The 60,948-nt window shown below is 42.8% G+C and overlaps 1 protein-coding gene and 1 long non-coding RNA gene across 4 annotated transcripts; one reads left to right on the top strand and one right to left on the bottom strand.

Annotated features, from left to right (window-relative positions):
• The first annotated feature begins 10,229 nt into the window (after positions 1 to 10,229).
• On the top strand, positions 10,230 to 41,796 carry INO80C (INO80 complex subunit C). The gene is made up of 5 exons (XM_083823066.1): positions 10,230 to 10,591; positions 31,211 to 31,321; positions 34,167 to 34,278; positions 36,030 to 36,097; positions 40,869 to 41,796. Exons 1-5 carry the CDS (start codon positions 10,454 to 10,456, stop codon positions 40,998 to 41,000), a joined length of 561 nt encoding a protein of 186 aa, XP_083679192.1. The 5' UTR covers positions 10,230 to 10,453; the 3' UTR covers positions 41,001 to 41,796.
• A 3,514-nt stretch (positions 41,797 to 45,310) lies between these two features.
• LOC310893725 lies at positions 45,311 to 59,214 on the bottom strand. Of its 3 annotated transcripts, none has more exons than XR_014579244.1 (3): positions 58,996 to 59,214; positions 58,445 to 58,541; positions 45,311 to 46,452 (listed from the first exon to the last, which is right to left on the bottom strand). It is a non-coding gene; the product is annotated as an uncharacterized lncRNA (long non-coding RNA). The 3 variants fall into 3 exon arrangements; XR_014579245.1 differs by lacking the exon at positions 45,311 to 46,452 and adding an exon at positions 49,933 to 53,822; XR_014579246.1 differs by lacking the exon at positions 45,311 to 46,452 and adding an exon at positions 49,933 to 53,431.
• Between the last annotated feature and the right edge of the window lie 1,734 nt (positions 59,215 to 60,948).

The following is a 60,948-nucleotide window of genomic DNA, read 5'->3' as shown; positions in this document are numbered from 1 at the left end:
GCAATAAACATATACTTTGAGCTACAGCAAAGCCTCGCCAGCATTAATTCTGCCAAATCAGAAGACACGCACACATTGCAATGTCATTTATTTGCACTTCATTTTCCAGTACTTTGTCCTTCACTATTCACTTCTGTAATGCTAATGTCGTATAGCTTTGAAAATAATTAAAATTATGGCCTGACCAGATGCAGTTTGAAGAAAATAGTCTGTGACCTTCAGCACGACACAGAAACACATACACGTCAGCCTAGGTTATGCAGCACCAGAGAAACCACCCTCTGCAAACTTGCACACAAATCATAATCAAAATTTTGACAGACATGTTCGATTACACAAAGATGTGTGCAGTACGGGCTTACATTACAGAGATTTAATTTAAAAAAAAAAAAAAAGTCTCCCTCAAACCTCAGTTTAAAAAACATCATCTGTCCCCAGCCTTTAAAGCTGCCTGGGAATATTCTTTCTTTCTTTCCATTATTTTTTCATGCCTTTTTTTTTTTTTTTTGAAGGCCAGACACTTAAATTGCTGATGGTTGCCTTTGAAGGCCTAAACCTCCTCAACTTTACCAAAATCCGTGGGAGAACAAAACTGCTCCACGCAATCAAACTCGCAGGATCTGACATCTCTCAGCACCCGCTAATTGGGAGAGACAGAATGCCACTGTGGATTAATGCACATTCTTTCACTTTGAACACCTGAGCTGAATCTAATCTGCACAAAAGTGACTAAAATTCAATCTAATCTGACAGTGGTGAAATTATTAGGTATAATTATATGCATTCCCAGATCCTTAGGTGGAGGAGACAGATTCCTTAGATCCTTTCAGGAGAGGAATTTAAATGATTTGTAGGGCTTTTTTTTGTTTGTTTTCTTTAATCAAAATAGTAAAGAAAACATTTGCTTACAATCATAAAAGATGAAAGGTGATAAAGACAATATCTTGTGTTCATATCAGCACTTAGTATTTGCAACAGGAAGCAACACACCCCCATGCCAGAAGTGTGGTAGAGGAAGGAAGGAATTGGGGGAAGGGAAAAACCTTGAGAAGTACTCAGATGCACCATTTTTAATTACACAACACCGTGCATTACATTTTTAGTGATGGGCTCTTCTTCATTAAAGGAGCAGAGATCTTAGCCTGCTCACACAATGAAATCACTTGCAAGACTCCCTATTTGCAAAAGGCTGCATATATCCACCTAATGCAGGGAAGTGAATGCAGACCTTTTGCCAAACGCAGAGCAGTTGACGTGACCAGGAGAGCATAATTCTGACTTGCAGCTACTTTTTCTCTTTGCTCTCACTCAATTTTGCTGAGCTGTACTCAACTACAAATTAGGAGATGAAAAAGGCACGGCAACAGGCTGACACAACCTACTTTTTTGGTCAATAATCTCAGCAATAAAACACTAAACAGTGCTGCAAAAGAATCTAGTTTGCTTAAATACTAATCATGCCTATTGAAAAGTTTCAAATGCATTTGCAAATACGTTTACTCTCTGACATGACTTACTCAACAGTACATTGTTAACAATGTTCTTCATCAAAATCTTTCTTCAAGCAGGAAAATGCTTTCTTTCAGTATTCCAAAAAGGAAGACACAGATGATGAAATCATTGTATTCTGAACATCAAAAAGCACAGCAAATCTGTGGGTTAGAACTAGAAAGGTATTACTGTGATTAAATTAAAATAAAATGTGTTTGGTGAAAGAAATAGAGTTTCTCATGTGAAAGAGAATCATTGTTTGCTCCTGCAGTTGTATTTTTTGAAGATGCCCACAAGTATGTGGACAGTGGAGATCCAACTGATACAGTATATATAGATTTCCAGAAGGCTTAAAGAAACTAAGCAGCTGCCAAAAAATAAGGAAGGCTCTCACACAGATAGATAACTTGTCAAAATAAATAAATAAATATATATATATATATATATATTTAAATTATACAGATGGGTGCAAGAGTTAGGAAAGTAAATATTACCCACAGAGATCTGTGCTGGGACTTACGCTGCTCATTGTGTCCATAAACAAGAAAGGGCAACAAAAGTTGCTTATGCTACTTCATTATTTAGGGTAGTGGAGGTGAGGGCTTGTAAAGAGGAACTGCATACAGACCTTACGTGACTTAGTAATTAGGCAAGAGGAAATTCGATGTAGATAAGCATTAAAAGATACACAGCAGAACAAAGCTGTCCAAATTTCAAAAATACAGTGAGTTGACCAGTACTACCCTGGTAGAGAGACCTTGAGGTCATGACAGACAGATTATAGAAACATAAACTTAAGTGTTCAACAGCAGTAAAAAAGAAAAACAATTATTGGAAAAGGAATTGACAATACAACAGAGAACATTGCTTTGCAACCTATGGGGTGCCTGCATCTTAAACACTGTATGCAGTTTGTGTCCTCCATCCCGAAGATAAGGTAGAGCTGGAAACGATCCAAGCAGAGCAACAAGGAGAGACCAAGTACCATCTTCCATGTAAGAAATAGCTAAGAAAGCTACAACTCTTGAGTCTAGAAAGAGAAAATATTTAAGACTGAATGGCAAGGGTGGGTCTCTCCAAAAAACAGCAACCAAAAAGCATCGGATTAAGCTAGAAGGGAGTCAGGTTCAAAACAAGGAGAAAGAGGTGGGTCCTCACGAGATTCAGCTGCAAGAACTTCTGGTTGTGGGATGCTGTGACTTATTCAAGGGGCACCAGGCAAATTCACAGAATCTACCAAGAGCTACTTAGTACACAGAAATCATCTGCAGCTCTCCGACAGCCTGAGCCACAGGTGGATGAGGGCTGGGAGAAAACCGCGAAGCAGCATCCTGTGTAGTTGCCCTGTTCACAGCCTTCCCCGCACATCTGCTTTCAGCTCCCGCTGAGGATGGCGTATTGAGTTAAACAGCCTGACCCCTACAGCCAGCCTCACATTTTCTTCTTTGTGGGAAAGCACATGCTTTTACGGGTGAGGGCGGAATTGACAGAATCACAGAAAACAGAGCTGGAAAAATTCTTGAGAGGTCATCTAATCAACTTGCCTGTCTCTTGGCAGAATTGGTTGCGCTTGATCTTTTGTGGCAGATGTCTCACCTGTTTTTCAAAGCTTTCAAAAGCGAGCTATTCTGCTGCGAAGTTGGCCTCCTCTGAGAAAAAAGCTCTTTGGAATATAACCCACGCTGCAAAGTTAATCCCTTTATTTCTTCATCATTGCAGGCATGGAAAGAGATGGCCCCGAGGAGGGCAAGACAGCCGGTGAAAGGCCTGGAAGGCCTGTCCTGTGAGGAGGGCTGAGGGCACCCGGGTTGTCTTGTCTGGAGAAGAGGAGGCTGAGAGGCGGTCCCATGGCTCTCTGCAGCATCCTGAGGAGGGGACGCGCAGAGGGCAGTGCCGGTCCCTGCTCCTGGTCACAGATGGCAGGGCACAGGGAACGGCACAAAGCTGGGCCAGGGTACGGTCAGACCGGGCATTAGGGAAATGTCCCCACCAGGAGGTGGTGAAACACTGGCACGGGCTCCTAGCGAGGCAGCTGATGCCCCAGGCCTGGCAGTGTTGTAGGCGTTTGGACGATGCCCTCATGGATGTGCTTTAACTGCTGGTGAGCCCTGAAGTGGTCAGGCGGTTGGACTCGATGACCTTTGTGGGCCCCTTCCAACTGGATTATTCTCTTCTCCTTTTCCTACCAAAATCTGGAAAGAAAATCCAAGCCCTCTCACAGTGCAGCAAACCACTCATTGAAAGACAATGAGTAAATCAATAAAAAAGCAAATAACAAAATTCCTCTACTCACTTGACTCCCTTACAGAATGTAACAGAACAGATTCTTCTAGTGGGTCATTACCAGTAAAAATAGCGTGTAGATTATGGCTAGTCTTGAAAGAACAGCCTATATTGCTTAGTAAAACCCTCTATGATGGGTACAGAGAACAGTTTACTCCCTCCTTTTCTGCAGAAATCTCCTCCAGCCACCTTTTCACTCCTCACGCCACACACACAACTTGAATTCTCAACCACTCCGCACAGACTGTGCTTCCTACACCTCAGATCATCCCATCCCTCGCTTCAAGAAAGACACGGAAGGTTGAGAGAGAGTCCAGAAGTGTAATGCCCAAAGCAAGACACAGCATTCAAATCGAGCCTAAGCAAAGCTTTGACAAGCGAAAGGATTACAGCCTGTGCCTTGCAGGCTCCCTGTCGCGCGCCTCAAGGCGCTGCGACGCCGGCGATTCACATTCTGCTCAGAGCGCACCCAGGCTCTGCGGCGCCTTCTGCTGCAACTCTTATCCTCCCGCTTTCACCCAGCCCATGATTTATGTAGTGCTCATCGTTGTCAGTTTTTTTCTTTTTTTTTCTTTCTTTTTTTTTTTTTCCCCCAAAAAAGAGAGATGACCTTTTTAGGAATTTCACAAAAACGACACTGATGCCAAGCAGTACAAATGTGCTTCTCTTAGTGACCTCACACACGGACCCTGCAGACTTCCCAGTACCATCAAACTGGGCTCTTAAACCACTGACTGTAAAATAAAGTATGAACTTGTGCTTATCAAAACAAACAAACAAACAAACAAAACCAACAAACCAAACCGAACAACAACAAAAAAAATCCCACCTTTTCCCTAAATTCTAACCTCATCTTCCAGCTACAGCCTTCTCTAGGCTTGGTATCATCCGCAAATTTAGAGATTTTATTTATTTATTTATTTATTTTCAATCTATCCTGTCCCCTGCTTTGCACAGTAGCACTCAGCAGAGTCTCACAGAGCTTAGTGGAGACCCTGGGTACAGTCCCAGTAGTTTTGCACACCCATGAGATCAGCTTTTTCTAGCACTTGAATTCATAGTTTGCATTTGAAGAAAAAAAAAAATTGAGACTGGCAACCAACCACCAAAACAAGATGTTATCAAGCAGATGCCATCTTCCTCTTTTGTTCTTTTTTTGCTTGTTTTGTTGTTTTTTTGTTTGTTTGTTTTGTTTGTTTGTTTTGTTTTGTTTTTTGGGGGGGGGGGATTACAAAAATATTGGTAAGTGAACAAAGCAAATAACATTCACAGATTGCCCACTAACACTTACTGTTGGCAATATTAACTTATTTAAATTTATATCCTAATAGCAATAAAAGTACCACAGCCTTACTATACAAGCAAATGCAATGTTATACTATATAACTAGAAGTGCTAGGACAGTGGAAGACTTGCTCTAACAAACAGAGACGTGTGAACTAATTCCTGTGAACAATTTATTCAGAGACACCAACTCCTGCTCTGCTAATGAATTCCAGAGGACGTTTATATTGCTGTGAATTTATCCTTTATTTAAAATTATTAATAAATTAGTTATATGACCATACTCAGTCTCCAGATTGCTTGCAAACCATTTTCCATCCCATCAAGATCTTATGTTCGTAAATCAGGTTACTCAGCTAATCCACATTTTCTTCAGTCCACAAACCTGCAGCGGTTTCAAGGTGGCTACTGCATTAAAGATTATGCAGATGAGCATCATGACACTTCTATCTTTCTCAGCTGCGTATTTCAGAAATCACGAGCTTGTTCACATGCACAGCTACAGAAAACCCTCATCGTGATTCCTGAATGCAAACTAAGTAAGGAAATTCTTAAGCAATTTTCACTTTCAAAAAGAAAAGATTAAATCTAACTGGATAAATCATTTCATAAATCCTTTGAGACAGTGGGTAAATACACTAAACATTGCATAATAAATAATTACCTGGGATACACAGGGTACAGGGTTCCAGTAAGTACACAATGCAAAGCTTCCTCATTTCACAGCCTTAAGCAAACAGAACAATGTTTCAACTCAAAATCAAACACTACGTCATCTTTTTTTTCTTTTTTTTTTTTCCACTTTCTTACCATAGTGAAGGCTGCATTTAACCTAACCTCTTGGTTTAGATGTCTCTTGTCTACATAAAATTTTGGTTAAGCCTGCCAGACCTAGCACAGATACAATTTTTGGTCAGAAGTCCACACTTCAGGTAACACCACTGTTGTTACCACAAGTGTGCTGCCAACATAGCTCTGCCAAGCTGCAAGCAACAATTTCAGATGAAGTGCAACTCAAATCTATCCAGAACAGCATTTTGAGCCGTCTCTTACTGCTCGTTTCTGATATGTCAAATTCATCAAATTTTAAAATAAACTCAGAGAAGGAGAAGATACTAGGAAAATGGCACAAAAGGCATTTCTAAAGAACCTGTTTCTCTTTTTGTGTTACTAAGAATACAGAAATGGCTTTTTCAAAGCTTCTAACAGGAAGATTGCATTGAATGTTAGATATTTGATGTGCGCAGTAAAAAGGCCTTTAATATTACAAAAGTAGTCTCCTTAATCCAAGGTTCAAATGCCTATTTTAAAGGCATTCAGCATTATATTTAAACAAAGCTAGTGCAGTGCCTGCAGCTGCAAATTGCAGGGAACAAATGCAAATTACAAGAGTTCACACTGCAGGCTCTGAAAAGTCATCAAAGCCTCCAAGTACTTTTAAAGAATAACGTACAAAATGCCGCAAGACCTCACAAGCTACCCTGCAGGAATCCATCGCTTTTTACCTGATGGAGCGGTGAAGCTAAGAACTTCAATCCTTTCTTTATCCAGAACCTCTATAAAAATGCAAATAGCACCCAGCAGACATATGTGCAATTAAGAGAAAAAAAATAATAAAGTTTATGTTAAAAATTTTAATGAAACTTAACTATTTTTAAAGAGTTAGGAGCTTGGAAGTCATAGCACAAATTGCATCTGGGCAGTGCCACTGAAGATGGATAAATTAACAGCAAAGTTGTCTGACACCATTGCCAGGAAATGCTAATGGTAAGAAGTAACTATCATCACCAGATGTTTCTCAACTGCCACAACTTCTTACAGTGAATTCAACTTTAAGTAATACCTACCGTCTAGCAAAAAGTTATCCCTATTTTGTAGATACAAAAACACATGCAGGAAGAGGTTATACATGAATTTTTACTACCTTCATTTTAATTCAACAGATTACGTACATTCACTAGCACCATTAAGAACCTTATTAATTTTATAAAGTGTAGTACACTTTATAAAATAAAATAATGTGAGATAAAAGGGTGAATGATAAAATAATGTGAGATAAAAGGGTGAATGACTGAAGCCACAGATGATTTCATTCAAAGGCCTCATTTTTCTAGTAGTAGAGAAGTAAGACCAGTCAGAACGTTGCAAGCCAAGCAACCAGGTGGGATATAAATTAAGAACTGAAGAAATATTGATTTCAAAGCTTGGAATAGAATAAAGAAACAGTTGTGGAAGCTGGCCTATTCCTTTTGATAGAGCAGAAGGGTACCAATGCAAGTGGCTCTCAGGCAGGCTGTGTTTTCCCCATGGCTTCTGCCTATGGATCTTCATCAGGTGTCTCCACACCTCAGGTACACGCTACCAACGTTCATAACCACAGCTCAGGTCACTCCTTGCTGCCCTTGGGGCTGAGGGCAGCAGTTTGTGTCCACAGCAAAGCCACCACATGGCAGTGACCTCCTGACAGTCCCCTGCAACTCTCCTCTCCGACACCAAACAGCCTGTGCAGGGGGCAGACAGCAGCTGCCAGGGGCCTCTCTCACTCCCCATTTATTTTTCTTGCCCCTCAAACACCCTCTACTTCTGGGCTGCCCCAACTCACATTGAAGATCCTTCTGCAGGTTTTCTGAAAGTTTTTTTCTCTCATCACTTTCTCCTTTCCATTAAAAAGAAGATAGTAAGTTGCCCAGTCCTGATGCACCACCATCCTTCATGTGCCTCAACAGCTTCACACAGGAGGTATTCCCTCTGTTAGTGGTGAATTTTCATCAAGTCAAAGGGTGTGGGGGAAAACAAAAAAAAAAAAAAAAAAAAAAAAAGGAAAAAAAAAAACACCTCCCAACCTTGGGATACAAGCCTGAAAGTTTCTTCCCTCATTCAGAAGGCTCTGGAGTCCTCATGCATTTCTTCTCACTTGTTATTGAGAAACGCACAAGGAACCTTTCCAGTTCACTGAGACTATTACTAACAGGCAGGTGGGGACTGCTCACATCAAAGAGCATGCAGGGATATTGCTGAGCTGTATTTAATTTTCTTATTAGCAAGGCAGTAAATAAAAAAGATAGACCTTGCAGTACGAGCGCGGGAGATGGTGTTCACCTTGAGCCACGTTCAAAACGAGCCGCAGGAAGAGCCTCGTTTCACTCAGCCAAGCCAGCAACTGCAATTTGCACTTCTTCAGGCGAGCACTGGTCTTCAGGACAACACAGCTACCCACTGATGCGTGCGATAGGAGCACAGCCAGGTACACATTGCACTTAATCACCAAAACAGCATCTCTTCATCTTCTGTGGGGCCAGGTATGGCAGGAACTCAGCCTCACAATTTCAGAGCCCTCCTGGTATCCCTAATTCCCTCCCTCATCCCCTGCGGACCCTCTCAATGTTGACGTTGCCATTACTGCTATTTTCCAATGAGTTGTAGGCCTTCTGGGATTTCGCAGCGTTTGGATCCTTGTAACATTGCATTGTACTCAGTATTTCTGAAATACCCATGGGCCTTCTGATTTTGCTGTTAGTAAATCAATTGATAAAATGGGTACAGATAAGAAAATGCCTGGCTGTATACTATTTAAAAACGTTCACAGATGCAGCATGTTAATCCTCTGCATGATTCACATGCAACATCTGCTCCATGATGCTCAAGAGCATCAGAGATGTTCCTCTCCATAAAAGCACTCCTGTGATAAGGTATGCCCTCTTAAAAAGGGCATGCCTGAGAGCTGAGCATGGGAAGAGATGGGACCCAGCCATGGGAATGGAAAAAGGCTGACCAAGACGAGACCAACACTTTGAGCAGACAGCAGAGCAGGTTTGGCTTTGTCAGGGGATACAGCTCCTGGGCAATTCCCAGTGCCTCTGCTAACTTCAAACCCAGGTCACCATCTTGAGCACGTGATAGGTGTCTGTCACTTGGAGAGGGAAGAAATGCAAATGGCTTAGCACCTAAAGTGATCCCCAGCAATAATGGCAAATGCAGTGATATCTACCAGTCTGCCCTAAATGCTGCTGGCAGCCTGCATGCTCAGGAAGACAGCAGCTATGGTTGGGAAGGAGAAGATGGGACTTGGATGTATTTGCAGAGCCTTGCTTACGCTCCTGGAAAGCAAATACTGTCCTGCTTTTGTGTTGTATACACAGGTGCCTGGAGCACAGCCTGGAAGACCGGGCCTTTGTCCTCAACTCTCTTGCTAGCCACCTTCAGAGCTTTTGTTTTACACAGCGTGGCCTGGCACCCCTACTGTGACCAAGCTCAGTCCTCATTATGGCACCGTCTAAAAACGTGACCTAATTTTTATGCTTGAGTGTCAACTTCTTGGACCTCTGCCTCTCCACAAGGCATGTATTGGGTCACAATCTCACACAGCTGCAGCTAAAAGACGAATAGTCAGGCATTGCGTAGAGGTAGCTAAAAAAAACACGGTAATGCATTGACCAGTATGTTGAATGCAGGTGCATGCAAGCATGAAGAGGCTAAAAACAATTTTATCAGCTATCAAGCATCTTGAGAGCTGTCTGCAACCCCACTATTGCCACCAACCAGTTTTCTGGGGTAGGGTACTGAATAGCACAGAGTAGGGGAGCTGTCTAAGCGCTTGGGGACACAGTCCGAAGCTCTGCAAATCTATTCTGATACGTCACTCCAGTGCAAAGTCACTGCAGGTTCCAAAGGCAAGGAAAAATTGCTGGACTGAGTCACCAGCCACGTCAGAGCAGGGTGTTGCGCTGCGTGCCTACCTACCTGAAAGCAGACAAATTTGTAACAGGATGAATTACCCCAAAAGACATCCACTGTCAGCTATCTGTAGAGTCATAAGCTGAAAAATTTAATGGGAACCATAATTACCTGCAACTTGTCTGTAATGATTATACAGTTAACGTGTGGACAGCAACATGGATCACTTATCAGGAGGCTCCTTGGAGCTCATGATCCTCAGCTGAAGGGAACAATTAAAGCCAGCTGCCTGTTTTATCGCGGTGACTGATGTAAAAAGCTGACACATCCTCACGACTCAGTAACCCTCCTCTCTTTTTAAAAGCGTTATGTGCAACTTTGACTCGTTCGGGGTAGACTTGTGACAGAAACCACCTGCAAACACAGCACCGTTACCCTAATGCGCACGAGCTAACTCCCCCACCCCCCAAACACAGCACTCAGGTCCAACACAGCCTTTTATTTTTATATTTTTTTATTCAATTCCCCGAGCGGCTGCAGCGCTCCACAGCCCCTGACGGGACCCTCGGGGCGCCACGGCAGTCCCGCCCCTCCCCCACCAACCACCTCCAGCCGGGGGGGGGCGCGCAGCCACTGCGCATGCGCGGAGCGGCCGCGGGGCCCTGCCGTGGGGGAGGGGCCCGGTCCCGCCGCCTCCCGGCGCCGCCGCACGAGGAGGGCGATGGCGAGCCTGCTCCCTGCGGCAGCCTCCTCTCCCGCCGGCGCCCCGGCGCGGAGCAAGAAGCGCCCGGCGAGCCCGGGCACCGGCAGCGGCCCGGCCAAGAAAAAGAAAGTGGCGGCGGCGGCAGGCGGCTCGCAGGTAATGGGGGTGGCGCGGCAGCGCGCATGCGCGGCGACGGCCCTCCCGTCCCGCCTTCCCCCCCCCCTCCTTCCCGCCCGCCGCGCATGCGCAGGAGGGGCCAGCGGGGAGCGCGCGCGGCGGCCGTTGGGGCCGTTGGGGGTGGGGCGGGGCGAGAGGCGGGCTCTCCTCAGGCAGGGGCGGTGCCGTGGGGTGGCTTGAAGTCACCTCACGGCCGTGCCGCGTTTACCTTACTGTACTTGCCGCCAGTAGCTTTGTGTTTAAGCGAAGTTATGCCCTACTTGAGTCTTCTATATGTGTCTACGTGTGCAAAGCTCAGATTTACATAATGATGTTATTAACTGGAGGGCAGAACCCTCACGTAGGAGCAACTAACACTCAAAGGAGCATAGCTGGTTCCCTAGTGCTGTCCTGTGCTGCTCAAATAAAATCTTACATTGTATTCTTCTCTCCATAGAGATAAGCGGACATAAATGTGACATAAGGATGTAACGTCAGATGCCCCATCCCTGGAGGTGCTCAAGGCCAGGCTGGATGGGGCTTTGGACAACCTGGTCTGGCGGGAGGTGTCCCTGCCTATGGCAGGGGGTTGGAGTTGGATGTTGTTTAATGTCCCTTCCAACCCAAGCCATTCTATAATATTCTAAGGGCCTGATTTTGGGGGAGCAGTGTCAGGAGGAGAATTACTAACACGTGTTTCTTCTCACCTCCTACCCGTTGTAGCAGCACCGTGTGACACCACCGCATGGCTCCACAGGCCCCATCCCCAATCAAGAATACCTCCCCTTAGACCATAAGGCAACATCTCGCCTTCCATATCTGTGCCCAGGAAGAGGCCCAGGGTCAATGTGCTCTATTGTGTCTGCATAACATCTGTATAAACTTCAGAAGTAGCGTGTCTGGGTTTCTTTTAGAAGGATTTCAGTAGCTAAGTGGTCAAAAAAAAAAGTTGGAAAAATGGTAGCCATTTTATTTTTTTGTCCAAGAAATGATTTTTCTTGGTAATATTTCATGACCTGTAGTAGTAGCATAGCCGCAAAGTATGTGCTACTGCCTGTTAGGTTGCTTATTTTCACATGAGCCATCAGGTCAGAGGAATGCATTTTTCAGCAGATCTTTTCTCCAGACAATTGAAAGCCATCGTGCACATGCCAGGGCACGGACAGAAACCATTCCTCGCTCCAAATGATGCTCTTGTAACTCTTGTTTTCACCCTGTGGCATTTACATAGTTTATTTTCCTTTTCTGGTGGGCTTATCCCTAGGAGAGGCAGCACAAACCACAGTGATTTATGTAGCTAACAAACTGCACTGCAACCGTGAAAAAAATTAACTGCCTAGCATGATCACGTTTGACAACTTTTCAAGGTCTGTTAGAGATATGAGTCTGGAGCTTCAGCTTGGAGAGCGCTGCTCTGCCTGTGTGTGCATGCATATATAAAATCCTTTATACTTAAAAAACTTCCCCAAACACTTCAGCCTCTAAAACTGTTTCCTGAAGCTCACATCAAACTTCAGTCTATGGACAGCTTCCAGTATTATGAGACAACCCACAATTTCTTACCCAAACTGGGTTTTGATAGTGCGATTAACAGTTTTTGCAATTCTTCTCACAAGTGATTTCAGTGCAGAAAGGAGTAATTTCTCAACTTTACATTCAAGTCAGCGTACACATCCACTGACTTCAGTAGTGCAGATCAGTCCCATAAGGAAAAGAAAAAAAACCTGAGGCTCAGAAAGTGCGTAACCTCAGGAATGGGACAAGAAACAGCTTGTTGATCTTCCAGCGTTGCTGACTGGCTCTGGAGCGAGCCAGTTTAAACAGAAACAAAATGGGGGCTTTGCAGTTTTTGAGTTAGAAACAGTGATCACTGGGCACATTCTTCTGCAGTACCTCTTCTAGTCTGTACTCTCCAGAAGTATTGTGTAGTCCTCAGTTAATTCCCGAGTAAAGTACTTTTCCTGGGTCTGGAAACCCGTGGCAGAGCGTAGCGTTCAGCGATCCTGGCCTGCTGAGCTCTTCAGCACAGAGCCGGTCAACAAGCACTCAGTGCTCTGTCCTCTAACTCACCCACTCCTCAGGTGACTCAGCCAGACAGGGACTGGGCCATCAGTGAATTTTTAATACTTTTTTTTCTGAATATATTACCTACCCAGTACTCAGTCATTGTGGAATTTTAATTAATTAATTAATTTCTAACACCAAACAAGTAACATTCTTCATCCAGCCATCTTATACTTACACACCCTTAGAGCACGTCACTGTCAGCACGGGTTTGGAGGTAGCACTTGTTATTCTTCTGACTGTTCAGTTTCCTAATTAACTTCTTTGATATCCTTAACAGCTTTTTACAGCCTATTTTCAGCCTTTCAGAAGACGAATATATCATGCTGTAGCTCAGCACAGAATGGTTTCTATTCTAAATAAACTGACATTGTGAATCAGATGGAGAAATAGCGAATTATTTCCTCGGTTAATTAGCAAACTACAGGTAAGAGGACCCCTACCAAGAGGTTTCTAACTACTTGCAGGGTCAACTTAGGATCTGGGGACTCTCCTAATGTACTGTGAAATACCTAGTATGCTTTTGGCCATTACATTAACTGCTAACTTTTGCTGAGACCCTTGTGCTTGGCCTACTTCAAAGTATGTTCACATTGTGCCAGCTTTGAGTTTCCCCACGTCTGTGGTTCCATCACTGTGAAACTCAACAAAAAGGGTTGTTGTTGTTTTGGTTTTTGTAACTTCCGCAAGTCATGTGAGCTTGTTTCTCTTCTGTGTGCTTCATGTCATGAGTAGCTATCGCAGTGCTCACGCTGAAAGATGTGCTGGTAGGGTAAGACCGTAGATATCAAAGAATCACCAAAAATGTGCTTATTTTTCAATACAACTGTTTTGCCTGAGGATAGCAACTAGACTGAGTACCTGTGTGTGTTAAAAACAAGAAGAACGCACAAGTATCACGCAGCATACAGGGGTTTTTTTAGCCCAATTTTGATTATGTTTCTCCAACACATGGTCTAGCATATGAATTGCTACTTTCTCCAAGATACACTCCAGAGGCATTAACAAAAAACATTCTTCATAGTTTGTATGACTTACTGACCCAAAGGTATTGAGTCATGTTTGCTTTGGAAGAACATTGCACATAGGGCTTGTCAGTCATGTCTGCAGAAGGAGACACATGGTTTTTGGATACAATGCCTGTATTTACCAAACACAAAATTAAAAGTGAGTTTACAGGAAGGCACGGCTGCAGATTGATTACATCACTTTTATTAGCCTTACACAGTTATTCCTCCCGTGCAGTCGTGCCACTGGAAACTACCGCAGTCTTTGCTGCAGTAAGGGATTTTTAATGTTGAGAATTGTTATGTTGAATGTTAACCTCCGTGTGTCAAAACCAGCGCTGCTTAGTGGCTTATGTAGCACCGTTCAGTTAGATTCTTTGCCCAACGATTTCCAATAGCTGCTGTGCTGGTTCAGCTCCACTGCTGGCAGAGGTAATAGAAGCTCTTGGGCAGACTTGTCTCCAGGTCCCTTCTCTTTTTAATTACAAACGCTTAACCTGGGGTAGAATGAGTGTCTTCGATACTGATCTAAAACTGCCAGTAGTTCCTCCACCTTAATATTCACACGATTACTTTCACAGATGATTAGAGCAACAGGAAGCGTTCAAAGGAGTGTATTCAATATTAAGATGTAACTGATGAAACAAAACGCTTGCACATGACAGCTCACAAGCTTAAAAGGCAAAATTTGCAGTGAGGTAAGAGAAGGATTTGGGAAAAAAGTCTGTGATTTTGTCAGAGGACAAAGAGAAAATGTGCTAAATATTATGGTGAAAGCATATTTGCTTACCTTATTTGCAGAACAACTTCATACATGAGTGATGAAGTATACAGAAAATGCCTCACTTTGAGAATGACATCACGGTTTGTCTTACATTTTGAACAGATGTAAACTGCTTTGTAAACTACAGAAATACACAGAGAATGCTTTTGCTTCCTCTCTTCATCCTTGTAGCAACAGCAGGTTTTGGTACAGTTTAGGAAATGAAGATTGAACTTCCTCCTCTGCAAGATTTCAGTAGTATTTAGGAGTTACTCACATTATTAAATGCATTGATTTTATCACTGACTGAACGTTGCAGCACTGCTACTGGAAACCGTTTTACGTAACCAGTGCTCATATGGGTATTTCACACTTTTTTCTGAGTTTCCCACTTTATGCTCAAAAAGAGAAACCATACAACAATATTAGAAGATACAGAAGTCAAAATGGCTTAGAGATGTTACTCTCTCAAATAAGCTCCTCTCATGCACAGCACAAATATGAAAGGAGCGACTCCAAGATGCACCTAGAAGTCCATTTTTGTATTTTAAATGTAACTGAATGATGCCGTTTTGCACTGTGATCTGGAGGGTTCTGACAGACAACTGTCTGCTCACCGAGACCTCAGTTGTACATGTTAACATGGCTGCTGTTATGTATTCAGAAACTGTCCGCTAAAAGCAGAGAGCTTACCCGAGGACATAAATAGCGTGGAATTGACTCCAAACCATACGTACATTTAATCAGTTCTCCTGTTCTGCTGTTTTACCAAGTCTATCACTGTAAGTAGGAAACCATCAAATCAATTTAAAAATAACTTTGTTTTAAAAAGTCCATTTGATCTGGCTCTAATTTCCTGAAAAATGAGGTTAGGCAGGATGAGTTTAACTACAGAATCAGTGAGTATGACTGCAGCTACTGAACGGAACTGCTGCCTTCACCATGTTCTGGGACAAGTACCTCCGCTGGTATGGCACAGTATAATAACGACTTTCTGATCTGAAAGGAAAAATTAACTGCTTATGAATTCAGACCTTGTTTACAGGCTTAATCGGTGTAACAATAAACTTACTCTAATTATGGTAATACTACTCCACGTAAGACTTTCTGTAACAGAAAGGCATAATTATCCTCTGTAGCTGGAAATTAAAAATAAATAAATAAATAAAATAATGTGTTTCTCACCAATCTACTTGCCTGGAAAGAGACAGCAGGACCCTGATACAGCACAATAATAGGGAGGAGTAAGAACAATTATATTTGTCAGTTTATTAGAAAGCTATCATGTCATTATGCTCTAGACTAGACTCTTTCTCATTTTTGTAAACACCTCTCAGCCCTTAAGGTTATGACAATAACTGAAAATACATGAAATTAACCAATGAAACAGTCCCAATATGAAGCTAGTGCTTGCTTCAAAGAGTACCTTTAAAATCCCCCCGGTTCCCCGGGGATGTTAACTCAAACCTGATTAAATAGAACTAAATGGATAAAAAATATTTAAATTGGATGAAGTGTAGCTGTCCTGATACAGAGCAGTCACTTGCTAGCTCCTGATAAGAACTGCTGAGGTGGCCTGTTCCAAGTTCAGCCACGTGCACGCTTGTTCACATCCCTACCCAAGAGCCGTGGCTCTTACAAAATGAGCTCAGCCAGCTTGAAACAAATGGCCTTGTCTTTACAAGAGTGTTGGCAGTAGCAGGCAAAGTGTGCTAGCCCCACCGCTGACGGGTATCATGCTCACTGCAACATCACACTGCACATCACCAGACCACACAGCACTAAAAATCCCCCGGACGTCCAGTTCTCTGCGTGAAGCACTGAAAGGGCTACAGCTTAGATCTAGCCCTTTTAAACACGCGAGTCCACAAAGATACTGTCTGCGATAAAGCAGACGGTGAACAGCTGAAACATGAAGCATCTCTTCTAGGAGGTCTTTTGTCCTCTTCCAAAAAAGAGCTTATTTTCAGGCAGTCCGCTAATGAGAGCCGGGATTATCCCGAGGTACAGGTTTCTGTCAGTTGCGCATTTGAAGTCAAATCTGTTAAAGAAGCAGAATACCTCCAGTCCCCGGCAGGGAAAAGCAATAATTAAAAACAATTAGCAGATTTTGCAGGGAAATGTGGCAAAAGGTACAATGCGTGTGTTTTAGGTTTAGCTTTTTTTAAACAAGAGGGAGTTGCTTTTATACAGCAATCTGGATTAAAAGGGAGGCTGTCAAAACTGAGAGCTAAGCATTGACTTTGCTTGACGTTTATCAAATGCTGAAGGCTTTAGATGATCTGTAATCACAAAAGTATGTGCATTTCCAAACCGGTCTATGCCAGTCCCAGAGAACTACCAACCCCCCAGCCAAATGTGATTAGATTCGAGATTGAGAGTAAACACAGATGTGTTATGTTGTAAAAATGCAAAAGCATATGTGTATTGACTTTTACTGTGGGCGTCAGTATGCTGGTGTCATGCTATTTACCCTTCTCTCTCGCCTGACCCTAGCAAGGGAATTTTAATTTTTGCTTTAGGTGGGTGATAATGGAGAGCCTTACTGTGATTGTACTCAATTCCAGGATTCCTAATAAGTATACAAGAAGGTTAAAAGAGAGAATAAATATGGTTCATTGCTTCTATCACAAGGAGATAAAATTGGATGGATTATTTTCTTATGAAAGAGGAAGAACAATCTAAAACACTTTATGCATGTACTTTAGCATGACATTTCGTCTGAGAGGTAGCGCTCCTAAAAAGCAATCTAAGAATTCGCTTAGCTCATTAAAAAGTTCAGGTTAACAAAAGAAAACTTGGAATAACTTAACAAGATATTGCAGATTTGAATAGCTGTCAAACTATTTTTCACGTTTTTGTAAAGTGTAGTGCTCATGTTAGATAATATTTCAGTTCAGCAGCAGTTACGTAAATGTATTAATTTTGGTTTAGAAAGGCTGATGGAGATATTACTTTGGTAGCCTGGCACTGTTTTGAACACATTTTTCAAGCTTTCCAAGAAAACAGAATAGAGTCGTCAGCTGTCTATTTAGGGCCGTAGAAAGCCAAAAAAGTTGTGACACTGCATTGCAAAACGTGCCTGGCTCTCATGGCAGAATTCATATCCATCTCCAGCACGTCTTGTCTCCCTGAAAACCCACCTGCAATTTTGGGAGGCAGAACTAACCACCCCGCCCAGCCTATCTCCATCTCTTCTACCCACCTCCACAGCCCTCAGCGGTGTGCTTCTGCCGCCTTTATCATGCCAGCACCGGTACCTGCCAGGCCTCCCCAGCTCTGGAGCAGGTCACAGGTCAGAAGTCTACCCCACCAAACCTTCCTCCCTCCCAGAAAACCGCTCTGTGTCCTGCTGCGTTGGTGAACTGGGCTGATCCACAGGGTCTGACGGGTGCTGATGGGGAAGAAACTGGCCCAGCTGGCAAAGAAAACTACTTTTGCACTACAAGTGAGCTGCTTCCTAAGCTTAGAGATTGTTAGCTGCAGGTTTCACTAGTGTGTCTGAACAAACTAACTGGAAACTGAACAGTTCAAGATCTGACTCATCGCCGAGCCGGTGTCCCTGCCCATGGGAGGACAGGGAGGGCAATGGCTTCAGCCATCTTACAGTCCCCTACGGCGTGTTTGTCAGCCTCTGACCACCTTAGAAGTGCTTCTAGGAAACCCAGCAGGCTCTGTGAGATGCCACCAAGATAAGCTAGCAGGAAATGCTAGAGACAAGTCCTAATGTTCCTTCTCCCTGAAGACTTAGCAAATCTTTCCACTTGGTATTCAGAACCATGAACGTTTGCCTTTCTGAAGGCTGGTAGTAAATGCTTTCGTTCAAAAGCAGAACGGAAGTCACGCTTACAGCGCTGATACCTTCTTTTTTATATCAGGTGTCCTTATAACTGCTTGCTCTGCCGTCTACTTGACGCTTCTTCTGTTCCTGCCTTTGCCCAGGGGACCTCGAGCCCCTTTTCTGCACGCACACCCTAACTGCTAGACTAAAAGCCAGGCTAGCACCGCGGGAGAGGTGCGTGGAGATGTGTTCTCTACTGCAGCTGAGGATGGAGAGGGATCCTGTTTGTTCCAAAGAGAATGACTGCGCAGTCAGGTATTGAACACCGTCGTCAGAATGGCCACTCTACGTACGTTATGTACGCTTTTTCAGTTTACATATTTTATATGATATTTTAATGCAAAATACACAGTTGCGCAAACAGGGGTCCGAAATCCTTTCCTTCCAAAACTCTAGCCAAAGAGCTATGTAGTCATGCCATCTAATAACACCTATTTATGTGGTAATAAAAATGCATGACTGTTAATTCAAGAAACTAATAGGAAATGGATAGAAGGAAGCTATTTTGTGAGTAATATGTAATTAAACTATAGCAGAGACTTCCACAGAGTCTGTCATTCTGGGAGGAGTGAGTTTTTGTAGTTATGTGGTTTCTAGTCATCTTGCTCCAAGACCTAAATGCCAGCTGACTTGAAAAAAAAAATGTCCTTGCTGATTATAAGATCCTGCTATGGATAAGAAGCATTTTGGGGAAATAAAGCATATATGTATATATGTAGAATATATACACATATATATATATTTTGTAAAGCACTTTGGGCCATTGGTAGGATTTACTACATGAAGAGAGTCTCATATCAGACCTGTCCTTTTATCATTTATTAAACAAAGCAAAAATGGTTTGTTGTATATCATATGTCCTTAAATTTTATTAAGCAGACAAAATACTGGGCTTCCACAAGGTATGTATTTTGACTTCTGTCCTTACAGTGCAGCACGCTCATAGCACTGCTCCCCTTATATTTGTAAGGATGTTGTGTGCTTATCACGACAGCCTCATTTACTGCTTCCAGAGATTTATGCTTTTCTGAGTTAGTGAAAGAATGAGGAGAAGGGAGCAAAAGGCCGAGACACCTATGATAGTTTCTGGGTAAGTTAGAGAAGGTTTACAGGTACGGATATTGTCAATTAAGTGGTATAGCTGGAAAAATCAGTCAAGCTTTCAAGCATACAAGTCTTTTTTCAAATCTGAAAATGAATCAGCATTTTCCAGAGCTAAATACAGACTGAGAACATCTGCTTAGTGTTTCGTTAGGTATGTATCGTTTAGATCGTTTTCGAATTAAGGTTGGTGGCATCCCAGGAGTACAGGGGCTGTTCATCAAGGAAGGGAGAGTGTGTTACAAAAATAGTTGTCACCTGTGAGAAAGGAGGAGGGAGTTAAAACCCGTAGAAGGCTGTGTGAAAGTTATGCGATGTAAAAAGTCTTTCTATTGAGCCAGTGGTGTATTGTTATGCAGTCCATCCAGAAGCTTGTCTTAATTTTCCAGATAACCAGGTGCATTTAATAAAAGATGATCCCTCTGCCTAGAAGCATTATGCCCTGAAACCATCAGGACTACAGTGAAATACTGCTGAAATAGAACATGCAGAAATTAGGGCAGTAATTAACGTGAGTTATATGACTGCTTATGACCAAAAGAGCTTTTCGTTAATAAAAATGGTATTTTCTAGTTTTTAGGATATTGATTTCTAAGTAGGAGCATGGAGGGCTGCCCAGGAAGCTGTGGGATCTCTGTCCTTGGAGGGGTTGTAGTCCTGCTGAGACACTGCCTTGTGCTGCCTGGTCCAGGTCCGGTTCTGACCCCACCACCTCCCCAGGTCTCCTCCAGCCTCAGTCCTTCTGTGACCCAGCGTTAGTGTCTCATGTCAGACGTCTGATGTATGGGATAAAGATGGGTGCGTCCTCTCCCTGGGCGAACAGTCCTTTAGCAGGCTGCTCGGGGTACCTCAACTGGGGACGTTTCCCTGCAGTGTGTTAACGAAGCCCCAGATTCAGTGACTATGTTTTAATATTATTATTCTTTTTTATTCTTACTTACTTTAACAATGCATGTGTTTTAATAGAATTGCTTTTCCCCCTGAGAAACACCACGATGTCCTTACAGCAAAGTTGGCTCTTAAAGTAAGAAACTGGAACGGGAGAAAGCTGGAGAAAGCCTTGACATGCGCACAGCGTGTTCAAGCCCCTCAGACCTCGTCCGAAGTTGTCATTTGCCAGAAAGTCCTTATTCCCTAAGTTGACTGCCATTGGTTACTTGGTCTAGAACTAGCAGTGCTAGTTGGAGTCTCAGGTTGGCATCCTTACATTTTCTCCCTTGGTTGGAAGGTTTCCGTAGGTTTTTGCTAAACCTCTTTTGTTGCAGCCAGAATTGGCTTTTGATGCAGCCACAGAATTGCCCTTTCAAGCTCCTCCTTTCCATCTGTCCCCAAAGGTGTTTTTTGGTATACTAAGTAATTCATTGTGGAAAACTTCCTAAAAAACCCTTCTAATCCCATCCATAACAAAATACTAAATAATAAATATTGAAAGTATTTAAATATTAAAGAAATGTTGCCCTCTCACCTATGATAATGGATGTCATACCAGACTTCTCTAATTCTAGTGTAGTGGAAAGTCAGGTCTTTTAACAATTCTGCTTTGTTTCAAGTCCAGCAAAAAAGGCAGTCGGGATACCAGTTTGTATGCAAAACGTTCAACTGTGGCGCTTTCCAGGATGTGCTGCAGCTCCTCAACTTCAGTGATACAATATCAAGGTGAAGTGTGTTGCCACAAAACTTAGACAGTTGAGCAAACAGCCACCTGCTTGTACAAATATTTCTGTGGATAGCTTTCAGAACTTTGCCTCAAAATTAGTATCGCTGTACAACTCTCTCCTCCCTTTCCCCACTGAGCAGTCTCAAAATAGTGTACAATAGATACTTGTATCACCTTATTTTCATCTCAATTAAAATTTGCCACTTGTCTGTTTTGGCACAGTCGTCAGGATTTTTCCATTATCCAGTTAAATGTGGGTATCTACAGGATAATGCTCCTACAGTTTTGGTGATTACAGGAGACCTGGTATGCTATTCAAAGCAGGAGTGCTTGGTGTCGAGTTTGCTAGATGAAGGAAAGTGCATGTAGCAGATTCAGGGCATGTACAGCAAGATTTTTTTTTTTGTCCCATAATATGGGACAGACACTAAGGGTGACATTTCTTGTCTGAAGATTTAAAAAAAAAAACTGAGAGGTAGTTTCTTTTCCTGTCCTCTTTTAAGGACTTTTGGAACACCTGATACAGTTGCTGCTCTCTGATATCATGTACTTTTGGAAGTTTGTAGAAAAAAAACATTGTTATTCTAAATTGCTTTAGCAGTGGATTGTTCCATATGTCACTGTACCTAACATTTGCCTTTGTTTTGGTATGACAGACCTAAATACCTAGATACAAATGAAAAAATCTTCCAAGTAACTTTAGAGTGTGGTGCTAAGCCTTTGTGGTAAGATGGGTGATATTTACTCACGCATTATGACAGCAGGAGGTGTAGTTAGCAGAAGCATAATAGAAACAGAGTGAGAATTTTTATCTGCTTCAAGTGACAATTAAGACAGGCAGAATGAACGCCTAAGGGTTGCAAAAACAGGAAAAATCTAAAACTAAAGTTTTGTTATCTATACCAGTTCACCAGTTAGTCCACAATACCTGGATGTAAAATTAGACTATTCTAATTCACGTCTATATGTTTTTCCTACCAAAAATAGATAGGAGCTCTGGAAGACCTGTCCTTCCTCGAAACTAATTAATGCCTTGAAGAGAATACTCAAACTTTGTTTCCTGACAAAATGGGTAACGTTATACAGAATAAACTAAAATCAGAAAAGTGAGTATTTTTGCAGAATGGAATTGTTTTCCTGTCAGCCATAGGAGCTGGTATCTTTCTGCTTTCCTTGCCTCTGGTTCAGGCATGTTGTAGATGAATGGAGTTGGATTCTTCTCCTACCTTGGCTGAAGCCTGTTATTTGACAGAGGGGTTTTGATATGCTCCCTGAGCAGCATTACAGCGATAACAGCACATGAGCATATCGTAATCCTCCATTCTTTCTTCCTGAAGTTCTTTGACCTTAACTGGTCTATATCGAATGATGTATTTTAAAACTTTAAGATGCAGTTTAGCCAAAGTCCTTGACTGAACTGATTTTTTTTTCTGATAGAGAAAGTACCGTCAGTTTTTATAAAAAAATCAATTGTGATTTACTCTAGTCTTTCTTGCTACTATACTTCCATACATTTTCAGATGTAATGTCCATCAATTTGTAAGATTTCTTTCTCTTGGGGAATCAAAATATTCTGTTCGCTGGGCTCAGTTTTACTCTTGGTGAAACTATGAACTAACATGCTTTTTCATTCCATATATACGGAAATTTCTAGCTCCAGAGCTGCTTCAGCATGACATTCAGCTCTCGAATTTGTCCAAGTTAAAATTTTCTTAATAAAGAAAACTGTCAAACGTTATAAACAAGGACTAGTCCCAGTCCACCAAATGAAATCTGAAAGTGAGAGATCCTTTGCAATTATATAAGCCGAAGGGAGCTCTGTGGCAAATGCAAATTAAACCACACTTTTCTGGGATAGCGTGCAGCTATTCACAGTTGCGTCCCAATTACATTTTATTTGAGGCTTTTCCCCATAGAAAATAGTATTATTTTTTCCCCTTAAAATATCTGTAAGTTATAAAACTTTGTCCATCATAGTGCTTGAAAGTTTTTAAATGGAAAAATATGTTTGGCATCTGAAATCTCTTGAGAAGAAATCAAAGCTTTTACTGAAGATTGTTACTCTGTTTCTGTGTTTGAAAGTTTAGTAATGTTGAAGAGGATAAAGTCAATCTGAGTTTTCCTGGATGTTTTTTTTTTTCCTTAAGTGAGCAGCACCAGTACAATGGCAGTTCTTGTGTCACAAAATTGCTAGGTCTTTTTCTTCTAGGTTTTCAAGCAATGTTTGAGAGGCGGGAATGTAATTAAAATCTTACCCTCCCTTTGGCTGCATTTTTAATTCTGAATTCAAACCCTCACACAGTGTAATAGAGCTTTGCTTTAGGGTGTTTTATACCTCTATCAAAGTGACTAAAGTAATTAGTATTTTATACATTTTGGTAAGTATTTTGTCACTAGAAGCGCCAGTGCAGGTGAATGATAATGGTTTGAAGCTCAGGCAGTGACGGGACCCTAAATGAGAATGTCGCCTTTTAATCAAGAGCCCTTGGAGTCTATGGTATTGAAATGCCCTACAGAGAACATAGAAAAGCCATCCATCACCTTGTGACAGGCCAATCTTTTAGCGCATGAGTAAGATTTTATTCATCCTTTCTAAGGCACTTGGAATAGAAGATGTTTTAACTCATCTCCAAACAGCGCTGTGGAAGTTGGAGAGCATAATGTAAGGATTGCTTTCTGGCCAGTGTATATGTCTTTATTTATCATCTTTACTGACTTAGATTGCAGTTGAAACTTTGTCCATGTCCTGCCTCTAACATCCCCTCCCCTCCCCTTTTACACACCCAACAGGCTGGATTATTGCCACATTTATTGTTATGTTTGGAGTTGATTTGAATAGTTGATTAACTCTCGATGTTCAATGGAAATACTCAGCAAGTTAGAAGGGAAGAACTGCTGCCTTCCAAAGCGGAGATTTTGTGATTCACATGGGAAAGCAGGGGAACATGGGACTCGGAAGTCCTCTGAGAATGCTTATAAGAAGGTGAAGTACATTTAGTAAGATGGACTTGGAGTTGTAAACTATTGTTATTGTAACAACTTCAAAAATCTCATTTTGAGCTTTATTTTCTTTATTTTTAACTACCCTCCTTCAGCTTTCTTTATGAATTAAAGCAGAAGCAGCATCTGACGACAGTATCATAATTTCAACAAAGATGTTTTTGTTGTCAGGCCCTTGGGGTTTTACTTCTGATGTCAGTGGAAGCAGAAACCTGCACCCTGAGCCTTGTCTTTTCTGTTAGGAAGAGTTGGCAACACTGAAACTTACTGACTTCGGTGGATTCTCTCCCCGTTTATGCTGTAAGCCTGACTGAACATAGTGCCCACCGTACGAGCTGGTTGGAATCAGGAGCACTGACTGGCACTGTAGTTCTCTTGGGTTTAGTAAATCGAGTTCTTCAGTACCCTGTGGAACAAAATTTGCTGTGAATATGCAGGATTTTTTTTTTTCCTTCCTGCTTCCTGGCATTTAACAGTTCCAAGCTGAAATCTTTTTTGTCCTACCCCAAAATAAGCAGATGAAATCTTTTCATCACTTTGAAGGGCGAATGTTCCTAAAACACTACCATGTACCAGAGTGCTGAGAGAGAAAAGGCTGGGGAAATTGTATCAGGCTTCATTTTAGTGTGTGGAAAGGAGGAGGGAAAGATGTTTTTCCCACTGAATCCAAGAACGAGTAAAATGCAACCAGATGGAGAAGACATGTTTATATGTGGTACTGAACAACTCTCTCCATCTCCATCTCCAAACCTTTCTGTCACAGAGATGGAGAGAGTTATCTTGATGTTCGAGTGAGTGTTATTGAGTCTTCAGTGAGTTTCTTTTCAAAAATATACTCTTCTACCAACATAGGTGATGAGAAATTTTTAGCTATCATTTTAATTCGAGTGTAACCACGTCCAAGTCTGACACCTTTCTCTGTGAATTGTTCCCAGGGACGTAAAGAGCTGCATTTGTGTCTGTCAGAGTGTATGCGCTCATGTTTTAATGGCTCCTGTCATGTCATCATGCAAAGTTAAATGAATTAGATATTCAGAACGTGCAAGAGCCTGTGCCAGGCTTGTTACACAGTGAGAGATAACACATTAATCAAACAGCTTAATATATGTTCCCGTATGCACAATATTAGCTGGTATTCTGTTAAATAGCTGACATTCAAAATCTACTCCCAATTTTGAAAAGTCTGCTCGTATCATTGCTGCTGTCATCTCGTGACATCTGTGCTCTGTTTCCACACGGCATTTTCACTCACCATAATTGGCTGCTAGTGAAAATACAGGTATTATCCATCTATTTTTATAAATTACCATTTTCTTCCCTGGCTGCATGCCACAGCTTCATCAGGATGTCACAGAACTTAAAGCTAACGAGTAAGGTGCTACAAGTTGGATATTGCTGTTTTAAAAGTAACCTATTACAGGAAAAAACAGACAAAAAACAGTGTTGAGGCTGAGTTAAAATAACTGTGTCAATGAAATGAAAATCATCATTGTGGTATTACTGTGAAAATCAGGTGCCAAAAGTAAGTAGAAATAATTGAAGTATCGACCTTCACATATAAAGGTTGGAGAAAAGTGGGTTCCTCAGCAAGCCAAACTGGGTGCTTGCGGCAAAATTATCACCAACTTCGAGGGCTTGATTTAGAACCAGACCCTTCTTATCACTTATTTTTCAGTAGCAACCTACAACCCCCCAGTCATCACAGTAAGACAAAGCCAGAGAACTGGAAATACTGAACACAGAGAAAATGGATTTCAAAGCAATACCAACCCAGAAAACTGCACAGATGATCACCTTCATCTACAATTACTCTCCTCATTGTAGTGATAAAACTAACTAAAGAATGATTTGTGGAAAACAGATAGAGAAAATCAGCCTACCAAACTGCTTTTGCTCCCTTAAACTAGAAACTCCTTTCCAGTTCTTACAGAATTTATTTATGCATTTAATTTTTGCTTTACCAACACACTGTTCAGTTTACTTTCTATTTTTAGGTTCTGCTTTACCATGCAAAACTGTAACATCTAGGAAGAATGGCCACTGAAGATCATATTGAACCTTAGTAGTGTGCAAATCCATTTTCTTTCTAAGGCATGACATGCATGGTATGCACTGATAGGATGCCAGAAATGCACAAATTGAGATTTTCAAAATTTGGCTGTTTCATATTTTTTGTTTTTTACACTTTGTTAAATCCTGTTAGTCTAAAGCAATGAAAAAAAATTACAAAATAAAATCTGGAAATAAATAGATAGGAAATGATACTGCAGCATAAATCAGTTATCCCAATATACAGTCTTAATATTTTTTTTGGGGAAAAAAAAGGTAATGATTCAGACAAGCACTTTCATGAGCTAATTCTGCCCGTTATTCAGTCCCATCACAGATGCCCGTACCAAACCCCACAGTGCTGATTCTACCTGCAAGTAGCCAAAATAAAGAATTTGACTTCTATGGTCTACAAGTTTTGCTTGTCCTCTCCCTAAATAAAACCAGACAGATGGAGCAGGCTTTGGAAATCATGTGAAAACCAATCCATCTGCGGTAGGGAATTTGGAACAGAATATATTGAAAAAATTAATAGATCCACCAAAACCTGAGATTAAAGCTACTATGTGAATAGGCAGCCTCCCAATGTGAGCTCTCTCCCGGTACAGACAGCATATTCGGGGGGGCCCAAACTAGACTCATTCCTGGGGTTTGGCTTTATTCAAAAGAAACTAGTGCTAAGGTAGCAAAGCTTAGCGTGGGTCTCTTCTCCACGCTTGGCTGCTCCTGTAACAAACCTCTTAGGACTGGAGTATTTGCCACAGGTCTTTGCTCTGTAGACGTTTCGCTGTCTCCCACCCAACTGGCATGCACTGAAAACTTGATAGATGGCCTTAGGAAAAGAAATGCAAAACGGGAGAAACACCTCCACTATTGCTCCACTCTGTCCCAGGAGGATCAACATCTATTAATAGTGAAAAAGGCTGCCAACCTGTCACACTGTGGTTGTGGTTAAAATTCAGCTAAAGCACATAAATACAACTTTATGGGAGGAATAAAATTGCACAAGTGTTCCTATAAGAAGCCTTTGACCTGCTGTCTGCCTTTTAAAACACGCGATTCCAGTCAAAGGTGCTTTATGCCTGGCTAAGGAGGGTGCTGCGAGGAGGAGGAGGAAGGCAGAGGGAGGTAACACGGGAAGTGGTGGCAGCATGGACTGCCACGGAGGTTAGCAGCCAGAGGAAGGGTTGATGAGAAAGGATGCCTGACTGACCGTAATTACTCACGGCCTTAGCAGCTGCCTTTACTGCAGTGTTTTTTACTGTTAATTGGAGTAAAACTAGTGTAAGCATGTCCAGCTGTACTGAAATCACACCTGCATTTGGCAGGGCAGATGCACCCTGGAAATGTGAAGACGCTCCCAAGTATTTGCAGTTAAAGCCTTCAACAGCCTGCAGAGGAATACAGGCTGCTTAGTGACTACTGTAGCACACATTCCCTGCAGCTCTAGTTACATATAGCCACTGTTTAAAAGACACGATTTAGTTTTGAAGAGCACACTGGAAGTTTCTTCACTGTCTCTCTCCTTGAAGTGTACATCAAGTTCCCTGTAAAGGCAGTTTACATTACAAGATCAATTGAAAAAAGAAGCTTTAAAGAAGCTATGAGGAGTTTCAGCCCACAGTTACACTTTCTTTTCAGCCTCACTGCAAAGCATTTGGGATTATGCTAGGGCAGTGGGGTCGGGGGAGCTAGCTAAGTGGCTGGCTGGGTCGTGGAAATGTGCTGGAGAGCGGTTGTGAATTCAGCAGGAAGGGGAAGTTACCCCACACGTGACTCCGGGTTACAGCACACATTGAGCAGTACACGTTCCCTGGTGACATGCATTTCCTCACTGTGCTGGTGAAACCACAATCTCTTAAAAGGACTACAAAGGGGAGCTGAATTCATTCCTGTTTTTTTTGCCCCAGCGCATGACAGTGAAGAATGAACTATCATCGTACAAACTAAATGACCAGGCAAACAAGCACAGCTGAGAGAGTTTAAATTCAATGTTAAAAGATAAAGACCACATTTACTTTACAGTAATTGTTCACCGAGAAATCTTCTTTCAGGCTTTAAAGAATGTTTTGTGTTTATCAGTGCATTGTTCACTTGCAAGAAGGATGGGTCTTGCAGTACACAGATAGATCCATACTGGTTAAAATTCATTTGGCATTTCCCCCCTAAAAAGCTTTTTTTTTTAAAAAAAAGCAACTAACCTGAAGCATTAAATCACGTTTCTTACGCTTTAAATCCCATTATTTTAAAACATAGGTTGGACAACCATTTGTAGGCTGTTCAGGCACTTCCAGTTTGGGGCTGAAAAACTGCCGAGGCTATCAGCTGAGAATCTGCAGGCTGCACTGACAGCATTTCAAAGCCCCGTACTTGCAGGAGTTCACTCCTCTGTGCAGCAGTCTGTTATTCTGGAAGCAGTGCTCCTGCCGAACCCTTTAATGTTTCTCTAGAAAGAAAAGCACATTAGCTGAGTATCTCTCGTCCATAGTGCTACCGCTGTAAATCAGAGCTTTCATACAAGCCGTGCTGACTGAGCGAACTGGCATGCCTCTGCAGCATGGCTTTTATCTCAGTTCCCTGCATGTAACTGGGATCACAGTGCTCAATCTTATTTGCTTCTCAGTCTGCCACCGGGCTCCCCAATTTGCCATCAATTGCATACCACAGTGGTATGCCTACACCTGCCCCCTCTGCCTTGGAGAGGCCACCACCACTCAAAGTGTCCAGGGGAGATCCCGTAGCTGCTGCTTTCCGTGTGCCCCCATGGGACCGGGGGATGACTTGGGTATTTGTGGGGCCCACGAAAGCAGCAGCTGCTGCTCCGGAGCCCGCTGGCTCTGCTACCGTGCACAAACAAAATCCAGAACTTGTGGCCGGCACCATGAGTTACCCCGACTCTAATACCTGAAATCCTTAGGGGCTAGTCCGGAAGAGAAACTACGTGTAGAATTTACATTCATGAATTGTCCTGCCAGGAGCAGTTCCTTACTTTCCTTCCCAGCAAGCCAGCAAGCTTAGCGTTCAGTCCACAGAGAAAAGATCACTGAGGACAGCGAGTGTAATATGTAAATGTGTACCCAGCTGCAGAAATTAAGGCCTGTGTGTATAAGGAAGCTTCTCGCCCTTTGCTGTTTATTCATTTCTAGTTACTCTGTCCCCAGATACTAGATACTGTTAGGAGAAATTGTTCAAATGCTGCTCAAAGCCTGTTCATAAACAGAATATGTAGAAGATCATTGAAGGGGTGAAAGCGATGAAGTAATTTATCAGAAACCGTAGGATTGTTGTAAGACTGACCAAATTAAAGGAGAGAACACTTTGAAGAGTAACTGAGTGCCGACTCCTCCAGTTACAGAATTTACACTGATAATGAACAGTATCAGAGATAATTTATTCATCAAAAATAATCTCGTATCTCAAGCCTTGTCTTTCTCAAGATTAATTGTAGGGTAATGTCAGCTGCTGAAATCCAAAGTGCTGGGAGCATGCATGTGCAAGAATGTAGTTTGAAACCAAGCAATTCATTGTATAAAGTCATTCTGTTCAGGGTCGCTTAAGACAGTATTTTCTCTGCTTGCTGTCACGTAATGCACATGTTTCTAAACATCCATCTGCATTTCTTTTGTTTCTGTGACAGCCATTGCCTTTTGATACTGTCTTTAGCAAGGGAAGTCTTGTTTAAGCTACAGACTTCAGCGTTGCTTTCACTGATGTTATTGCGACAGTATCCCCTGTAGTATGGGTTTACAGAGGACTGACTATGGTTTTGAAACAGATCATCCCTATTCATATATTTTACTTTAATAAGGCATTAGAAACATGGCTATTTTACTTAAAAACTTCTTTACTTTGAATGTTTACGACCTCTCTTTGCTATGTTAAAAACAGGCAATGTAGAATTAACTGGTAGTTCCCCAAAGTAGAGCTCAGCTTGCAGGGTTCCTAATCCTGTAATTACTTGTGCATGTAGTTGCGAACACAAACACTTCCCTTGTAATCACGTGGAGAAGATATGCCGGCTCAAGGCCTTTGCTGTATAGTCTCGAATTCTAGGGGTACTCCTGTAATTCAGTAATAATAATGATCCTTTTCTTCCTCCTACTTGAAAGAGTATATGTATCAACACAGAAGGTTTTACAATGCAGGTTTTCACAGGAAAACATTTTTTGTTATAAGTATTACCCATCTGAAGGTAAAGTGGAGAAACATTTTAACCATCTGTTCAGTAAATACTGATCTAGCTTTTAGCAAAGCTTTTTGTTCCTCAAGACAAAAGAATCGAAGTATGAAATCCTGTCGATTGAACTACTGTTGCCTCCATGGCCAAGTTCTCCTTGGCTTCAGCATAGATCGGGATTTCACTAGGCACACTGGTGTATGTACAGAGGGGTAGTTCTGGTTAGCGTGGAGACTTAGAGGGCACGAAAACAAAGCAAACAAACAAAAACACACATTGACTCAGCCATGCAGAACTATCAGAAATTGGTTGGACCACCACACGACTTTCTGAGCTTTCCAATCACACACACACACATTCTCCCACTGTTTTTCCTGCTAAACAAATAAACCATAAAGAAAAGCCTAGAAAACACCAACCAGTACCCATGTAGATTTCGTGAGGTTTGTATATGAAAAAATTATATACATAATAAAATCTTTTTTCCCCTCAATCCTCACTCAAGCATGACTGAAGTCAGGGATGAAGAATAAACTGATTCTTCAGCTATTCTGCAGAGCCTTGAAAAGAAACAACTTTTTATAAACCTTATTCTCTTTATTACTGTTAACGTTTTATTACTGAACACTCTGAAACAAATCCAGTGCACACTTCTGCTGTTTCTGGTTTCATATGCTGTCTTGCACTTAATAGAGAGGGCTTTCATTAATTCTGAAATGAAACTGATGCTGTTTTTATTCAGTAAGCTCTGGCCACTCTTTTCCCCTCCTCCCCTTTGTATGTCAGCTGTAAATTGCTTGACAAATACTCTGTTTCATGCTTCCCTGCTGCTGGCATCTTTAAAGATTCAAAAGAGACAGAAAAGCTAAACAGACAACAGGTAGGTAATAAAGCAAACGGCTCGGTCTCTGGTTAAAGTTGCTCAGAGTAACAAGCAGTAAGACTGAATTCTTTCTTCAGAGTGCAGGTGGAGAGGCCATGAATGAAAATAAATTTCTGAACACAGACTCCAGCGCAGGATCAGTGGAAACAGCCGTCAAGCCATTACCATTTAAAGATCCAAAATTCATCGTAAGTATATTATTTTAACAATTTGAAATTCCAAACTCTTCAAATAAAACCCTAGCTAGATTTCTATTTAACCATATTGCTAATGTAAATATTAAGAAAGTCAGGTTAACAGCCAAATAAAAGATCGGCAGTTCTGAAGAAATTGACCTCAAGTCCATGCCACACTATGGTCTGATGTGCACATTATATTATAACACGAAAATGGCACTCATCCAGAGGGAGAACCATTATATTAAATTGTGGAACAGAGCCAGAGAACCTGGTAGATCAAGGTATGTGCAGAAGTTTTATGGTGCGGTACCTGACAAACTAACAGAGCTAGAAAGGCACTATTTATACCCCTGTAAATGTAGGAATCCCATCTCCCAGTTCCTAGCCAAGGGAGGTTGCAAAATAGTTGAACTAAAAGTCAGCCACACAGTCATTAGCAGCTGGCATTTTGCTCTTCTCCCAGTCCCTGAAACGACAGCAGACCTGCGGTGTCTGCGCTTGCAGTAATTGCTAGATTCAGAAGCAAACACTCTGTGCTCCCCAGAAGCTTCGCCTTCCGGCATTCAGAAGTCATGAAAACCCTGACAACTGATGAAATACAGGCAGCTAAAACAATGTGAGATTTAAATTGGGGGAGAAGTTGAAGGAAGACTAGAGCTAGTGGTGCTATCACTGCTGGGTTTGTTTTTAATATCTCGCTCTGCCAGGGCCAACTCATTGGCACACTGTACAAATGCTTTCTAGGCAAGCAAACTTCTCAGACTGCTGGTCCTAAGCCAGTACTTAGAAAGCAGGATTTTATCCCAGATTTAATTTTGTATGAATAAGAGACAATATCCCGCAGCATAAAACCTGAGTAATCAGGCATCGCACCGCTCACTAAGCAAGGGTTTGGCAGGGGGGGTAAAATTCATCTCTGACTTTCAAGTTGCTCTATGTCTGCTTTGCACAAGAGGACAAGAGGAGCATTCAAAGAAACAACTGCATACTTGGCTTGCTCTAACTCTCCAGTGAGCACCAGCATCTTTGAGAAACAGGGCTTACTGGAAAATCTCCACTTGTGCCCAGGGGCACTCCATATAGCTTCCCTATAGGATTTAAATAGCCATAAGGCCTGCTATCCGTCTTTTCTTAGAGGGACATCACCATTTCCAAAGAGGCAATACTAATGTCTGCATGCCTGAGATGATTACGAATGTACAAGGCCCTTGACAACTGCTGCAGAAATAATAGGCAGTTACAGTAACATTAAATTATCCTCCCCAATACAGTAGCTAATTTGAGAAGAAATGTATTGATGTTTTACTAGCTTTTTGTCTGTATGAACTGGTAGCAGTAACTTGGATGACTTTCTGCATCCTTCCAGCCCAATATGCCTTAAATGGAAGAAAATAAGTCAAGTAACATGCATCTCTTAATGTGCTTCCTTCTTACTGACCTCACCCGTACCCCTAACAGACACAGATACCTTCTGTAGATCACTCTGCAAACACTGACTTGTAGTTAACTGTACGGAGGACAGTGCCTACTTTTTTTCTCATTAAGGCAAAGAGAATCAAACCAGTAGCAAAACTGTGTGTCTGATCCATGTTCTGCTGAGGTCAGGTGGACGCTTCCTCCCAGCTTCACTAGGCCCTAAAGACCAGCTTTCGAAAAAACAGATGACTGAAAAAAAATCGTTATGCAGTGATTTGGGGAAAAATTCATGCAATGAATTTGAATTATAAACATGGTAGTACATCTGTTTCCATCTCGTGTTCCAGCAGTCTCTATTTGCAATGATCTATAGATTACTAAGATGTTGCTCTCAGAGCAAACATTTGCATGTACTTTCTGTATTGGATGTGCATTGCCAAAAACTGATAACATCATAAGCTTATGAGCATCTTTTCTGAATATATCTTACGTCTATGGAAAAAAAGCTTTCTCATTGAATCCCTTCTGCTATCATTCTCAGCAATACAGCAGCCTAATTTATAAACTAATCACAGCAGAAGTGTGTTAGCAGAACTTTGCTGGATTTTGATGAGACTGATGTGTCAGGTAGTAATTACTAACAGAGATAACAACTCCCCAATTCCAAGAACAGTTTCTGTTCTGAAGTGAAGCTGTAAATCTGTGTCCTTTGATCATTTAGAAGTAGTACAGTATATTGTGCATCTTCTGTCTCTGGAGGGACATAAATAAATTACCCTGTAGCAATCCCATTTGATAAGTGAAAACTACCATTATAGTACCTGTAGCAAGCCTTCTGTTAGCGTAGCTTTCAAAATGTAAAATTGTCTTGGCAGCCAACATTCTATTTATTACTCCTTTTCTATTCTTCTGTCTTCTGTCATTTGAAAGAAAAATAAAATTTCTAGAAAGCTTCTCATAGTATTCATTACATTTTGCATGATCAGTTGTGTTTTCCATAGTCACAGATAACTCACAAGAGCTAGAGCTGCACCTGTACTATGCCATAAAAAGGAGAGAGAAAATTGAGCCGTGTAATCACAATTTTAGACACAACTCCATAGTAATAAGTTCTAATATGATGGAAAGGACGTTCAGAATCCTGTAATCTCAGGCTAAACCTAACCACATAGGTTTTCTATTTCCATGTAAAAAGCAGATTTTCATTTTCTTCAGTTAATCCTAAACATAGTAGCTTTGACACAGTCCAAAACGCTTTGTTTTTCTTGCGACCAAGATTAAGTGTTCAGTATATTAGCCTGCTGATGAAATAAGTGAGGATAAGGAACAGTTCATGACAAGAGGAGATGTATCAGAAAGACTATAAAGTAGAAGTGTTATGCTCTGAAATAGTATTCTTTATTTATTTTTTCTCTGAACACCATATTTTTAATTCTAGCACTCCGGCATTGGTGGAGCAGCAGCTGGCAAGAAGAACAGAACTTGGAAGAACCTAAAACAAATTCTTGCTTCTGAAAGGGCATTGCCATGGCAACTAAATGATCCTAGCTGTAAGCTGCTTAGATGCTTTGCATGTATTTATAAATAATAAAATCCATACAAATAACTTTCTTTAAAACAAACCTAAATTATTGCATCAGTGCATGCAATATCCTGTTTGAACAGGGTCCAGTGGGACATTCAAGACGTCCAACCACACTCACCAGTGCCAAGCAGAAAGTAGGGGGACACATAATTTGGAGTGCCATGAAAAAGTTTGGATACATCTGGGGAGGGAATTCTATGAAGGAATTGTATTTACCGGAACCAAGTCAGAAACTCCTTATTCCCGTCAGGTTTTTGTCACCTCTTCACTGCTAAGGAGCCACCTCCTCTGCATACAGCCCGTTTGTCTCCTGAAGGTGTGGTGGCTGCTGCTTCATTAGCTGTATGGGAGCTGTTTTCAAGTGAGATTCTGCTAGCCACATCCCTGCAGTAGCTGAGACCTCAGCCCAAGCTTCCTATCCAGCTCCTTATCCCAGATTCTTGGGAGACTTAATTCCTACATCCCCTACTTAGTTCAGCACAGCTGAAACTACACTATTAGCGCTCCAGATTACAGCGAGCTTGCATATGTCGACAGGACCGAGCTACAGCAGTGCTCTTAATCTCGACGTACTTCAAGATGACTCGTAAAGTAGGGTACTATTGAATGTAGCTGGAGGCAGAATTTGATCCTCAGATTTTACTTAAGCAACTCAGAACTTTACTTAGGCATCTCAGAATTGATCATATGAATATACTTTTTTTTTTTTAAATATACATTTTGCTTTATCCAAAAATAACTTGCCATTTTTGGAAGTATTTTAGATGCAACTGTTAGAGAAAATTCAAGCTACTGTGTGTGGCTGGCTATTGTAACCAACAATCTGTTGACATTGCTATTTCTAGTAGGTTTTATTTGCAACAGTAAATTTAAAGGCTTTTTTTTTAAGATGGTGGCAAAGGAAATTCAGTTGCGCATTTAAAAACAGCCGTCTGTGGCATTAGTGTCTTTTGAATTATGGGAGTAAGATTTAAACATTTGATATGGAGGGAGCATTTCAGTTTATCGTAGCAGCTGGATGAGGTACAAGGGAGATCGGGAGGGAGGAGAGAAATGATCCAGGTACAAGACATTTTTGTAAACATTGAAATTTGGGGATTTAGCAATTTAAATGTACCAGTCATATTTTAAAAAGTTGTATCTCATAAATGAATGAGACTTGGTATCTAAAGGGCACCACAGAACAGCAGTTTCCATCAGTTAATTTAAACATTCAGACAATTTTCTAGGTCATTGACTGGGCTTAAAGTGGTACATGCTTAAAGATTTACTTGATTTAAAAGATTACTTTGCTTTTCTGAAATAGTATAATCCAGAAAAGCAATCTTGAACGATGCTTCCTGGTCTTAACATACAGCATGTGTACAATAATGGCTATTCTTTGCAAATAACTGAGGGAATTCATTAAGACTTGGAGGAAATCAGCACATTTCAAATAGCTCTCTGGCATTTTTCCTTTTAGGGAGGGCAGTTCTGTTTACTGAACTCTTGGTCTAGTGAGGTGAGCAGAAACAGGCTGTTGTTTACAGTGCTAGCAGGCTAAATGTTTTCAGAGGTAATTTCTGCTTCATAGTTCTTTGCCTTAATGTTCCTAATTAATAAAGACCTCAGAAAGTAAAGCCGGTTTTAAAGAAGTATTTGCTACCTCTTTACATTTTGTGTTTTCCTTTTAAAATTTATGTAGCACACTGAACTTATCCCTTTGTTTCTCTCTAGATTTTAGTATTGATGCTCCTCCATCCTTTAAGCCTGCCAAGAAATATTCCGATATTTCAGGACTTCCAGTAAGTATCTTATTTTTTCTCTTCAAAATTGGCATCTCGCTTTCCACAACGAAATAAACCTGGTAGATGCTTCTGGAAAAAATGTGCATGCTGAGGCTCCCATTCAGCCTCGCACTTAATAGTTGTCTTGTGATTTACGGCCAAGCCCCCAATACTGTCCTTACATCACGAAGTCCTCGGGATTGTAATAGATGCCAGGACGGCTTAAATACCTTGTCCTGCCAAGTGCCTCCTATCACACCACTTCCCCAACTTGGGAGTCTGCACTGGTCCCCATCATTCTCGACTCTTTTACTTTGTTACAGTGAAAGCTGGTGGCCCACAGTTTCCCTCACTTCTAACTTTACCAAGCGTTAACCGCACAGTCTGAAACTTTCCATGCTGAATGTTTGTCTGAGGCTGTTCTTTTTTCATTATATCTTGTAGGGAAAATTTCAAAAAAAAGATGGTTCAGCAACCTCCAAGAATGAGATTAGGCAAAATTATATTGATTGGCCCAGGCTAAAAAAAATGTTACTCTCAAACTTTCCCTCAAACACATCAGCCTGAGACAGACACTTGGCATGGACTTTTGAGAATTTCGAATATCCCCATGCTGCAGAGCTGGAACTTGGTGTTTGGCAGATGCATAGCCTGTGTGTCACAGATGGGCTCTTTAACATGGTTTTGTTAAAAAAAAAAATACATTTGACTTAGTTATGGTTTGCACATGCTCCAAAAGTCTTGGTAGTTACAATTTGGCACCTGAATTCCCAAAAGATTCTGTTGGCACAAAACATGAGTAAAGTCATTGAGTTCTGCCCAACAAAAATTTTGTATCTGCTGCTGACACTGTTCCTATGTGACATGAATAATTTTACTTAAAACAAAACAGGTGTTGGTAACAGCATAACTTCATTTTGTGAGTGCTCATGTTCAGATGCCTTTAGTGATTTATTTTGCAGAAGCCTGTATGAGTTTGTTGCAATGGAAATGAATGGGAAGGTTGCATTTGGGACTATGGAAAGTGTTAAGTAATGGCTATGCTACATAACTACAATATTGAGAACTCTGTAACTTCAAATAGCCTTAAGATGGAATTTCTGGGTCCCTTCCCCCAGTTGAATCCATAGGGCACTATCCCACCTCACAGGGATGATACCACCTCATAGAGGTGCCTGTAAATATAGAAGTGTTATGTTGATGCAGGCTAACACAAAAAAGCTCTCAGAAAATTAACAATTCTATCTTGAGAGTGAGGTTTTAGCAATGTGCATCAGCTAGGAATATTCACTATATGACATCAGTGGGGATAAAACAAAGGATTAAACACGTTCTCGCTAAGTGAGCACCTTGCATTCTGTGTACTGAATTAGATGAAAGTCCATGTTGGGAAAACAATGGGTGAGCACTTAATTAAGAACTGCCTGATAGTGGATACACAGTGCAAGGGATCAAAGAACAGCTATAGAGCAAGCTGTAATCCTGCAAGTCCTAACATTTGAGTTCTTCATTTGACAACATCTACTTTCTTAGACTTTTTTATTTTTTAAGTAATGCATTTAGAAAAGGCACCTAGGAGGTGGCATGTTCCCAGCTGTGCTCTTGAGCATGATTAGGAAGTGGAGTGGGTAGCTTGCATCAAGGCTGGTAACCCACAGTGTTCAAGAGGGAATGAGAAAGCAAAATCTCCCTTGCAGATGAACTGGCAAACAGAAAATGGAAGAGATTGCTCACAGACCCAGGGAGAATAACTCCCTCCAGCCAGGCAGACTTACGGACTCATACTCAGAAGAGTACTGTTTTGTTTTAACAGCACCTCATTTTCAGACAAGGAGCAGGGGTCAGTTGAATGAGGCACCCTGCATTCAGTACCCCTACTCTGTATGAAGATGCAGCAGATGGAGGGAGGGAGGGTAGGTGGATATGTGAAATAATAATGAGGAGATTTCACCAGAAGAGCAAAAAATCCAGACAGAGTCACTCAATGGTGTTCATCTCTTTCCTCTGCAACCCTTAAAGAGTTGCTCTGCAAGGGTTGGTGGTGTTCACAACAGCTGCTGATAGAGTTTCAGCGACAGCACTGACCTCTGAAGGTCTAACGAGGGGCAGAAGGCATAACAGCATAAGTCCTTGTCTCAGTCCCATCTCCAAGGAACCAAACAATCATTCCAGCACCAGCATCTCAAAACCAGTCCGTCGTTGCAACTACAGCGAGATAATGATGCAGGTGGTAGGTGTCGGTGAAGACTCTGTCCCTCCCAGCTAAGGGGTCGTTCAGCCACTGGAAGATGGCTCACCCTGTCAGCTCCTCAGTTTTTCTTTGCCAGCTCCTCCTTTCCATCAGTGATTTATGTACTTTAACTATTCCAGCTCAGTATAAATAACCTCCTTTCTCTAAGATTCCATTCAGTGCTGCTTTTGTTGTTTCCTTTTTTCCCTGGTCTTTCAACTTTTTAAAATTTTCCATCCTCTAATCGCACTGTGGCTCGTTCCCTATTTTACCTGGCCTGTGACGTTGCTCCAGACTACGATAAAAATACCATGTTTAAAATAATCTTTTGTATTAAAAAAGATAACTGAGGCAGCGTGTCCTCTAAATGGCTGATCCTGAAATGTTGCCTAAGAAGCACTGAGCCTATTTTCATGATTATTCCCTGCTAGGAAGATGTGTGGGGTAATAGAATATTTCAGAAAACTAGTATAAGAAAAATGCCCCTGTATTTTCTGTTTAAAATCTGAAAGCATTTGTGTAAGAATGTATTTTGTATGGAGATGCTGGATTCCCCATGAAAAAAATAAAAGTAAAATAAATTCCTTAGCATTACTCATTTAGGGAAGAATTAAATGGCCTAGCAGGTACAAAAAAAGAGAAGTGTATTAAAACACTCTCATCAGTATATCTGCAGTTATATTAACTGCCACAATTAAATTCTATTGATTCTCTTCTCTTTCTCTGTGTAATACGAATGGAATTAAATTTACCAATGGTCTAAGCAGAGCAGCCAATTTATCTCTGTGAGGCAGCCCAGAACTCAAAAGCTATTATCTACTATATTGACACTGCAAAATAAAAGTATTATTTCCAAAGTTATAAGATGAATATTTAGTTATATTAACATGCAAAATAAAGTAATTTAATGTAAAACAGATTAAAAAAAAACAAACTTCAAATAACTGAATTATTGTATTTGAAGAACATGCATCTGTGGCCTTTGACTTAGTTTCTAAATATGACAGAGTTCCTTCTTTGCAAAATCACCTTCACTTTTCTAACCTGTTTCAGATACTGCTGAAGTAGGGGTAAGTCTGTTTTCAGTCTGAAGGCCTAGCATAAATTACTGACACTCGCTATGTTAGTTACCATTCATTAGTGTGTGCAGGCAGTACAGCCCAATACAAACTTTCAGAACTGACATAATTTTTTTCTCCTAGGTTGATGCGCAACACGCATTGCAGATATTGTTTGTCTAGTTTATTACAGAATCCCACACATTTGAGAAGCATTCTACTTGGTCAGCTTTTCCTTAGGTACATAAGGCCAAATTTAAAGTGTGAAATAAAAATAAATGTATACCTGGTGTAGACATAAAGTTACCACCGGGGATAAATTTACTCCTAATGTCCTAACTTTGCCATTTATTTGAAAATGAATTGACGGCCTGACTGTTAGCTGACTACATTTAATTAACCTTGTAGCATTTCTTTGTAAAGAGTCAAGCTATAAGCAACACTTCATTTTCTACTAAGTCTTATCAGGCCAGATCATTAAGTGGATTGTTACCATGGCTGAACAGATCCTTTCCAACATAAAAGTGGTAGAGGGCTCTATGCTTTAACTCTGTGGATGGGAGGAGTGCTCCAGGCCTTCCTGGCCTTTTCTGCTCGGGTAGCGGTGTCTCAAGAGAGTGCGGCTGCCCGTGCCTTGCAGCCTGCCACCACCTCTTGTTACACAGGACGCTCTCAGAGCCTTGGCAGGCACTTTGGAATAACGCTGGCGTGCTGTGACTGTCCTGGAGGCTGAAGCCTCCTGGAGAGGAGGCTACCCTGAAGCGGGCCTTCTTCAGCCCAGCCTCCTCTGCTGCCCCTGGGCTAGTGCGAGCTCAAGGTTTCTGTAGCAACAGGGAAGGGGAGAGGATGGAAAGAGGTTGGCAGCGCTCCCAGGCACCCGAGACCCAAACGTAGCAGAGGATACGAGCCTTGCCCAGGGCTCGCTGGCCAGGCTGCTATTCTGAAAGCAGGCGTCGGCAGCAAAGCAAAATGTTCCGCTCAAATTTCTTATCAGTTCAGTCACAGAGCCATAAGCTGAGACTCCCTTGCTTCAACAACCACTTTAAAGTAAATTAAAAGCTAAGTTGTGTGCAGGAAGAGAGAATCAGTCCAAAGCTATCCGAGCACCCATAATTCAGCCTCTTTGTTGGGTAATTTATTGGCAACAGCCTGACAGTTTGGAGAGCTGCCTCGTGAGAGCCTGCACAAGGCACAGAGTTGCTAGGGTGAGTTTAGAGAGTTGTGGAATTCCTTTTGCACCATGTTTTGTATGAGACTATTCTAGCCCTCTGTGATGTTTAATGCATTTCTAATGTGATTTTATAGGGGTCTGTTAACTGCTCATAAGTTTTGACATGAGGAGGAAAAAAAACATTAGAAACTTTTGGTCACATGGTAGAACAGCAGTGCTGTTCCTGCAAAAAGCAGCCCGGTAGTTTTTGGTCTTACAATGTGATGCTTTTTTAATATTCCATTTTGAGATTTTCTTTGAATAGTATCTTTGCCATTGTTTCTTTTTCAGGCAAATTACACAGATCCCCAGAGCAAGCTGAGATTTAGTACTATTGAAGAATTTGCTTATATTCGGATGCTCCCTTCAGATGTGGTTACAGGATACCTGGCTCTAAGGAAGGCAACAAGCATTGTTTCCTGAAAGGACCAAATACTGTTGCGTATCACTCCTGAATGGTTCTAGTTTTGAGAATCACGACGGAAACTGCCTGCAGGATTGAGGTTCTTTAAAACTCTCCATGGATATTTACATCTGGAAGTAGTTGATGATACATGGATTTGAATGAACATACGGTTTTAATTTGGATAAATACTTGTATTTGTTGGTTTGCCAATTTGTAAGCAATTTGGTTTGGTGAACAGAATAACTTAGACCTTAAGGATATGGATCAGCACCATAATGTCCAAGTTACATCAATTTATTTAGAGGAAGGATTTCATCCCTACCCTATATATTTTATGTACTGCTCTGGCTCAGAAGAAGAAACGGCCATATGAATAAAGGGAAAGGTACTAAGATATCCCAGCTTCCAAATCTGCCTTGCAGATGTGCTTGCCACTTGTCTATGAAGAAGTCTGTCCCACCTGTAAAAATGGAAGTTAAAATACCAAGTGCTGCTATCACCATGACTGCTAGTGGTACTGAGCACTGTGGAAGTGAACAGCTTCACACAAATATTTACACTGGAGTAATGTCAGCATAAATAAAGTTGGACTCAAATGTGGTTTAAAATATCTTAAGAAGTATGTATAACAGAACCAAACCAAATCACTGTGTAACTCTTAAATGTGATACTTTATACTTCTGAGTACTCCATTCCACAACCCAACTGTTCTTCTGCCTCTGCTAGTTAGTACATTATTATTATTACTAATCAGTACAAAAAAGCACTTATTTCCCAGACTTTTTTTTTAATAAAAAGATGCTATAAAAGCATGAATTCCACTGCCCAGTGACATTCTGACACCCAGATGGTCTTCATCAAGGCAAGAGCCCCTAGGCGAGGACACTGACCTTTGCAGTGTGAGGTACCAGGAGAGTATGCAATAGCAACTGAGGGCTGTCACCCTTTAGAGGAAGGAGAACAAAGAAGGGTTCAGGCTCTTGCCGGGGGGTTGACAACTACTTCCTGACATCAGAAATGATCATGATTTTCTGAAACTAAGCTTAGGGGGAAGTGGGCAGAGATTATTCTATCCATTCTTTTTGTCCTCTTCCTTAGGACAAGCTGCTGATTTGTTTTCCTCCCTCCTTCTTCTCCACCTTTGCCTGAGCCTAGCTTCTGTCAAGTTTGCATTCTTAATGTGGACTCCAAGTTCAGTGTCAGCCATCACTAGCCTCCAACCCGCAGCCTGTGCCATCACTCGCGTACCCCACCGCCAACCTGTAGCTGCAGCACGAGCCTCACTCAGCTCTGTGAGCCGGTGGGCCAGGAAGGCCCCCAGGTGAGTTACCGCTTGCCGTGGGGATGCTCTTCTGCTGTGCTCAGAGCTGCCAAGCGCTTCGTGGCAGACCCGTCCCATAGCTCGTTAGCATGAGACCGTCTGGGTTGCTGGGGGGGTGAGACACTGATCACCAGCAACACAGACATCCTCACCTCACCCAGGCTCCACCAAGGACACGGGGATTGCACAAGATCACCTCTTCTCTCTGAGTGCACAAGGAGCACACCGTGGTGACTAGCTAACGCCTAAGCTGCATCTTGAATGCACATTTCGATAGGAATGATAATTATTGGAACAGATATTTTCTCATTGAAAGAATAAATACGCAGGGTATTATTAACGCTAGTTTAATTTCAGCTCCAAACAGGAAAAATCACTTAACAATGGGGTACATTGTTCAGTGAATGCATGTAGGACTCATTCCTCAGTTTTTGTGATCTAATATTTACAAAAACAAAGTAATTTTAAAAGTCTTTGACATGCTTACAATAGATCCTTCAAAGCCCTGGATATCAGATAATGCTATAACTGTATCACAGAACAAAAAATAATAGGACAGGATATCTCTCTTCATGCCAGTAAGCATCCAAGCCACATTCTCTTTGTATCCGAGTTTTAGAATGGCTGTTCTAGCTTACTGTATGTACTGAAGATGTGTTTATAAGATAAGCTGAACATTGATAGGAAAAGAAAACATGTAGAACTGCTCTAAGATCACTTTTGCTTTAACTAAGCAGACACCAGCTTAGAAAGTCAGATTTCACTCGCTTGTTCTCTCCCACAAATATTTTTAGCATTCTTTGGGAATGACTGCCTAGGAGCACAGGCTCCCTCGCTATCAGAAGTGCTCCAGGCATTCCCGCACTGCACGTGGAGGTGTTACTTTTCTCAGCTAATTTCTCCTGAGCAGTGTTTATGCATTCCATTTTCAAAACCTAAGTGTCTTAGTGAGTAAGTCAGCATCAGAAAAGTAAATAATGGCTTAGGTTTAGCACAAACATTAATGACTCCTCTCTCATTGCCTTCTAGCCACGTGGTGGCTACTGGATACCCTTTTCCTTCCTTGTTTTTTCCTTTGTCTGCTACTGGCCCTTTTCTGTTTCTTAGTTTGTGGTACCCCACTTACTAGGCTGTGCGGAAGTCACACCAAAAGTGATGGAAGGCAGCCGTGAGAATCGTGCAGCATTACCCCAATCAACAGCAGTTTATGATGCAGAACAATTAAAATATGCTTGTTTTAGCAGGAAACTGAGGACAGAAAAGATCTAGTAGCCAGCGCGTGCAATATTGATCAGTACAACTGGGTTCTTTTGGGCCTGTTGCTCTCATCGATGGCTTCTGTCAGAGAACTGAGCAACACCAGCCTTGCTGTGTATAGCAGAAAATGTGGATATCTGTGCCATGGAATATTTTTGAAGTGTGTGTTACTCCCCGCTTTAGAAGCACTGAAAATTGAGAAGTACATTCATATTTAAAAGCACTTACAGGACCTTATCTAGACAAACATAAATGAAAGGTGTTGGGTTTAAATTGCAAAGAGAACAAAAGAAAGGCATTTGAAAGGAGAAGCAGTGCCAAATACCGTTTCAGACCTGGGGGGAATGTATTGAGGCTAAAAGCAGCGTCACACAGGTAAAGCAGGAAGCCAGCAGTCCCAGCAATGACCAGTCGGTCGATGTACAAACATTACTACCTGTGAAATATCACCTGGGTGTTGCACACTGCAGACACGGATGGCTTCACCCCGTAGCCCGCTGGTGTTGGTGTGGCAGCGTGGAGCTGCATGCCGTGCTCCCACAGACGGCTGGCCCACGCTAATGGGAAGTGAGCTCGCGGCTAGCAGGATGCAGTCCAACTGGCAAAGCTCTACCCTTACTCTTTTTGGAGGGTGGAAAGCCTTTCCTTGCCTCAGCTGTCCTGTTCCTCGGAAAGAGGAAGGATGTTCACTTGGGGCCAAGCTCCTGTTTTTCTGCGCAGCTACATGCCCCGCACACAGAGCAGAGACTGCAGAGATGGGGCTCGCCTGCAGGTTACAGTGGTGCTTTTTAAAACAAAAAAACCACAACTGCAGTAGCTTGCATTTATCTCGTGCTTTGGGTGGCTGTGCCTGCTCTTTAAGCCGGAACAAAGCAGGCAACTGCCTCTGCAGCAGACTGCCCAGGGCAGCAAAACCACCACAGCTCTGCTGCCTGCTTTGCTACGGCCAGAGCTCTGTATTCTGTGCTCCAGGGCCCAAGGGAAGGGGCCCGCCGGGGGCAGCTGAGAGGAACGAGGCTCTGCCAGCAGCCGCGGTCGCTGCTTCCACCCTTCCCATCCTCTGGCAGATGGGAGAGCAGGATCTCTGGGGCTCGCTCCCTGCTGGTCTGTCCGGCAGCCCCACGGGAGCTCCCTGTCACTGCCTTTCCCTGCTGTGCCTGGGCGAGGGATGGCCTTGGCCCCAGGTGCTGGAGAGCAGCTAAGTTTAATTCAGAAAAGCCCTGCACCAGCTCATGTTGGAGCCCCTGCATTTCGCTGCCCTGTATTCCCCTGTTCTCTCCCCTCATAGCGTCCTGGATCTCTGTGGAGTCCTACGTATGGCCTTCCCCAGGGGGCAGGGGCAGCAGGCACGTGCAGGGAGATGTGCCTTCACCTCCTTCAACAGGGAACCGTAATTGTCAAAACCCCCAACGTACAAGGGGAACGAAGGTAAGCAAAAGGGAGGAGGACTTTGTACTAGTGAAAAATATCAAAGTAAAAATGAACTAGTATAAGGTTAAAAAACTTTTGTAAACACATTAAGAAAAAAGCTCAAATTCCCTGCATGGTTATAATTTTTTCCTGAAGGAGTTAGGTAAGCTAATAAATTAATCCAACTATAATTTATTACTAGAAGACTTACCATCAGGTTTTAAGGGCTCTTACAGTCTCTAATGTATGTGGTTTACATACCCGGACAAAACAGCACATAGATTTTCTGAAACACTCCAGGGAAGAAGACTTCTACAGACCTGACAGTAGGTTCTGGGGGAAAAAAATAAATAAATAAAACTACTTTGTGCTCTTTTAAACAAGAACAGCCAAGTGGTATCTGCATTACTACCGAGCACTTCAATCGCTCTAGGATGATGATGCCACCATTATTAGAATTCACAGAAATCCCTTATTTTCCTCGTTTTGGTACATGTGTCCTGATTACAAACCACTTTGCCGGGTGCGTGGGCTGTGACAAAGTAATATATCTTCATGTAATGAAACATTTTAAGTCCATTTGGTATCTGTAAGAAAACCAAGTCAAGCAATACTATTATCTGAGAAGCGTCGCAGAACCCAGTCTTTTCCGATGATTACACTACTGTAAATCACACCCTACAGTCAACAATAGCAGTAATCTCTTGGGAGACCTAATAATAACAGCTAACAAACTGCTGCTAAGTATTGCTTGTGTAGTTGCATATGGTTTAAGACCTTTGAGATCACGCGTCTTGAGTACGCAACATCCCTTTCTCTGACAGAGTAGCCTAAAATCCATGATTGCTACATAAAAACTTACAAGCAGGCTGGGTAAGTTGGTTTTGAGGCTGGGTGCACTTGCTGTTCGCAAGCATGTTCTCCAGGTGATATCTCCCATCAGCTGCTTGCACGCTGACTGCTGCAGCTATCACTTGACACTGGTACACCCAGCACAGCACCACACACAACTGCACCCAGTTCATGGGCTATCTGGAGTCTTCATCAATGTCCCAGATCTCACATGCAACAATTACTCTTCTCTCAGATGAAGAAATTGTTTGCAAGCCACTAACCATGCACAGCACACGTGAACAGCATCACTTTTCTCTGCAAGCCTCAGAACCAAAGCACAGTTGGCATAAAACCAGGAAAGTAACCTTCATGTAGAAACTTCTGTACCAACATAGATCACACGCAAGCAAGTTCTCGGCATAAAATCGTGGAGTTCTTGAGGGCAGGTTCCTACCCTTTAATGGGAAGGATGGGTAACGGGGAGTGTCTGAATTTTGGCTGTGACCCCATTTATACCCTAAGCGACAGCAGTTTTACTAGATGGCTGCTCAATTCCCTTCTCCCAGGAGGTGGAGATGCTTCCAGGAGGTCATCATACACATGCACACGCTGCCTGCATACTGTGCATCAGCTCATCGGGTTCATGACTAAGAGAAGAGAGGGTACAAAATTAGGGTTCCTTTAATGGACTGGTCTCTTGGCCCAAATCCATCTTCCAGCCTAAATAACCTGGATCCCCACGTGCTGATAAAAAGGGAGGGAAGGAGAGACCCCACCCAAATGGAGGGATTAATTGTGTGAAACCTTCGGGCCATGACTGCTTACAGGGACGGCCAAGGGCAGCTGCAGAGCGAGCACCTCCCGTCCTGTGACTACAGCTGCCTCCCTCGCCAGGTGCCGAAGCGAAAGTGGTATAACAAAGAGAAATCATTTCCAAATCACTTGGATTCACAGGGTGATTCTTAATCCCCTGAAACACAAATACAGCATTATGGTGGGTTTATAGTTGGAACAGAGAACATAACTGGACCGTAACTGCGAGATGTGTCAGAGCTGGTGAGGCAGAGTCAATGCCTGCCATCGTTCTCATGTGCCCAAGTGACTGCAGCCAAATAGGCACAACCTTGTTCCCCTCGTGTCAAACGGGCTTTTGTTACTGAAGCCAATGGCCAAGCACAATCAGCCAGATATTTTTGGCATCTATCAACCAAGAATTTTTGTTTGTCACCCTTTGTCTTGTACCAGGCTGCACGAAACATGAGAGCTAAGAAATAAATACAAACAACTCATCTCCAGTGTTATGTGAACCCTTCCCGTGAGCTTTGTAAACTGAGGGTCGTTACCACCCTTTTGGTGAAATATGAAGTGTTCCAAGTAGTGCCCTGGCTTCACCCCATGCTTTCATAACCCCTGGGAAACAGCACATCGAACCCCACTGGTCTCAGGGAAACCCCATCTGTAGACAGTTTATTTCAGCACCCGTCTCCACATCCTTCTGATTTATCTAATGGTGAATCAGAAGCCAAATTCTCCATAGGCCTTGACTTGTCCTTCTGAAGGACAGAGAGTGCAAAACCCATCCTTCCTGCACATTTCCTGGGTACAACATCATGGGGACATGCAGACCTCTCCAGAGCCTTTGGGCAATAACCACCCCACCACCACCAAGGAGTGTTTATATCTTTTATAAAAAAATAAGCCACACAGTAGATTTCTGGAAAAAAAAAAAAGCAGCAGAACCCTGCTCTTCCACCTTTCACACACATGCTCTGTTCATTGTGCTTAATGGTTTCTCAGTTAATCCCTCTAACTATGAATTACAGCAACAGGAGGGGAGACTGCACCCACTGCAGAAAAGTTACACAATGCTGGTGGTTGGGGTGCTCTCTGGAGAATGGGAGAGGTGCTTTGAGTCCGTGAGGTGGAAGAGGAGACTGAGCCCACATCAGAGAGCGGGGGGAAGCATCCTCACCCCTGGGTTGCTGGATAAAGAGGGCAGCATCCCTGGATAAGGAGGCAGCATCCCTGTCGTGGCTCTATTTCAAGCGAAGGCAGTAGCCTACAATAGCCCTTCTGCAGATTGATCTGCATCTGCTGCTGGAGTAGAGAACGTGGGCAAGAGGCTGGCACCGAGCTGCTTCGCTCTGTCAAGGCTGACACATCGCCGGGCACGCTCCCAGCAGGGTTCAGATGTCCGGGTGCCGTCCAGCAGTCAGTCAGTCAGCAGCTGCGTGAGGATACGGAGGGCTGCAGGCTTGGACTGAGATTTTGACCCGACACCCTGACCAGCTCACGTAGCATGGACTTCTCATCGACAAAAGTTTCCCAGTATTGCTACCGGTACTGGATCAGAAGTGGTGAAAGCATTGGAGAAAAAAATTAGAGGAGAAGCTTTAGAGGAGAAAAAGAATTCAAGGGGAGATGGGCCTCATAATTCTCCCAGATCTCCTCTGCCTTCAAGGCCATGCCCCTACCACCTCCACTACCTTCTGCTTCCAGCTTTTCCAAACTAACGTCACAAGCTCAGGCCAAGACACTGGACAAGGTTAGAAATCCTGTCCTCCAGCATACATTTCTAAGCAGTTCTTAAAAAGCACAGCCCAAATCCAGCATTAACAGGTATCCTTACGCTCCTCCTTTGCACCTCTGTAATGGGAGTGGGTGGCCAGGTTTTGGGAGGAGGGAGGTGGCCCCTGGGGGATGGGGATGCAATTTTCTGATCCCCTAAAAATGAATACTTGAAGTTATAGCTCATTTTTTGGTTCAGAAAGAGAGGAACTTTGTTGTTTACTTTGTCCCAAAACAAACACAAATTTGATCAAGAATATGAACCACTAAGAAATGAGCTCCACAGCACAATCGGTAACACCACCTTCCTTGGAAGATGATCGGATTCCCTCCACCCTCCACCCCCCCTTCCCACACCAAAACAAGCAAACAAACAAAACCAGCCAACCAACCAAAAAAACAATAACAAAACCTCCTCAAGCCATCACAGCCCTGTGATATTAATCTTAAAAACAAGGACAAATAATGATAAAGTTATTCAGAGGAAGCATTCATCTGGAGATCTGCAGAAGCTACTTACTGAAACTGGAAATGAAGCACTAGAAGAAGAAAAATCCAAGTGGAAAAGCAAGAGGGAAAGCTGAAGCCACAACAGGAAAGCTAAGGGTACACATTGCCAAAAAGACGGCCTTCTGCAAATGATAATTGAAACCCCATGGCAGGCCAAATGCAGGAGCATCCCCTATAGCAATCCTGCTGTCGAAAGGACCATTGAAGCAAAGCGTAAAAGGGAATGAGTTCACCAGAAAATCAAAAACGGCTTGCCACAGATCAGTGCAGCCATCCTCATATACAAAGTGTTTTCCATCAGCAGGCATACTTCATTTCTTAAACTGTACAGCTACCCAAGGCTACGCAGTCACCATCAGAGAAACTTGATCAAGAGAAGAAACGACACACACACAGGCAGACCTTCCAGATTTTCCTCTGTCTGGCATTCCTCTGTTCTTAGTACTCTCCTTCCTGCCAACTTGTCTAGATTAAGGACATTTGGCCCCACGTAACCCTATCTATGTACAAACCCTTAATGTAAACATGCATTGCAAAGATTTTGCCAGAAGCTTGGGGTGCAGCAGTACTACAGGCTTATCTTTGGCCATCTACTAAATGACTTCCTTTTAATTCAATTAACAAATTCTCACCTCGATGAGCCACAGGGCCACACAGGAGGCAGGTATTGACCTTGTGCTCCTGCAGGACAAGACCCACAGGAGGTGCTGGGGATGGCACGGTGGTTACTGCCACTAGAGTGCTGGGGTTTACTCGGAGATCCCTTTATTTTTCTTGGCTGAGACTTTAAATTTATCTATACAGAACACACATTTTGAATGGCACTCTGTTATAGAAATAGCACAACTAGAAAAAATATTGTATGTGCACACACGTGGGGGTGCACCTTGTAAGTAGTTTATGGTAGTTAAGCAAAAGCTAAGCAATAAACTCTGATTTCATTTGCTAAAATATAAAAAGCAACATTGCTAATGAGCCACTAAGAGCTATTCAATAGACTGTCTATTAAAGAAAATCTTGCCAGGATGCTAAAGTGGCTTATAGCCATCTCGGGTATCTGGGGAAGAGTGAAATGGGTCTGGTGCTTTTGAAGTTCCGTGGGGTTTTGAGAAATCCAGACATCTGCATTTTAATCTTTGGAAAATCCTGAGATCAGCAAGACTATCGTCTGCAGGATTTAACCACAAGTTGGACCCACCTCTTCACAAGTCTAGAAGTCTTATGATTGTTGTAAAAACCCTTTTTCTTATATGTACACGTAATGATGGGGTTTGCACTGTAAAACATTTGTCTTCAAATGACAGGGTAAGAACATGATAATTCACGCTTTCTGCATAACCGAGTTACTAGATGCGTCTCAATGACTAATTCAAATAACTGCAGCTTTTCACCTGCTTCTTTGTCTGCAATATTTTCATGGCAGCTGCTTGTGTCAGGCCAGTAGCAGCCACAAAACGAGCGGTGTGAGCAGCACGGAGGCAAGAACACGCAGCGCCAAGCCATCGAGCAGCAGCCAAGCAGAAGCCCGGGAGGAAGAAACTCCAGCGAAGCGCAGAGCTGATGTCCAGCAGCTTTGGCACCTCCTGGCCGTGTACTTATATAGCAGCAGTTTTGCTGACAGATGTGCTTTTTAATAAGTTCCACTTTTCTCTCTCGTTGCTGTTACTTTCATATTTCCACGTCAGTAAAGATGTGAATGCAGACCCTAATTTTCAAAGCATTTGAGATTTTGAGTTGAGCGGGACACTGAAGTAACTACCCCTGTGAGCAGGGATCTCCAACTAGGTACGTAGTAACAATGACTTCCCTTTTGATAAAAAAAAATGAATCATGTCAAACGCTCAGATTTACACACCCCTTCATACGTACTAATCTGCACCGCCTTAACTGCTTTACACATTCCTAATGTTTACTTTAGCTTCTCACATCCTCTGTTAATCAAGCCCGATTTTTCCATGACACAGGCTGCTATCCTGAACTCTTCTAGAAGCTGATATGACACAATCCCCTTTGGAAAATGCAATAAAGCATGGGTGCACACCCAATGGGATATCAACAGTAATTAGAGTCACTGCTCATTAAAAAGTGAAAATAGGTGGATTGTGCTGTAAGGTGAGCAGGTGAGAGCTACGGCAGCAATACTGCACTGCTCCATAAATAAGAGGAAAAAAACATTAGAGCCATTTATGGCACTCATTTCCAACAAGGGCACTCATTCCAGGTATTTAGAACAAAGAACGCAGTGTATTTCATCCTTTTTTTTCATCTTTCTGCTTCTAGACTGGGCAAATTAACATTGTTTTCTTACCACAAGCCTCTGGAGACACTACGCTTTGAGTATGTTTTTCTGAACACTCAAGCTAAAAAAGAAATCAGCCAGCTACCGAGCTTTAAAGGAAGGAGGAAGGCAATGGCATCTCTGTTTGTGCACCCTGAAAACAAGTTATCTTGCTACGAGCCACGCTTGGTGAACAGGGGGTAGGCAGAAGCACAGCAAAATCATCTCCCTCCGACCCAGAGCCAGCCTAACTCGTTAACACCAGTATTTTAGCACACGCCATGGTGATGAGCTTAGGTGAAAAGACTTAGCGACACCTTCAACAAGCCTCATCGTTATCCAGCCTTACCCACGTGCTGACTGGGAGCAAGGAGAGCTGCCTTGTGCAGCTGCTCCACAGCCCAGGCCTGCTCCCAGCCACCGAGCGCAGTGCTGAGTGACCGAGGCCACCTAAAAACCCCAGGGACACCAACTCCATGACAGAGGAAATGTCTGCACCGCTAAAGGGAGAAACACAGAAAAAAGGAAGAAGCATGAGACTGTAACCCCCTCTGCAACATATTTCTATAGAAACTTCCCATTTTATATTGAATATTGTCTTTTTTTTTTCTTGGCGACCAAGCTTTGGCGGAGTAAAGCTTTAGCTGGTGTCTGAGAAAGAAAGCAGAGGTTTGGGATGCTTTTGACTGCTTGGTGGTGGTGGGGCAGAGGCGAAGAGGTAACTTTTTAACTCATGCCGTGGGCTGAGGCAGGACCCCGTGCCAAGGCCACCCCCAGCCATGCAGCTGGGGAGCTCAGGGCCATGTCAGCGCCGTAACACATCTGCACCAGCTTCCCAGGACACACAGATGCTTGGCTCAGTATCTGCCGGACAGGCCGATTTCCTGGGGAAAAAAAATAAAAAAGTCCTCTCCCTGCCGTTCCCCTGCTGTCAAACGCAGGAAGGAGCCATCTGCAGCATGAGCTCACAGGAGCCATGCCCGCAGCTGGGCCGGCTGCAGCGTGCGCACGCAGCTCCAGGCCGCGAGGCCCGGTGACATTCCCCCCGGTGACATTCCCCCCGGTGACATTCCCCCGCCAGCAGGGAGTCCAGGAAGCCGCCTGTTTGGCTTGGACACAGACGCCGTGACACAGACACAGGTGGCCCCATCCGTGGGGGCATGGGGGCGATTCCCCCGGGGACTGTGAGCCCGGTGACAAGCAGGCCCCTCGCTGCAATTACAGCTTATGAAGGCCCTCGTTGGGGTGCCTCCATCAACAGGAAGAGGTGAAATCTCACTTCTGTGCTGCATTCGGGGGAAATTACGATCCAGGCTTGGAAGCCACGCTGCAGCTGACGCTTTATTTCCACCGCAGGCTGGGCCAAGGTCCCGCTCCCCGCTGACCCCGTTGCAGGAGGCAGACATCTCTCCTCTGCCACGGGAAGTTCCTCCAGAGCAGCCAGCTGAAAGGCTTACTCATTAAAGCAATGGCCACCTCACAGTGCATACAGTTGTGATTTTAAACTCCTCTTCCTCAGCTGTTTTTTTTCTATCTTTTGTCAGTTTGTGGTGTAATGCCCTTTTTAAGGTGTTCACTGCCATCTTGTACCTTGTTATTTTGCTCCACTGGAAGAAAGAGTCATTGTATTAAGTGTATTTAAGGGAAAAAGAATAACAAGGATTAAAGCTTGCAACAGCAGGGGCTCCTTCCTTTTCTTGCTGGCCTGCACAAGCTTCAATGCAATTAATCATTTTATTCTGAATAAAATTAGATGAAGACGTATCTCCACCAGGCCTGGGGCAAACAACCCACAGGCTGGCTTGACCAGCACGCTGGAAGTCCTAACGCAGACTCTACCATGACAGTGTCATTTGATTTGGGTGCAGGAGGGAGATGCTCCCGTCAATGATGATGAATGCCATGTGAGAGGTCATATCTCAGGGAAAAAAAGCACAGCTTTCCTAACGGGGAACAGGAGAGGTGAGTCCTCAACAACTTGCTTCAGCAGTCGCTTCCCTCCTGCTTCTGTCTGTGGACTCAAAGCCTCCTTGGCCAAGATGAGCAGTGAGTCACGGCTTGGAGCTCCTCTCACCCTCACCCCCCTCTCTCCTTTTCATCACTGGTCTGGCAGTGGAAAGGCTCCCCGCAGGATCTAGGAGCCAAATCCTGCTGGAACTGCAGTTGTGTCTTGGTGCTCTCATCCCAGCTGCTATGTTGGCTTCTGCATTTAGGAGCTGCTTAAATTTCCTGCTGCCTCAATAGGACACATTTCTTGGTAGACATAGAGCCTGTGATTGTCAGTGAGACCGCAGTGTGAGGAACTGAAAGCCCAGTATTGCACAATGGCTTTGTATCTCTGCTAAAGATTTCATTTGCAGCTCTGTTCTGGAGTTAAAGCAAGTTCACTGCCAGCTACGGTAACTAAAGTATTCAGTAAGAATAATTTATTTTACTTGATGCTTCTTCTGACCACAAATGGGTAACATTTTTTACAGTCTTTTCTTGTAACTACGTAGTGAAGAGGTTCAATGAAAACAATTTTTGCCTATGGCTTGCTGAATACTACCAATACCACAAAGTATTTTTGTTCAGCATTCAAATATGCTGTATGATTGGTCACCCACATTAAACAATATGGTTTCTATTCCGTAACCAGTTTCCTACAAAGGCCAGAACTATCTGGAAAAAATCAAAGAGGCATTGAAAGAGGATATAGGGAGAGAGATAAATTGCTGAATTTTCTAAATCTCATCTCTTTCTTGCTAAGGAAAGTACCTTATGTAAGGCTGCACACGTGCAGTTCAACCTTTAAAAGACCCATGTTCTTTCTTCAGTTGCAGATAGACCTGTCTAGGTGGTATTTCAGTCAGCACATCTACTCAGAGCCCTGCCTTGTGCGCACATGCTTTGAGCTTTTATTGCAAGAGGTGTGGACAGGTCTCAGTTTGGCTTCATTTACTGCTTTCAAAACTAAATGCCAACATGAAGGTTCACAGAGATGCTTACTTTCATATGGCACATATCTCACTATTTCACATAATTTACCAGCTCTATGAATGGGCCATCTCTGCTTTACATCATGCTGCGGCTGGCTAAGTGGAGCACTCCAAGTGCGCAAAGGGCACAGGACTAGAAGGCTGTGCATCTGCTCAGGTCCTGGGGGCATCGGACCTCATCGAGCAAGCAGTTCCCCTCTGTCACCAGAACAAACCTTGATGAAGCAGAAGCAATGTCTGCTTTCAGCCAAAGGACTGCTTTTTTGCACCTCCAGTACCCCCAACCCATTATCCTGTTTTCCAATGCCCTGGTACTCAAGCTTACAAGTTTTAAAAAGTTACAAGTTTTAAAAAGCATTTTAAGAGCATCCAACCAAATAACAAGTTTAATGTCCAAACTCAAACAATAGCAATCTCAAAATAAGCTGAACTGTCAGCTTTGTCAAACCTGACTGTCCCAAAAACCTTATCAAAACTGCTCTGTCTGTGGCTTGAGACACCTTTGTATTTTATTTGGTAATGCAAGGTCTATGACTTTTCATGCTAGAGGCAGCCAAGGATATTTAAACTCACAGCTTACACTAGGCTAAGTGTTATGTCTAAATCTGTCAATCAACTTAAACAAAAAAAGCATCTATATTTTGAATGTTCAGGTCTGCACTTTGCCTTTATGGCTGGTGAATGTGTTGAAGCTTGATGTAATATAAATGCTTGGCTTTCACATGGATATAACAAATCTCAAAATATTTGAAAAGTTCTCAACATGAACATAAAGAGCTAGCACTGCAGTATATGGTAAGTTCTCAATAATTTCACAAAACAGATAAGAAACCATTTACTCTAATATAAATCCAAGAAACACAGTTGTTACTGGTCTTTAAATGGTAGTTGGCTCTGACTGCTTGCTATCTATAGCAATAACGTGTCAAGCCTGGGCAGTATGGATAATGTTTAAAAAGTCTACGTTTCATTTATTTAAGCTTGCATGAGCATACTTTAAGAATGAACACTGGGCTCTTATTTTAGCCAATGTTAACTATAGATTATTATTTGTTTTTTTAGCACAAACATATTTACACTTTTAATATGTATTTTTCTCAAAATGTGCATGCTGCTGCACAACTTCAGCAGTAAGAACGATACATGCAGCCCCTAAGACAGCATGGCAAAAAACAAATGAGAAGATACACGGTGTTGAGAGTCAGGTACTGAAATATACAGCCTTGGCAAACCTCTGCTTATGTAACGAGCTGTTTGAGAGCATTTAGTATGTTAAAAAGATCAAATAACAAAAGCTGAGTACTGTCTGCCTCTGTTACTTATGCAGGTAATCCTGGGGGGGGCTGAGACAACTTAAATACTGTGTTACATAAATGCAAGTGGATGTTAAACATTCTAGGTGGCTTTCAAACCCTCAATCACAACCTCTACAATATTCAAAATGGTTTCTCAGATAAATCATATGGCCATCATGGAATGCTGTATCATGGAAAAATTACATACTTTAATGAGGATTTAGTTAAACAAACAAAACCTTTTCTGCATACCAGGTAGTAGATTGCATAAATGAAACCCTTAAGAAATTGTGAAAGAAAGAAACTAGTAAAAGTGTGCATTATCCATGCAACAAATTCCAACAATGACAATTTAAAGTGTAATATCAGCAGAAACTATTAGCAAAATACATTTACTGGGTACTGAAACAGAAAATACATTATCATTTGCTGGAACCAGCCAAAATAAATATCTGCCAAAGAATAAAACTATTTACATGGAAACATTCCTATGGGGCTATGTATTTGATGCTTTTTCTTCATATTGGTATTTGAACTGGGTCACATACATTCCTGTTAAGATGACATTTTATAACATATTTATAGAAACTCATCCTGTCTGCCACATCTTGTTTCAATTAAAATTTGATCTTGAAACAAGACAGAAGGATGGTGGGACCCTATTGTACAGGCTACTGATGATATATTAAAATTTTATGCTGCACTTTGACTGGATGGGAAGGCTTGCAGGAAAATACCAACACAGAAACACTGCCCTGAAAAACCTGGGAAGTGTCCTTCTATAGCAAGAGTAGAAGAGTCCCTGACACCTTTTCTCATACCATCTGTATGCTGTGCTCCTAAGCCTCTATATATCATGAATCAGTTCCAAATCTACTAGCCCTGCAATTCCCACTTCTTTTGCCTTTTTATATTATGTTTCTTCTCCCAGTTAACTGTTTGGTTGTTGTTGTTGTTGTCATTTTTGTCTCTCTCACTTTTTTTTTTTTAAGAGCACAAGACCACATCCAGTTTGGAACAAAATTTCCCATTTCAGATTTTTATTTAAGCAAAGCTCTTGGTGTATTTCTATTTCAAGCATGCTTCTGGGATGTAGATAAGGTTTTCTGCATGTAGCTGAACTCACAGATCCTGGCTGGTTTATTATTTTTTCCAATTGAATTCCATGTCCCTTCCTTCCATCCCAATAACTCCAGTCCACCTCTACCACCTGCTGTGACCTCAGCTTTCCCAGTATTTACCATCAGTTTTCTTTTCCACAGGTCTCCTGCCTGCAACACTACCTCTGGCTCCCTCCCAAGTCCCCTTGGCCCTCCCTGAGTATGAGGGAGCTCTCTTCCACATTTTTGGCTGGCTGGAAGTGATGTGTGTGGACATAAGCAGGGCAAGAGATGAGGTTAAAATTGTGAGGAAAGAACAACAGAAAGTTTGAAGGGCTAAAGAGATGATCGGTAAACTTACAGCTGCTGCCTCGCCTCCAAAAGAAGGTGCCTTCAGGCTGCATATGGTTCAGTGCAGACTTTTAAAATAGTTGTGCTCTTTCTCAAAAGATCTGGAAACTCTCTGGTCACCCTTCATTTTCATGGAACCAGACAGTTCCTCAGTACCTTGGGACCCTCTGTCCTCTCAAGTGAGACTGAGATTAGCTGGCACAAAACCCCCTGGACAAGTGGCGGAGGGAGGTTGCGCTGTACCTTTATGTAACACAAGAACAACACTGCAGCTGCCGGTGCCCTCGCCCAGCATTCGTGGTGAGGAGCCAGATGACTCAGGAGCATTGCCCCAGGGTGCCAGAAAGCAACCCTGTGTCTCCTGTGCACGTCACCTCCCTGTCCCGACTGTCCCCAGCAGCCGCTCCGCACGCATCCCCACGCTGACCTGAGTCCCCGTGACATCTCCCTTCTGCCTCTCACAGCAGCCTGGCCTGCCGTATTCCCTCCTGCACACACACTCACGTTTCCTTCCTCCATTCTTCTGTCTCTGAAATTAGTCAACTTTAATGTTTTTATGTTAATTGCTTTTGAATAACAGCCTTTCTGGAAAACAAAAGGCTTCCCAGAGTATTGGTTTCCTTGGAAGTGTTCCCATGGCCAACTAAAAGCTGAAATAACAACAATAATAGGAAAATTTCCACATAATATATAAGACTTTTACTCAACAACTAGAGAAAAGGTTGTGGGTTCTGTTTGGGTTTTTGTTTGGTTTTGGTTTTGCATTTTCAGGTCAGCTTCCTCCACTCTGTCCTCCCAATCTCCCACTTCCCCAGAGCTGCCAGGAATAAGGAATAAAGCAAAGAATCACTGCAGTCCCCTTTAAAAGGGTGAGAGGCAGCGACCATATTTACTGAGAGCACCCTCAGTTAGTAGGAGCAAGGAGCTGCATGGCATGGCCGCCTGCCTTGGCTTGTATTCCTCTGTTGTTAAAAAGAACAGGAAATGGTGGTCATTTCTAAACCGGAAAAATTTGCAAGAAAGCTTCAACAAACCACAAGAAACTAAAACGCATGGCAACAATCACAAGGCTCATGACAAAAGTGGAAAAGCTGACAGCTTTGATTCACGGTCTGTTAAAGGTTACGATGCTGCCATAAAGTACTATGGAAACAAAACCGCAGTTTTGTACGTTAAGCAGGTAGCTGCTTCAGCAAACAAACCCAGGGCTCACTCTTTTTCATATATTTGTAGGCAAGATGGTGGTGAAGTGGGGCTGGCCTCAAAAAGGCAGTGAAGCTTTGGGGTGGGGGAAGGAGCTGTGAAAGCCGAACTCACTCGCAGAGCAGTACATCCCCTCTCTTGCTTGCCTGGAGCCAAGCCAGAGGTCAAGGCTGCTAAAGTCTGCCTTGCTCTACCTGCCTTCCTTCTGATCTCTGGAGCTTCCTAATGCCCCTTTCCACCCTTGGAAACAGAGGTCAAATGACAGCATTTGGACAGTGGCACAACCGGAGCCAACAGCATCTCTACAGCCAGCCTGAGTGGTTGAAGGATTCATAACCACGTAGATGCTCTCCTACCTTTGTGTCTTCTGCCCCACCAGTCACCGACTTGAAGATATTCTGCTACTTCTTTTCAGCTTGTTCCTCCTCTGTTATGCTCCACTTCCGTAAACTTCTAAAAAAAAAAAAAAATTGATTTAAGAGGTGCTGTAAAGGAAGACATAAATTGCACTCATCTCATTTCAGTGTAGGATTTTTCTCACAGCATGCACATAATGTTTGTTAACTTCTAAAATATCACAGAGTACCACAATCTCATATGTTGAGTTGGCAGAAAGGGAGGAATAGCACATCAAGACCTAGCTTCCACAGCGACTGGCACGCTCGCGGGCTTGGCAGGAAAGCCGCTGCTGAACCATCTTCTGTGAGCACAGAGATTTCCCCTGTGGGGGCACTGGCACAGCTCTGCATGGGAATGCCTGCACATGGGGCTGCCAGCAACGAGGGGAAAAAGGGAAGGAGTCCGTGCTCATGGGCCCACCTTCATGCCACTGACACTACGGTGTGTGTAGGGTAGAGGAAGATAAAGCAGAGGACCAGGTGGGGTTTGGTGCTTTAGAAATCTTTACCTTTTGACAGGGCTAAAGGGCTCCCCAAAGATCTTCCAGCACATTTCCATGCAGAGGAACACTGGTAGGAAAGCCCTCACCGTGATGTTTCTCAAAACCAATTGCTTCTAAGTCGAAGAGGACATGAAAGGGAGAAAGAAAGGAGTCCAAAATAACCTCAAGGAGGAGAGAGAAAGGAGTGCTTGCAAGTGAGAAGAAAGCAAGCCCCAGCCCACAGCAGCCCTTATAAAACAAGCCCTGAGAGGCTGCAGGTGCTCCTTTCCTCCAGCTTTAAAGGAACAGCTAGCAGCAAAGCTGCTGGAGATTGCACAGGGCCTCAGAGCTAGGCAGGCACCAGCCAGCCTAGCCTATCAAAATGAGCCCCCAAACCAGAAGATATGTTTTTAATCCTTCTTGAAAAATCTTTTTTTTCAAGAAAAAGAAAAATTTTCTGCATTCGGTGATAGCCATTGCGTGTACTGACACCTCCATGAGCTTTGTGAAGCTGCCTACCTAGGTTCCACCTGCAAGGGGTAATGAAAGGAGCCCTGTCAGCCAGAAGAAAAACAGCTCCTAAAACGGAGACCTATACAGACAGTATTTTGAGAGTGACCCAGTTTTCAGAAAGGCGTTTCCATTTCCTTAGACAAACAGTATTAAGGTGTTGCTTGCACTATGTTAAAAAGGAGATAAAAAGCTTGCCGTGAACTTGTTACACTTGTTTGATACCCACTGCCTCTGCCCATGCATGGAGCTGAGCCACTGCAAGGCTGGTAAGATAGAGAAGGATCACAGCATCCACCAGCAGCACACACTTGAAGCTGTGTTATGTCAGTTCAGATCCTGTTCTTTTTGAATATGTGAAGCTTTGTACCCAAAACCTGCCACCAAAAGCCCAAAAGTCTACCTTGGTAGACTCTGCTGATTCCAGTAGAAGATGGGCACTGATGGACAGAGACTGAGGTGCCACAGAGCCTGGTACTGGTATTGCACTAGACCACACACACAGACATCACGGTTCACCAGAGGTCCTGTTCCCGAAGGTATTTAGGCTTTCAGTACACACTGCAGTCACTGGGGGCAGTTCCCTAACTACTCCGGGGCCATCATTCTGTAGTGGCTTTCTCTTTTCAGATCACAGCAAACGGGGGATGGTATCAGCATGTATCTTAATTTTATGCCTCTGAGTACCACACAGAGTAAAGATAGATCCCTGCCCATAGCAGGGGGTTGGAACTAGATGATCTTTAAGGTCCCTGCCAAGCCATTCCATGATTCTGTGATCCCCAGGGTATGCAACAGAAAAGAGAAAGCCGGAGAGAAGAGCCAACTGAAAAGACAAACATATGTGAGCCTGAGGTTATGAGTCTATCACTGTTGGGCAAAAAGCATTTATTCATTCAGAGATGGGAAAATAAACAGAAAAATCAATACTCCGTCCCTCTATGCTGCACATTACCCAGATGAAAATAATTAGAATGCATCTCACTGCTTATCATCTGCAGCCTTAACGAAGCATAAGTGCACTGTGCTCTTCCAGTACTCCAGAGTCCTGGAGCAGGGACAAATTCCTGTCAGACACCGAGACGGGTGAAGTAGCCACTTTGGCTTTGCAAACTCGCATGAAGCACTGAGAGACAGCCACCAGCCCTGTGTAAGCACTGCCGTGGAGCTTGGACTGCCTCCTGGCTGAGTCTACATCCAACATGGAGAGAGCACAGAGCGACGCATGGCTCCTGCAGATGGATCCGCGCGCTGGCAGTGGATGTTTACTGCAAGGTGGGAAAAATGTGGAAAGCGGCGATCATGCCTGAAGATGTGCAGAGATCAACAGCAGAAAGGGACTTCAGTGTAACTATCTTCATCACCGTAGGATTTTGCTCTTAATCTCCCCCACTTGCCAAGAGAAGCTATAACCATCTCGAGCTATTTCAGTTGGGGCTGTCTCGATGCTGTCAGCAAACTGTTTGAAGT

This window comes from Anser anser (assembly GCF_964211835.1).
Source record: "Anser anser genome assembly, chromosome: 2".
Taxonomy (NCBI): Eukaryota; Metazoa; Chordata; class Aves; order Anseriformes; family Anatidae; genus Anser; species Anser anser.
Note: the sequence above shows the minus strand (reverse complement) of the source record. Positions and strands in the feature narration are given on the sequence as shown.

Bases quoted from the DNA above. Each gene is read 5' to 3' on its own strand.
- INO80C (XM_083823066.1), top strand. From the start codon at position 10,454: ATGGCGAGCCTGCTCCCTGCGGCAGCCTCCTCTCCCGCCGGCGCCCCG. The intron at 31,322-34,166 runs GTAAGTATATTA...TTTTAATTCTAG, and splicing joins TTAAAGATCCAAAATTCATC to CACTCCGGCATTGGTGGAGC. The intron at 36,098-40,868 runs GTAAGTATCTTA...TTTCTTTTTCAG, and splicing joins CCGATATTTCAGGACTTCCA to GCAAATTACACAGATCCCCA.